Here is a 72,089-nt window from a genome sequence, read left to right as displayed (position 1 = left end):
AGGTCGAAGATTGAGTGGGGAAGAGGTTTAGAGTGAGAGGAGGGTGTTTGGGAAGGTGAGGAGTCAGAAAGAGTCGAGAGAGATCGAGAAGAATAAGTGAGAAATCGCGCTAAAGCTTTATATAGGAATCCACAATTCTCGATGGATTGAGAGGTATCGAGAGGTGTCGAGATTTAAAACTCGATGGATAGAGCTATCGAGGAGCTATCGAGAGGTGTCCACAGCAAAAGAACCTCAATGGATCGAGAAGCTATCGAGTATACAAAAACTTTCTTGATGGATCGAGAAGCTGTCGAGAAGCTATCGAGATAAATTCACAAACACTTCAATGGATTGAAATTGCGATAGCAACTATCGAGAAAGGAAGCTCAAGAGGCTCAATAGATAGACTAGCTGTCGAGAGGTGCCCAATAGCTATCGAGATTGCTCAAAAAAAGTTTTTCAGGAAGAGAAAAAAATATACATGAATGCAATCAAACATGCTACTCAACCAAGGATCCAAACAGCATTTTAAGCTTTCAAAAACATCTCTCAACAAGAAAAATGTCAAGCATATAAATCCAAAACACACGCACACACTAAACAAGTCTAACCAATTTTATATTTAAAAAACAAGTCAAGATAGTTTAGTGAGCATACATTAACACATGTATTCATTGTGATGGCCAAATCACATTGTACCTGCACATGTATCAAAAGTAGCAAAGAATATTGCGTGTTGTATGTGAAAAACATCGCAAGATTGCACAAGTTTCTACATGTTATGACAATTTGAGATATGAGAAAATCACTTTAACTCACACACAATCATAATTGTTTAATGGGGACTATCACCTTCGAGGTACATCCTATAACTCCCACATCTCTTAGAATACACGCTTGCAATCGTATATAAATCATTTTGATTATTTTTGCTTTCATTTTTCTTTGCATATTTTCTTTTGTTAAGCATATCATGCATGGGCATATAAGAGAGAGAAAAGAATTACCCAATGATGCTAAGCTTTTGACATTGCACTTTTGCTATGTTGAAGCATACAAATGTCATTTCATGATTGGCGGGCAATAGTGGTGAGATGGTTATTTATACCTTTCTCTTATGATTTTCTAGTCATACTCGTCAAAAAGAGTGATACGAGTGTTAAGTTCAAGAGATTACTTAATCTTACTCATCCCAAACATGAGCCACAAAACTCACTTGCTTAGTTGTGCATAGAGATGCTCATCTAAGCTACAAAATATACAAAGTTTAGAAAACTTTGTTTCAATGGCCATCCAAGGTACACAAGTACGAATGTATACAAACACACACTGTTTTTGTGTTTTTCTGATTTTTCAATTTTTTTTTAATTTTTTATGACAAATAAAATAAAGCAAAACTGAAAACAAAGCAAAGTATAAAATTATACTGACTCAAAACAAGAAAGCAAAACACACAACGCAAGTAATGCAATCAAAAAAATAGAGGGAGAGAGAGAAAAGTGACAAAAATTACTTCAAGCCTTTTTCCTTCCACACCTTGGAAGAACCTTTCTATTTGGCAAACCCTTGATCCGACGGTGAAGGGGAAGAATTGAAACCGTTTAAGTTTGAAAGGAACATGAGGGCTTTGAGTAGATCTCCAAGAGGAGCAAGAGAGGATGGATACTGATTCTGGTTTCCCGATGAGATCATATTGTTGCTCTGTTGAGTGGCTAACCACTTATAGCAATTAGGTCAAGTATGTTCGGTTGCTCCACAGTAATGACGGAGATGCTACTTCTTCTTTTTAGACTTTTGGGTATTGCCCTTCTTAACCCTAGGGTTTTTAGTCTCTTTCTTAACAAGCTTAGGGGGTGCTCCTAAGATAGATTTACCTTTGTCTATGTTCTCACTAGTTAAAACAGTTTTGACATCAGTGTTCTCAGATTCAACATTATTAGCAGGAGAAACAAAAATAGTAGTACTAGAGGAAGCAATATTAAGAGAAGAGAAATAATTCCCTAAACCAATTCGATCAAAAGTAGATTTCTGAAAGCTGAGCATCTCATCAAGCTTTGCACTTGAAGTCCTCTCCAGCTGAGTTCTGACTTGAAATAGCTCCGCTTCAAGCTTTTTGGTCTTCTTAGCCAAGAAATTATTCTTAAATCTCAGTGCTCCAATGGTCTGATTAGCTTCATCAAACTTTGTTGAGATTTCTTTTCGTTCAAGCTCCACATCCCTGAGCTTCTTGGTGACCGCACTGAATAGAGCATTCAATGCCCTGTTGTTAAAGTTAGCTGCCTTGATCTTAGCATCATCCCAATCGGCCAACGTTTCCTTTGGCTTGGTCAAGCCTATCTCCACAGCTTGCCACACTTTTTCATCTAATGACTGCAAGAAAACTCTCATACGTACTTTCTAGTATGTATAGTTAGTGCCATCAAATAAAGGAGGTATAATCAACGATTGTCCTCTATCCATGACAACAGGGGTCAATCGATCACACAACAAAGATTAACCTTAATCAGAGTGTGCCTACTCTGATACCACTTGATAGGCCATGAATGTATTGACCCCTTATGATGAATTAACCATTTAATTAGCCAAGTTAATTAATTAATCCAATTAACATGCAAAACGCGTGGTAGCACAAACAAATCACCAACTAAGTTAATATGCAACGAAAAATAAAGTTGACACGGTGATTTGTTTACAAATGGATAAAACCTCCAAGGCAAAAACCCTACTGGGTGATTTTAAGGTCTCCATTCTTGAGAATCCACTATTATCACAACAAGCAGTTACAAGTAAAGGAATCTCAGTACCTTATACCAACCTATAGTTGAACCCTTACCCTAATACACAATTGGACTTGTTCTATAGTGACACGGCTCCCAGTACATGACTAACTAATCGATGCGTGGATCCTAGTACACGACTTACTCACCAACTTGAGAAAGATGTTCACTGCAAAGTTCTTCAGCTCATCAACACGATGAAGATCACGAAGCTCCTTGGTCACAAAACCCAACGGCGTACAAACGCAGTAGCTTCTTCAAGAGAAAGATGAACTAGGGCAAATTCTGTCTCTGGTCACAATTTGCATGAACAACGCTTTGCCTCACACTTGCGCGACCTTTGACAGCCCTTAAAATAATTCTTATATATATTTAGGGTTGTGAGAAAAGAAAGCCTAAACATGTACACACAGATTAGAATGAAATTAGATTTGAAAAATTGATTTTCATAAATATCGATAGATAGTTTATCTATCAAGCAGCTGTTGAGCATCGGGCTAAACTGCCTTTTAAACCACGATAGATGTTATCTATTGAGCTAGCTGTCGAGCTTTAAAAACTAGCACTTCTTCACTTGTTTCTTAGACAGATTTACATAGCTTCAATACTTGGACTTGAACTCTTGTTCCTTGAAGTATTAAACGCATTTTAGATCTACCCAATTACAAGTAAAGTGCATTTTGTCAAAGGATTGACCAATTCTAAATGATATATGTTCCTAACATCATTCATATATGTCCTAGCATTTCTTTCCTTCCGAAATCAATTTGTATTTTATCTTGTATGCTCATCTTCCATATTTCGGCTTTTATGACAATATCTGTATGTTGCACTCTTAGGCTTCATCTACTGAAGATTCTAAAAAAGGAGAGAAAGAGGAAAATCCCTCTCCTAGCCATGCTAGTAGCTCTTCTAGTTCTTTCATGGAGACTTACCCCCATTTTCCTGCATGGCAATATGAAGTGATAAATCCTGATGGGTCATACAGCTCTCTAACTTTAGGCAGGCCAGAGCACACCCCAAATGTCCCTTGGCCTGACCTAGTGTGTTCCTAAATCTTTTAGTTTCTTGTCCTCATTTTTTTTTGAATTGTTCATGAACTGGTGAATTTGTGTTTCAGGCCGGGATTGATCTTGCAGAGGAAAGCATGCAGATGATTGGAGGTTTGCAACTGGTAGTGCACACTCAATCTTCTCAATATGTGCTAAATGAAGTGAACTGGGTATAAGTGATGCTTTCCGAGTTCTTTTTGCTTGAATTTCTATGGTGATGGGTCTAACACTTATCTTTGTTAATTTTTCAAAATACTTGAATGGCATTGGCTGATGCCAACTCAAGGTCCTTGGAGGAGAGGATCATAAATCTTGAACTTGAGAACTAGCAACAAGAATCTCGATTTTATGTAAGTCAGGAAGTAAACACTGAGGGTGGATCCTTTAGAGGTGGGTCTTAGAGATCTTTCCGCCAGCGGACCTAGAGTCCGAATGATGCTTGACTTGCATTTTAGTTTTCCTACAAAAACAAGAAAATACCCTTAGACAATTTGTATTAATTCAACTTCTAGCTCTTTTGCCTTTGAATTGCTTCTAATGTTGTTGGAACTTTAGATAAGAAAAGTTTAGAATTCAACTGATGAGGCCTTGTAGCAAAACAATTTGAACTTATTTGCCCACTTCTAATGGGATTTGCACTTACTTGAATGAGGCACGGCCGAATGCCCCTAGTTTGAAACTTTGTGCATGATAACCCTTCACTTTTGAAAAGAATTTTTCTCTTGCACTTTTTTTTTTTGAAATGGAATGAGTGATTTTTACTTGTTCTGAAAACAGGGGATAAGGCCTAGTCGAATGCCCCTAGTTTGAGAGATGAGTGTATGACTTGAAAAAAGTCTTGATTTAATTAATTTTCTCTTCTTCCCTTTTTTTTTTGAAAGTAGTGATGCAGATGATTTTTTTTTAAACCATTGGACATGGCATGTCTGAATGCCCTAGTTTGAAAATTTATGCAAATTCTTGAAGACTTTATTGCTTAATTAAATTTTTTTGAAAAATGGAGTCAAAAACAGACCCGAGGAGTGCCCAAAAATCACAAAACAAGATAGTTGTGCCTTGGTGGAGCTGGGTGCCAATCGGCACTCTTGGAGTGTCGATTTGCACTTGAAGAGTACCAATCAGCACTCTTAGAGTGCCAACTGGCACTTTAAGGTGCTGATTGGCACGCTCAATTGTGGGCTAACTCCTCATGCTTTTTCAATGCATTTTTTGCGTTTTCGAGCTTTTTGAAAAATATTTTCTCCGTTTGAGTCCATGAAACACTTTCCTAGTCAATTACAAACTCTTGAAACTTATTTAAACCTAGTTAAGGACTGAGGTAGCTTATTTTAGCATCTATCTTGCAAACACATCTTTGCATTAAGGTTAGCAAGACACAATAATCACAAGCAAGAGTTATCCATGGCTAACAAATAAAACTTTTCTCACTCAACAATTCATGATATCAATAGATGGGTTCGTAGCTTTGATTTTAGTACCAAGACCAATTTTTCAACCTACAAACTATAGGGAATCAAAGTTTTGAGGAATATCAAGATCAAGTGGGATGTCCTCCTTGCTGCTGTGAACTTTTGAGATATTGAAGATCATGTATTTCGGTTTCAAACTGCTGAACTTTGTCCCACAATTGAAGAATTTTAAGCTATTATGGTTATGATCCTAGCAAGAAATTCATAGCAGTTTCTTGTGATCCTAGACATAGGGAAATTTTGTTTGATGCTCTAAGACGTCCTACTTCAATTACCAGTAGTATGATTGAAGGGCACATGGTGAATCTTCGTGCAGTTCTTTTAAGACTAATTAATAAACGTACTCATGGAGTGACTGAAAACATGTAGAAGAATTTTGGCTTAGCTCTTTGCTTCATGGGAAAATTTTTTCTTTGCTCTAGAAGATCTGGTTTTGTGGATGCTCAAGCCATAGGTATTGTGAGTCAAATTGAAGATGGTGATAATCATGTTCCTCTCATCTTAGCAGAAACTCTTCTGGGATTGTACTCTGTATTTCATGGTGGAGAGTCACAAAACTTTCTTAGGAGTACCTTGATTTTGCATATATGGTTGATGGAAAGACCTTGTTATGGAGAACACCTTATTTTCTATTAAGTCTTGAATTGTACGACGAAGGCTAAAACACTTGTCAGTATCATGGCCAGGGCTTTGGTGGTAGGCATATCTCTTAGTTACATCAAACCTTGCAGGCATTGGGTTTGGAATTGGTCTTGGGTCTAAGGGTTTCCGTAACCCTTTTGCTTTTAGTTTTTCAAAAACTTGACTCACAGGCATATATAACTCATGAAATTTCCTTCTAGGCCTTGGATGCGGCCCTTGTGATATTTGCACGGGGGAAATAGGAGTAATAAGTTGGTAAGGATCATTTTTGTATATATTAGAAACTGCTGCAGCTTTAGATTAGATCCTAGATTCTTTTTAAACCTTGGTGGATCCTTATTCTTTATAGTGCTATTATTTATTACATCTTCAATTTGGGTTCCAACAGCAATCAAAGCTTTAAAATTAGGAAAATATTGAGCAAAAAAGTAGTTATGGTATACAGGTAATAAGTTCTTTACAACCATAGTTAATTGTTCTTCTTCACTTGGCCTATTCATCATCTATGCAGCTTTGGACCTCCACTTGGTAATGAAGGTAAAGAAGGATTCTTTTGGCTCTTGCTTCGTGATCTCGAGATACCTCATTGTTACATCCACCTCTATGTTGTACTTGTATTGATTGTGAAGCTCACGGCAGATTTCCTCCCAACTCCTTGCTCTAGCATCATCTAGGTTGAGGAACCACCTAAGAGCAGCTCTAATCAGAGTATCTTGGAACATTTGAGCAAGTAGTTCTTTACTTACTCCTAGGGGCTACATGACCCTCAAATACATCTTGAAATGGGACTTTGGGCAACCAATCCCTTCGAACTTGTCCAGGTTGGCATCTTGAACTTGAGAGGTAGTCTCACATCAAGGAAAAGTGAGAGTGATTGGTAGTCCATGAGGTCTTCCATCTTGCAAGCACTCCTGATAATCTCTTCCAGCTTGTTTATCCTCTCATTGATCTTCTTCTCACCCTCCATGGTTGGGGAATTATGGCCAGTCTTATTTTCCTTTTGGCCACACTTCAGGTTTTGAAATTGTTGTACCATAAGGTTCATGTGCTCCCTTAGCTGGATTTAATTAGCTACCATGGTGTTCAATAGCTTTTAAGTGTTCATGGGTTTGTTAGGACATATGTGACTCATGTTAGGAACATATGTCAACATTTTATGTAATTGGCTAGTTCTTTGACAAAACGCACTTTACATGTAATTGGGTAGATGTAAGATGTGTTTAATACTTTAAGAAACATGTTGTTTAAGCCAAGTATTAAAGCTATGAAGATTAGGCCAATAAAAAAGTTAAGAAGGGTTGTTCATTAAAGCTAGCCAGATTCCCGACAGCTCTCGACTGATAGCTATCTATTGAGGTTTAATGAGTCTCGACAACTTTCTACAGATTCTATCTATCGAGGTCTCGACAGCTGCTCAACAGATACTATCTATCGAGAATTACAAAAATAAGTTTTTCAAATCTAATTTTTGGCCCATGCTTATGTATTTGTGTAGGGTTTCTTTTCTCATAATCCTAGACATATATAAGGCTGTCACATAAGAGAATACAAGGAGAACACATGCAAAAGGTGACTGATGCCTTATTCTCTTTGAAAGAAGCTATTGTGTCTTTGCACCTTAAGGTTTTGTAACCAAGTGCTTCTTGATCTTCATTGTTGATGAAGTGAAGAATTTTGCAGCCAACATTCTTCTTCCTCAAGTTTGTGAGTAAGTCACGTACTGAGATCCGTGCATAAAAGGGTGGCGTTCGTATATTGAAGAGTTCAGAGGTTCTGAAGTGGTAGAAGATTTCTGCTGTAAGTTCATCTACGGGGATTGTAGAGTCTAGGGACAAAAGTTTTGTACTAGATTTGAAACTTCTCTTTACTATAGTGAATTTCTTTTCAAGAAGGTTTCCCCCAAGGTTTTTTACTGTGAAACTAGATTGTTTCATTGGTTTTTTTGGTCATCATATCTTATCTTATTTAATTTTCTGTTGTGCATGATTTTGATATAATATTGATGTTTTTTTATTTTAACAAGTTTTATTAATAATAAACTTATTTAACAACTTGGGTTTAAAATTTGTTAATTCTATCAACCGGGGTCTAAATTTTCCAACAAGTGGTATCAGAGCCAAGATCATGGGTTCGAGTCGTGAGAGTGTCATTATGAGGGAGGGATTGTTGGGAGGACCACAATTTGACTCCATACAATCACTCTAAAAACAGGCCCGTGTGGTGTGATGTCGAAAGTCATAAAAGATTTGAGTATGTCTTCCTCATCACCAATTTTTTTTGATATGGAATGACATAACTCATGGTTCGACAAATGGTATCAAAGCGGGTACACTCTGATTGGAATAATTTCTTGAGTGTGATCCTTGACCTCCGTTGTCATGGATCGTGAACAATCTCTTTTGATGGCATTAATTATGCATACTGAAAAGTTCGTATGAAAGTTTTTTTGCAGGCTCTGGGTGAACAGATATGGCAAGTTGTTAAAGTTGGCTGGATTAAGCCAAAAGAATCGCTAGTGGATTGGGATGATGCAACGATCATAGCAGCAAATTTCAACTGTAGGGCCTTGAATGCTTTGTTTTGTGGGGTAACCAATGAGGAATTCAAGAAAATATCATCCACTAAAGTTGCCAAGGAAGCCTGGACCATTCTGGAGACCATCTATGAAGGTACCAAGGCAATAAAGACTGTGAAGTTTCAAAGACTCACTAGTAGTTTTGAAGAAATAAGGATGAAGGAGGATAAGACCTGTGATGAGTTCTATGTTAAACTCAAGGATATTGTGAATTCTGCCTTCAACCTTGGAGAATCTATAGCAGAATCCAAAATTGTTAGAAAAATCCTTAGGTCCTTACCTAAAGATTCCATGCCAAGATCACTGCCATTGAAGAAGTGAAGGACATTGATCAACTTCCTTTGACTGAGGTTGTAGGGAACCTTCAAACCTATGAGAGGAGATTAGGCTCAATGGAAAAAGGTGGAAAGAGTAAAAACTTGACTCTTAAGGGTATAGAGGAAGAAAGTGATGACACTGGAGATGAAGATGAAGATGAAGATGAGGATGAGGACTTAACCTTCATAACTGATGAGTTTATGAAACTTCTTCAATTTAGGAAAAAGGATAAGGACAAACCTCCTAGAAAATCTAAATCCTCTAGGAAGGGTAAGAATGAGAAACCCCTTATCCAGTACCATGAGTGCAAAAGTTTTGGTCATATAAGAATAGAGTGCCTAAAATATCTTATGAAGGAAAAGACCAAGAATTCAATAGATAAAGGGTTGGTTGCTACTGGGAGTGATACTGAGGATGACTCTTCCGATGAGTATATGAATGAATGTGGTCACTTTATAGGTTTTGCTGCCACAACTGATAAGGTGATTGTGGAGAGTGCTAGTGACAGTGAGGATTCTTTTGATGATGAAGCATTCAAGAAGATGACCCTTCAAGAAGCCTATGATAAACTATGCACTGAATTTATAAAAACTGAAAAGACTTCTCATCATTGTAGAATAGAGCTTAATGAGGTAAAAAATGAAAAAAGCTGATTTGTTTGTCAAAGTAAATGAGACTACAAGGTTAATTGAGACACTTGTTGTGGAGAACACCTTATTAGCTATCTATCGAGGTTTAATGAGTCTTGACAGCTTTCAACAGATTCTATCTATCGAGAATTATGAAAATCAGTTTTTCAAATATGATTTTCGGCCCATGCGTATGTATTTGTGTAGGGTTTCTTTTCTCACAACTCTAGACATATATAAGGTTTATTTTAAAGGCCGTCACATAAGAGAATACAAGGAGAACACATGCAAAAGGTGACCGATGCCTTATTCTCTTTGAAAGAAGCTACTGCGTCTTTGCGCCTTAGGGTTTTGTAACCAAGTGCTTCTTGATCTTCATTGTTGATGAAGTGAAGAACTTTGCAGCCAACATTCTTCTTCCTCAAGTTGGTGAGTGAGTCACGTACTGGGATTCTCGCAAATGAGTTAGTCATGTACTGGGATCCGTGCATAAAAGGGTGGCGTTCATATATTGAAGAGTTCAGAGGTTCTAAAGCGGTAGAAGGTTTCTGCTGTAAGTTCATTTACGAGGATTGTAGAGTCTAGGGACAAAGTGTTGTGAAATTTTAAAATACTTGCAAGTGTACGAACCATACCAAAGTATAGTTTGACAAAAACGAGGTTGAACCCACAGGGACTTGTATGAATGTAAGAAAATTAATAAAATCTTAACCAAATTAATCCTAATCTAGTTTAATAAAAATTGGTTGTTTTGAAATTAAATAAACTAAGCAAATGATAAAATTGAGCAAATAGTTAAACTAAGCAAAAGATATAAAGCAATAAAAAGATGTAAACAATCAAGGGAAATGAGTTAAGGTCTTGGAATCCACCTTATTAATTCATATCAGCATATATTTATGATCATTGATTTTTCCCAACCATTGCATGATAATTTAGAAATTAATCTTTCTATCATGAAAAATATTCTCATTAAAATCCTTATTTTGAAAATCAAAAGCATGTTTTTCTTCACTTCTTAAGTATAAAATAAAATCATCAATTGTATCCGTAGCCAAACAAATCACAAGATATATCCAATTCTAAAAATCAAATCATAAATTGTATCCATTGACAGATAAATCACAATCGATATCTAATTTTATAATCAAGAATTAATAAACTAAGCATTCAACTAATTAAGATAAATCCTAAATTATGAGAAAAACATGATTGAACTCATATCTAGAATCTCATCTTAGTCAATTGATATGAAGTAAGAACAATTTAAATCATTAAAGAACAACTATTGTGATAAAAATCAAATCACATAAATACTACTGATAATCCTTAACAAAGTTTCATCCTCAACCTTAATTATAAATTTAGCTACTCATAGTAATTGAAAGAAAACACAAAACTAAAATACTAAACATTTAGCTAGACAAATAAAATAGAGAAAAAAATAGTCACAGTGCTAGAGAAGAGCCATAAAAGAAACCACGTGTTGCTGCCTGTGCTCCAGTCCTGTTTCAAGCAACGCACTAAGATTTCAAGTACATGTTTTGGTGAAGTAATATGGTGGCCCACAACAACAAGTCAATTAGTGATTGATTTCAAAAGCTCGCCACGTTGACTTGTTTTCCCTTGTGACACACCTGTGCTTGATTGTAGTTTCTTTCCTAGCAAACTTCATCCGTGTTGAATTGCATCTTGGGCTTCTTCTTGAATTCATGCCTGGGCTGGATGCTCTACTTCTTTGGGCTGAATCTTTACTTCATGGCAAGCTCTCTTCTCTTGAGTTGGCTTTATAATTGGCCTAACCCACCTAGCATTCAATTTGTGACTTGTTCAGCTTCTCAATTGTGAATAGCCTTTATTTTCCACAAAACAAATATAATATATAATTAGTCACAAAATAATATAAAAATAAGGCTAACTATGAAAATTTGATGGTACTTTATTGTATATATTTCATGCATATCACAAAGGTTTTGTACTAGATCTGAAATTTCTCTTTACTATAGTGAATTGCTTTTCGGGAAGGTTTCCCCCCAGGTTTTTCACTGTGAAACTAGTTTGTTTAATTGGTTTTCCTAGGTCATCATATCTTGTCTTATTTAGTTTTCCCTTGTGCATGATTTTGACATGATATTGATGTTTGTTTATTTTAAAAAGTTTTATTCATAATAAACCTAATTAGTAACTTGTCTTTAAAACTTGTTAATTCTATCAACCGGGGTCAAAATTTCCCAACAAGGTTCTTCAATGTTATGATGTTCTCCCTCTTCCGCCATGGTGATGGGATCTTCAGACTTCTTGTGGCTTGAACTGTCTTGTAGGTCGAATATGGGATTATGATGTCGCAATGATGGAGTGTCTTCTATGCTCACGAGCTTTAGTACCATGACGAGAGTGATGGGCTTGGAACTGGAACTCCTGGCTTGAGTGTCGGTATTGGGTTCTCTTTGAAGCCTTCCCTCTGATCTTGACGAAATTCTCCCGTAAGAAAAGGCTTGGTTGGGTCAATCACAGCTAGGCCCCCATCTATATCAATCAACCAACCAAACAAACACACGCAATATGCAATGCAATTTTAACATGGACCGGCCTAAGGGTAGGTTCTACTTCATTACATTATAAGGTGGGTTTGTTGTTTTATTGTTTCTTATAGCTAGGACGTTACACCTCCCAACTTGTAATGTAATGAACATTACATTGGTCCAAATGGCATGGTCTATCCATTATAGCCAACAAGAAATGATCCAGTGACCTTGGGCTATGAGTTGGTGAGTTTGCAACTGGGTACCTGAATCTAATGAAAACCGGTGATCCATGGTTACTACCACCATATTGTCGAGATGGGTGCATACATATTTGTTGTTTTGATGGCACAAACTATGACAGTTAGGGAAAGCTCTTATCAATCAATACAAACAACAAAATACCATACAAACATCTCAAAGCATAAATAAATAAACAAATAACAATATCATGCAAAATCATGCAAAAGATAGGGGTATATATTTGGTCACTTAAAGTCTAACATGAAGCTTAGCCCTCGACATCCCCAGTAGAGTCACCACTGTGAGAGCCATAAAACTTGGGTGCTCTTAAAAAAGAGATTTGGGTGCTTTGAAGGGCACCTCTCTTTTGGGTAAGTGGTGTGGAGTAGCCACTTATTTTTTATACAAAAAAAAAGAGAAAAAACTAAATACAAATTACATATTTAAAATACTTTGAATGTCATTGATTGAATAGAGAAAAGTACAATTTTGGTAAATTAAACCTTACAAGGTTTTGGGTCTTAGTTACAATCCATGCAAAAGAATACAAAGCTTTGGTCCTAGTTACAATCTACCAATATTTAAAAAAAAAAAAAAAAAAAAAAAACAAGACACTAATCTACTTATCCAAAAATCCTAAGCTTAGGGGCTAGGTTACGGAATAGGAAGATGTTAGGCACCCATTTCGCCCAGACAGAGTTTGGTCTTCTAGACTCTAATGACCAAGATACTCTTTTCTGCCTCATGAATATATCCCCTTTTAAAAGAAAATTCAGATCGGTTTTGAGGATAAAAAAATAAGACTTGGTTTGTTAAAAAAAATCAAATCTGTTTTTGTAAAGTAAAAAAAAAAAAGTTTGATTTGTAAAAGTTAGATCTGTTTTGAAAAAAAAAAGGATTTTGTTAAAAAAGTCAAATCTGTTTTGAAAAGTTAAACAAAATGATTTTTTGTTTGTATGAAGAAAAAGAGTCAGATCTGTTTTTTAGAAATAAATAAAAAAGGGGATTTTTTGAGAGAGGATCCACATTCATGAGGTAAATTTAATATGCATGCATCACATATTAAGAAAAAGAAAATACTTCAACCTAATTTTTAATCCCTTCTTTTAAATTTCAAAATCTACAATTGTGTAACAAAAATGAAATCTTTATTTAATGAAAGTACAGATCAATTTTGAGTCTTAAAAAAATTAGATCTGTATTTAATGAAAATACAGATTAGTTTTTGGAGTTCATAAAAAATCATATTTGTATTTAATGAAAATACAAATCAGTTTTATGAGTTTTAAAATATCAAATCTGTATTTAATGAAAAAACAGATCAGTTTTGTTAGTTTAAAAAATCAAATCTGAAAAATTCAGATCAGTTTTGTGAGTTAAGAAAATCATATTTATATTTAATGAAAATACAGATCAACTTTGTATTAAAAAAATCAGATCTGAAACATTCAAATCAGTTTTGTGAGTTAAAAAATTAGATCTGAAAAATTCAGATCAGTTTTGTTTTAAAAAATCAGATCTGAAAAAACTCAGATCAATTTTGTATTAAAAAAATTAGATCAGTTTTGTATTAAAAAAATTAGATCTGAAAAATTCAGATCAGTTTTGTATTAATAAAATCAGATCTGAAAAATTCAGACCAGTTTAAAAAAAAAAATCAGATAACCAGCCGCAAGTTTTGAAATTTAAGAAAGAGAATCACAATAAATAATCATCTAAGAACATTTTAAAGAAAAATTCAAGCGTAACATGGTAATTATATATCAAGAACAAAAAATAATAAAACATTCTATAGATATTCATGTATCAAACAATAACAAAAATCAATGAAAGAAAGGAAAGAAAAAATAGAATTCCTCTTGCATGAGTGTGCTCTTCTAATAAAAGAATATTTTAAAATTCAAAGAAGTTTGTTCACCTATTTGAAGCCTAAAATGCTTTACTTACAAAAAAGAAATTCTTAAAGCTAAAGCTTCCGGAATGTCTTTAACATAAAGGGAATTGAAAATTCAAAAGAAAAGAGCAAGAGGAGGGGGGGGGGGGTGGGGTCAGAAAGTGTCTTGAATTTTGAGAGGCATTCCCTATTTGTAGAGGTTGGAATGCTTCAAAAGATTAGTTGAATGATCAGATATGAATTGAGGCGTGTCCTTATCTCTAAAAGGTCGAAAAGGGTATGGTTTATCTTCATCCAAGAGTCCTCAGGCCGAGCCTCGAGTTTGTGCCAATCGGCACTTGGGGAGTGCCGAATGGTTCTCTTGGGTGCCAAACCCGCGTTTGAATTTTAGTCCAATTTGGACTCATTTTTTGAGTTTTTTTGAGTCGGGAATTGCACTTAGACTTATTTTTAATCCGTATTCTAAAAATTAATTCTCTTTTCTAGATATTCAAGTCTTTAAAGTGATAATTATCTAGTAGATAAATATTCCAAAAAGTCTTGATTATCCTCAACTTCTTTGTTATCTGATTATCCAATTTATTCTCATGCAAGCAAGTCTATATTTGACACTAACTAACTACCCAAACAAACTATGCAAACTTGATCATGTGATATCTTTCAATCCGACGGCCCGATTTGAAAATTGGACATACCGTCGCGACCATCAGAATCTCAAGATTATTTTTATAATATGCAGTGAATGAATTAATGCATGTAATGCAACTCTAGATTTTGGGTATATGAATGGTCACTCTAGTCATTTTCCAAGACTAAATTATGGGTACAAAATCGAGTGTCTGCAGTCTGTTTATTGCTTTTTTGTATATAATATATCAAATTTATCATTATATTACTTGTCATACATCATTTTCTTGAATGAAATTTATTTTATTTGTGTACTAGCCCGGAAGCCTAGTAGTATTAGCTGTGGATTGTGGTTTTCCTAAGACTCACATACCCAGCAATGAGCCTACCACCCACCACTACAAGGATCATTATGGTTATGCCATGGTGGTTCATAGAGACAAATTGTACCATTTAAACCAACACGGCCTCCTAGTGTTAGGAATATGAAATAATTGTTGTAATTCCTTTAGCTAGGCAATTAGCTAGTTGGTTCAAATTAGGATGAGTTTGTTAGGATTCGAGCACATGTAGCTCATTTAACACGTGGCTTAATTCATAAAGCACATGTTGCATTAACTAGCCAATTATCTTGAGCCATGTGGGCCAATGACATTAGAGCTAATCTCCTATAAATATATGATTGTAATTCAACATTAGATATCAATTGAAGAATAAACAAACTCACTGCTTAGTGCGTCTCTCTCTCTCTCTCTCCCTCTCAATATTTCTCTATGGATGGTGACTACCTCGAATTTAGTCATTCCCTTACAATTCCTATCCATCTCCATTAAGAGCCACCGGGTTCTTAACAAGTGATATCAAAGTCGTTCATCTTGAAGCCATGGTTGAAACTAAATCTACAATACTTTTAAATGAAGCTATTTCCAACTTTCAAGAAATTTTTTTAAAAAAAACTTAGTATCATTTTGCAAAAATTATCTGATGCAAAAACAAGAAGACAACAACCCCAAACACTTCGATTCAATGAGAATCATACATCTAGCAATGCTCTAGCCATAACTTTTCCAAAATCCATCAAGGTTGATTTTCCTAGGTTCAAGGGTGAAGACCTCAACTATTACAAGACCCCAAATCATGAAAAGCTTCCAATGGAGTGTGGTTCAAAGATGCTAAAGATACTAGGTTATCTGTTAGTTGAGATGCCTTTGTTCAAGCACTACTAGTCAGATTTGGATCTACTACCCATGACAATCCATTGAAGGCTACTATTCAAGAACCACCTGTTCTTGTGAGAAATCTAATGCTCATTGGCTTTAGCCAAACCCATGTTTCACCAAATGGGTCTATTCATGCAATCAAGAATGAAGATGTAGACTCACCACACACTCATGTTGGGGGCCAAATCTCGTTGCTTAATGGCTATCACAAAACTAAGGAATTAGACGCTTCTTTTCTTAGTGATAGCTGTAAGATAAATGATGGATTCCATATCCAAGATGATCACAATTTTTACAAGAAATTGAGTTCTATATTAATGAAGGTTAAGTTCAAGATGATTTCTTTGCATTATGCTCCTATGTCATGGGCTGTGATTAATTACTTTAGAGTTGTTCGTGTAATCAATGGTCAAGATGCATTGGCATATTGGGTTAGTGGCTGGTTTCCCTTAATGAAGGTGTCATTTCACAACAACACCTTGTAGGCAAGGTTTTTCAAGGGGGAGAGAAATGTTAGGAATATGAAATAATTATTGTAATTCCTCTAGTAAGCTAGTTAGCTAGTTGGTTGAGATTAGGATGAGTTAGTTAGGATTTGAGCACATGTAGCTCATTTAACACATGACTTAATTCATAGAGCACATGTTGAATTAACTAGCCAATTATCTTGAGCCATGTGGACCAATGACATTAGAGCTAGTATCATATAAATATATGATTGTAATTCAACATTAGATATCAATTAAAGAATAAACCAACTCATTACTTGATGCATCTCTCTCTTAATTCACCCTTGAAAATTTGCTTGTACAAAGAGAGTGCCCAAGAGCTTATAAACATGGTTAAGGTTATACTTAATCCATGTGGGACACTAGGCTTATAACAATTTCCTACCTCGAATTATTTCTCTATGGAGGGTGACTACCTCGAATTAAGTCAATTCCCTTACAATTCCTATCCATCCCCATTAGGAACCACGTCACAAGTTGGGAGGTACGATGTCCTAGCTTGTGGGGACCTTTAACCTACCTTCTACCCATGTTGTAATGACCTATATAACCTACCTTTAGGTCGGTCCATGTAAATTGCATGTGTTTGGCTGCTGTTTAAGCCCATCATGATTGTTTGAACCTTGTATATTGTGAATGAAATCAAGCCCAAAAGCCTATGATTGAACTCTACTCGCCATGGAGGCCCAATTTTTTTTTCTAGATAAAATATAACAAGTGTGCTTGTAGTTTTCCAAGTGCAAGCCCAATCAAGTGAGCTCGGGCCTTTAAAGTTCAAGCTCAAGTCAACCAAGCTTATCACCAAATTCATTTGTCAACCTAAACTCATTCCTTGTAGCCATGGTTGAAGAGAATACATTGAATGAGCCCATGACTAACTTCCATGAATTTTTCAATACTTTGGTGGCGAGCCAAGCCCAACTTCATGAAGAGTTCAACACTTTGAGTCAAAAGATCAAAGGAAAAGATATTGCCACTTTCCAAAATGATGAGAATGAAGTTCAAGACCCACAATTGACTAAAAGTGAGAAAAAGTTGAAGGAGCACTTAGAGCCGTTGGGTTAAAGTGAATTGACCTCTTGCAAATTAATTAATTACCCAAGTTAATTAATTAGATCAAGTTACATGCAATAGTATGGTAGCACAAACAAATCACCAATTATACTAAATGTAGTGGAAAATAAATATGACACGGGTGATTTGTTTACGAATGGGGAAAACCACCGAGGCAAAACTTTATCGGGTGATTTTAAGGTCACCACTCCTAAGTATCCACTATTATCAATCACAAGCGATTATAAGTATAAAGAATCTTACCAAACCCTTTTGCCTATCCCAAAATACCAACATACAGTTGAACCCTTACCCAATACCTAATTGGACTTGTATTGTAGCGGTAATCTTTCTATTTAATGCACGAATCTTAGTGCGTGACTAACCAATGATGCACGAATCCGAGTATGTGACCAACTCCTTTGCATGAATCCTAGTACGTGACTAACTCCACAGCAACCCTTTAATTGATGTAGTTGATTTGCAACAGCTTCACATAGAAACACCAATAAGATCTTCAATGATAGTGTAAGAGATATTGCTTGGTTACAGAACCCAAAGGCGTATAAGAAATGCAGCAAGAACTCTTTCTTCTGTAGGAGGAGGCTAGGGTTCCAAAACAAAACAAAAAAAAAAAACCTCATGAAGCTCTCTGTGGCTAGGTTTTTTCTTTTTTCACCTCATTGTTTGAATAGGAGCTCAATGGGCTCTCCTATGCCAAATAGGCATACAAAAACCTTGGGCTTTCCTAGTCCAATAAGGATTATACAAACCCATAAACAAATAGCCTTTTAGAATAAAAACGTTGCTGTCTATAGTTTGAATCATGTAAGCTCAATAGATCGAGACATGTGTCGAGCTTTAATGAATCTCGACAGATCGAACTTTTGTTAAGGAGGTATCGAGACCTACAGATTGCACTTTTCTTGAGCAATTCTTAAGTAATCTTCATGTCTTCAATGTAACCACTTGTAATGATTATCTTGAACCTACTTAGATTTACCCAAATACAAGTAAAGTGCATTTTGTCAAAGGATATGCCAATTACATAAAAATATGTCACTTACAATCTCCCCCTTTGGCATCCATGACAAATCCACAAGAGTACATTAAATGTCCTAGAATACATTCTACTCAAGATTACTAAATAAATAAGCCTATTCTAAAAGATCTGAACCTTGGAAGTTGCTGCAAGAAGAAGGTTCAGAATCTTGACTTAGCTTTAACTTATCTTTCTTGAAAGGCACTAAACAAAACACATCAAGTTACCATGTGGAAAATAATGACAAGTTAAATAAATAAGAAACATGTGTATAAAGAGAGAAAAGAAACAACACATGTGAGATAAAGAAAAGAAAAAAATGCATCATCATCATATATATGGAAAATAAAGTACAATGTGTGTAAATAAAATGGTCACAAGACTGGTGTATAAGAGGCTAATGTAAATAAAGAAGAAAAGAAAAAATACATGTAAACCTCACTATATCCCTCAATACTATATACACTCGCCCTATCAAAAATGTCCTATACTAATTCCCCCTAAGTACAAGACTACTCTTAAACCCAAAAATACTCCCCCTTTTAGTCACGAATGACAAAGGGCAAGTCACTAAAAGGTCTTCATCTCGTCATCACTTGAAGCATCAACATCATTCTCATCATCCTTAGAAGGAGAAACTATAGGATGCTCTAGAGAAGGAGAGGGAGAAGGTCCATAGCTGCCGATGTGAGCCTGTCAGCATGCAATGCATCTTATCCCAGTGTTCATCTGACATATCTCATTAGTGAAATAGTCAAGATGACCACCAAAATCAGCATGCATCCACTGTAGCTGCTCCATGATGGCATCAAGAGTGACACCAGCTACAGAGGAGAAAGGAGCGGAGGTAGAAGGAGCTGGGGAAAAGGGTGGAACAGTAGAAGTTGCAAGATCGGTCGTCTCCACTCATGGCCGCTTCGGTTGAAGTTGGACCTCGCTCTGCCGAATAGAACTAGCGCATATGGCACCCATGATGGTAAAGAGAGGAGAGAGAGGAATGGGAATGGAGAAGTGTGTGAGGATCCGTGTGATAGTCGAAGGAAAGGTGAGCTTATCACGGATAGCGGTATCCTGATAGATATCAATAATAGATGTGATGAAGTGAGAGGAAAAGTCAATGGTAAGATCCTTTATCAAAGAAAGAAGAAAATGAGCATGAGGCTCAGTGATGGATTTATAGTGAGACAATGGTGTGGAATGAAGGTCATCACCATGTTAAGGAATCTCGGGCCTTTTGCAAAACCCGAGCATAGAGTGTTTAGCTTACCACCCCATATGGAAGGAGTCTCACAAAAGTGAGAGATAAGCTCATCTCTAGACACAGTCCATAGACAATCACAACCAGGGTAGTCAGGATGCGCTACCCTAGGGACTTGTAGTACCTCGGCAACAAGATCTGGGATAATTACAATACATGTACCTCTGAATGTAGAAACAAACTAAGGCACAGAGATATCGATGACGTGTATGTTAGAGTAGAACTCCTGTATAAACACTACTACGGGAAAACGCACCAGTTTCTCACAAAGAGACTCCCATTCCCGAGTCTAAATGACAAAATGACCTGGCGTAGAGTTGGAGAAATCCGAAAAAATGACCTGGTGTTTTGGATAAATGCCACGGGCCTAGAAGTTCTCAAAGAAGTTTGTCTTGGCCTTCTCATCACGGAACCAAATATGAAAGGGTATGGGAGGAATAGAAGAAGAGGATGACCCAGAACCATGACAAGGGTTTTGAGCCAGAGTGGATTTATTCTATTTGGGTGCCATAAGGAGGTTCTATTCTAGAGAAAGGAGGAGAGAGAGAGAGAGAGAGAGAGAGAGAGAGAACACAACACAACACATGCTTAGAATAGAAAGAAGGAAAAGAACGTATGCATGAATATGTGACATGTAAATGTAAAGACATTATGGGTGACACCCAATCCAATCTTATCAGCACCCACATTAATAATCAAGCATACACTCCTAAAATGCATGAAACATAGTTATAATACAAGGAATATGCAATGCATGAGCATGTGATAGCAATTTCATAAACCCCAATCCAAAAATTTCACAAAAAACTCAAAAACCCCAAAAATTTCCCAAAAACTCAAAACCTAGGTCTAAAATGCATAAATGCATGTAGAAAGGAGGATTGAGAAGTCTTACTAAGTGATTTGAGCTTGGATTAGGCCGAGAAAGGAGTGGGTTGATGGATTTTGGTGAGAAAGAGAGTTTAAGTTGAGAGTTTTGGGAAATTTAGACCTTAGTTGATAGGTTTAACAAGTTTTAAACCCAAGTTATTAATTAGATTTATTATGCATAAAACTTGTTAAAACAAACAAACATCAATATCATGTCAAAACTAAGTGCAGTGGAAAAATAAATAAGACAAGATATGATGACCCAAGAAAACCAATGAAACCAACCAGTTTCACAGTAAAAAACCTAGGGGGAAACCTTCCCGAAAAGCAATCCACTATAGTAAAGAGAAGTTTCAGATCTAGTACAAAACCTTTGTCCCTAGACTCTACAATCCCCGTAGATAAACTCACAGCAGAAACCTTCTACCGTTTCAGAACCTCTGAACTCTTCAATATATGAACGCCACCCTTTAATGCACGAATCCCAGTACGTGACTACCCAATTGCATGGATCCCAGTACACGACTTCAATCACCAACTAGAGAAGAAGAATGTTGGCTGCAAAGTTCTTCACTTCATCAACAATAAAGATCAAGAAGCACTTGGTTACAAATCTCTAAGACGTAAAGACGCAGTAGCTTCTTTTTGAGAGAATAAGGCTTCGGTCACTTTTTGCATATGTTCTCCTTGTATTCTCTTATGTGATGACCTCTAAAATAAGCCTTATATATGTCTAGGGTTGTGAGAAAAGAAACCCTACACAAATACAAAAGTTTGGCCCAAAAATCAGATTTGAAAATTCTGATTTTCGTAACCTCAATAGATAGCATCTGTCAAGCCTCATTAAACCTCGATAGATAGCTATCTGTCGAGCAGCTGTCCACCAGGTGTCCAGCAGCTATCCACAGGTGTCCAGCAGGTGTCCAGCTTTAGTAAACACCTTTTCTTCACTTGTTTCTTGGTTCAATCTTCATGACTTTAATACTAGACTTAAACAACATGTTCTTTGAAGTATTAAACACATCCTAGATCAATCCAAATACAAGTAAAGTGCGTTTTGACAAAGGATTAGCCAATTACATAAATAATGAATGCCATATGTTCTAAACAAGTGAAACACATATGTCCTAACAGAGAGAGAAGAGAGATTTGCAAGAGAAAAGGAGAGAAGTGAAATCTGAAACGCGCCTCAGCTATATATAGAAAACGCAGCTTGATGGATCGAGATTTCTATCAAGAATCTGTCGAGCACTAAATCTATCGAGGATTCGTTGAGGATCTGTTGACGGCTAAAGGATGGTCTCAATGGATCAAGGATCTGTCGAGAATTTATCAAGTAGACAGAGAGCACAAAATTTTTTCTTGATGGATCGAGGAAACTGTTTAGAAGCTATCCAGAGATAACCCAAAAATCTCAATGGATCGAGAATCTATCGAGAATATGTCGAGATCACAAGATGAAGGCTCGATAGAAAAGAATCTATCGAGGATGTGTTAAGAAGCTGTCGAACTTGAAGAAAGAAGGTTTTTCAAGAAGGGAAAAACACATAGAGATGAATGCAACAAACAAGCTTCTCAAACAAACATCCAAGCCACATATTAAGCTTTCAAATCTCATCTCAAACAAGATGCAAGGCATATAGATCCAAAAAAAAAAAACACACACACACACACACACACTAAACAAGTCTAACCAATTTTATATTTCAAAAACAAGGTGATGATGCACAGAAAACCAGTAGGCTGAATACTCCAGGCTTCAATGAACTAGTGATGAAGGCTTGAAAGGAAAAAGACACAAGATCAAAGGAGACCAGGTTGAACTGGCTAAGATCCCTCCGATGCTTAAGTTAGTTTTCTATTGGGGACTCAAGAACCCCAAATTTTTAGGAATAGTAAAAAACTTACTTTCATTTGTTGAGGATGAGTGCTTATAGTGTGTTTGGAGCGGTTACTTGTCTCATAACTTCCCCAATATTTGTGGAAGTCCAAAAGTTTAGACTTAACTTCCATAACTGCTATAGAAGTTAGAATGTTCAAGCTTATCCTCTACAACTGTCATTGGGAGTTAAGTACTTAGTAGGAAGTTATAGCAATGAACCAGGATCTCGCTCATGTATCAAAATGGTTTCACGAGGTCCGATTCCAAGTGTAGATAAATCTTACACTTGGAATTTTTCCAAGTGTTGAGGGTCATCTAGGAGCTTTCCTCATGGACGACCTTTATGCTTATAGACAACCGTCCTACGAAGGACGACCTTCTTATGCTAGGATAGTCTTTCTAGTCTGGACGACTCTTATGGGCATATTGGAGTTGATCCAATTTTTAGTTCACCATCACAAGGTAAGACAGTTTAGTGAGTATATATTAACACATGTATCTCTTGTGATGGCCAAATCACATTATACTTGTACATTTACCAAAAGTAGCAAAGAGTTTGCGTGTTGTATGTGAAACATAGCAAGAGTGCATAACTGTCTCATATTATGAAGATTTGAGACTAGAGAAAAACAATTACACTCACACACAATCATAACTATTTGATGGAGACTATCATCTTCGAGGTACATCATATAACTCCCATATCTCCTAGAAACATGCTTGCAATCATATAAAAGCATTTTGATCTTTTTGCTTTTACTCTTTGCATATTTTTCTTTTTAAGCATAGCATGCATGGGCATATAAGAGAGAGAAAAGAAATACCCAAATATGTAAGCTTTAACATCGCAATTTTGCTATGCTAAAGCATACAGATGTTATACATGATTGGCGGACTTTAGTGGTGAGATGGTTATTTATACCTTTCTCTTAGGATTTTCTAGTCCTTTCCATCTGTTAGGACGTATATGATTCATGTTAGGAACATGTATTGGCTAATCTTTTGACAAAACGTACTTTATTTGTAATTGGGTAAATTTAGGATGTGTTTAATGCTTCAAGAGATAAGGTTTCAAGTTCAAGTGTTAAGGCCATGTAAATCTGTCTAAGAATCAAGTGAAAAAGTGATGTTCATTAAAACTCAACAGCTAGTATCTATCGAGATTTAAAAAGAGCTGTTTCAGCCTGAGGCTCGACAGCTAGGGTATCTATTGAGATTTATGAAATTCAATTTTTCAGAGCATCCAATTCATGAATGTATGTTTGGACTTTCTTTTCTCATAACCCTAAACATATATAAGGATTATTTTAAGGGCCGTCTAGGGTTGCGCGAGTATTGAGCAAAGTCTTGTTCATGCAAATTGTGACCAAAAACAAAATTTATCCTAGTTCATCTTGAAGAAGCTGTTGTGTTTGTACACCATAGGGTTTTGTAACCAAGCAACTTCGTGATCTTCATCTATGATGAACTGAAGAACTTTACAGCCAGCATCCTTCTCAATTTGGTGATCAAGTCGCGTATTGGGATCTACGCATCTATTGGTTAGTCACGTGCTGGGAGCCGTGCAATACAAGCAGAGATTGTCACTACAGAACAAGTCCAATTGGATATTGGGGTAAGGGTTCAACTGTAGGTTGGTATAAGGCACTGGGATTCCTTTACTTATAACCGCTTGTTTTGATAATAGTGGATTCTCAGGAGTGGTGACTTTAAAATCACCTAGTGGGGTTTTTGCCTCGGAGGTTTTTCCCATTCGTAAACAAATCATCGTGTTAATTTATTTTCCGCTGCATTTAGTTATTTGGTAATTTATTTGTGCCACCATGCGTATTTCATGTTAATTGAGTTAATTAATTAACTTTGCTAATTAATCAATTAATTCATTACAAGGGGTCAATACATTTTTGGTCTATTAAGTGGTATTAGAGCAGGCACAATCTGATTAAGGTTTAATATTTGTTGTGTGATCCATTGACCCTTGTTTTTCATGGATAGAGGACAGTCACTCATTGTACCTCCTTTATTTGAAGGTACTAACTATGCATACTGAAAAGTACGCATGAGAGCTTTCTTGTAGTCATTAGATGAGAAAGTGTGGCAAGCTGTGGAGATAGACTGGACTAAGCCGAAGGAAGCGCTGGCTGATTGGGGTGATAAAAAGATTAAGGCGGCAAACTTCAACAGTAGGGCATTAAATGCTTTATTTAGTGCGGTCACAAATGAGGAGTTTAAGAAGATATCCTCCACTGAAACTGCAAATGAGGCGTGGATAATTCTCCAGACAACCCATGAAGGAACCAAGGCTGTTAAGGACTCGAAGCTTCAGAGGCTCACTACTAGCTTCGAAGAAATCAAGATGGAGGAGGATGAGTCATTTGATAAGTTCTATGCCAGGCTCAAGGACATAGTGAACTCAGAATTTAATCTAGGGAAAATCATTACCGAACCCAAGATTGTGAGAAAAGTGCTCAGATCTCGACCCGAGAGATTCCATACCAAGATCATTGCTATAGAGGAATCAAAGGATATTGACAAAATTCTTTTGACAAAGCTGGTTGGTAATTTGCAGACCTATGAGTTAGGTTTTGACAAGGATTGGCAAGTCAGGTAAGGGCATGAGCATGGCATAGAAGGCCAAGAGCAGTGACACAGATGAGTCTTTAAACGACGAAGATTCTAAAATGAAGTCCTACATCACCAGACAATTCAAGAAGTTCATGAAGAATGCCAATGCAAAGGGCTTTGACAAGGACTGTAGGCAATCAAGTTCTTCTCAGTCTAAGAGCCAAGACAAAGGGAAGAAGGATGCTAAGGATGACGATTAGTACATTGGTCCCTCAAGATCCAAGTGTTTCGGGTGTCAAGGATTTGGTCACATGAAATAAGAGTGCCCTACCTATCTCAAGTCCATTGGGAAGAGCAAGGAACTTGCTACTACCTTGAGCGATATCGAACCTGAGGATGATTTCGATAATGAAGATGACGGAATCCTAAATTCCTTCACCGCCACTGTCAATCCTACTGAAGGGATTGTAAAAGATGTGGATGAAGAAGAAAACTTGGTGGAATCAAAATTTGAGACGATGGATGAACAAGATGACAACCAAACTGCCTATGCAAAGTTATATAAGGTCTCTGAAAAGTATGAGAAGTTGTATAGGTTGGCCACCAAGAAGCTTAGTGATGTGGAGCTTGAACGAGAACAACTCTCCACCAAGTTTGATAAAGCGAATCAGACCATTGGAGCACTGACTCTTGTTGACTCCTCACCTCCCAAAACTTCTTTCTCTCACTTCAAACTTCATTTCTAAAGGTTTTTCGACCTAGATTGATCTTTCTTCTTCTGGTGAGATCTCGTTTATCTCATTTATCATGCATTTCATGCTTTCTAACCTAACTTTTGGGATTCTTTTGAGAAATTTTGGGGTTTTCAAAATAAATGAAACTTTGTGAAACTTTTGGGATAGGTCATGCTTAAATTGTTTTAAATCATCATGCATTGCATCACATTTGCATTATAACAATCTTTCATGCATTTTAGATGTGTGTTTACCTTGTTGCAATGATTGTGTGCTGGTAGGTTTGGATTGGGCTGAGCTCGTAATGTATTTACTGTTGCATATCACATGCTCATGCATTTTCATGCATACATACCTTACATTCTCTATATTCTTATATATTGATTGTGATTGGTGCTTTTATGCGTCTCTCTCTCTCTCTCTCTCTCTCTCTCTCTCTCTCTCTCTCTCTCTCTCTCTCTCTCTCGGTTAGTTACTCTATGGCACCTAAATGAAAATCTACTCCGTCCCGGAACCCTCTTCATTTTGGGGCATTCTCTTCTTCTGATCCTACTCCCTCTCATATTCGGGTCCGTGATGATAAAGCCCGCAAGAACTTTTCTAGACGAGGCATTCATTCAGAATAATGAGAGACAAGGTATTGGGGTAAGGGTTCAACTGTAGGTTGGTATAAGGTATTGGGATTCCTTTACTTGTAACTGCTTGTTTTGATAATAGTGGATTCTCGGGAGTGGTGACCTTAAAATCACCCGGTGGAGTTTTCGCCTCAAAGGTTTTCCCCATTCGTAAACAAATCACCGTGTCAATTTATTTTCTGTTGCATTTAGTTATTTGGTGATTTATTTGTGCTACCACGCGTATTGCATGTTAATTGAATTAATTAATTAACTTGGCCAATTAATCAATTAATTCATCACTAAGGGTCAATACATTTTTGGCCTATCACCATAAAAAAAAGTGATATGAGTATGAGATATAAGAGACAATCTTAAACGTACTCATCACAAACACGAGCCACAAAGCTCACTTGCTTAATTGTGCATTGAGATGCTCATCTAAGCTACAAGAGATACAAAGTTTAGAAAACTTTGTTTCAATGGTCATCTAGGGTACACAAGTACCAATATACATAAACACACATTGTTTTTGTATTTTTCTCATTTTTCAATTTTTTTTTGAAAAACAAATAAAACAAAAACTGAAAACAAATAAACAAAAACAATCAAACAACTATAAAGCATAAAAACTAGATGCAAATGCATGATTCCAAAAACAAATAATAAATCAAGCAAGAAAGTCCAACTTTAGATAGAAAGAATTGAAGCAGAGGACAAACAATTAAGTCTTAGAATCCTTCATCACTCACACAGCATGAGTCTTTCGCCGTGAAGGTAAAATAGGCACGTGTCCTGGTATGACTACTAAAGGACATAGAGGAATTAGAATTCCCCTGAAATTGAGTTAAAAAGCTTAAAACTTTTAATAACTCACCAAGAATAGGTACAGAGCCTTTAGATAAAGGATGAGACCTATTGGACACTCGCTTATGAGGAAACAACTCGAAACAATTAGGGTGAGTGTGACCAACATCACCACAATGGTGACAAACATGAGTAGTTTTAGAGCTACTCGGCTTCCTAGAAAGAGGTCTAACCTTTGAGGTTGACAACTTAGGATAATTTGGCCTAATATGACCAACAGTATGACAATGATGACAAGTGGGGACAAATTCAAAATTTTTATTCAACCTAGGAGGAGTTTTAGACATAGGTTTAGAAACTTCAACGTTAACATTAGATTGTTTAACTTTGTCTATTTTAGCAATATTAGCATTTAACTCTTCATTATTCCTTTTAAAAGGAGGAATATAAAAATCTTTTTCTTTTGAGTTAGGCTCAATAACAAGTTTGACAATAGTTAATTTTTCAACTTCAGTTTTAAATTCAACTAGTTGCTCTTCCAAACTCTTAATTTTGTCCACCTTAGATGAAATGTGATTTTTAAATTTCTCATTCAAATTATTAGCTTCATCCAATTTTGCAATCAGTTCATTTTTTTCAAGTTTGACCTTTTTAAAATTAACTTTTAATTTTGTAGAACATTCAAGAGATTTCATATAAAAATTATACAGCTTGCAATAGGCATCTTGAATATCATTATCATCACTCAACACAAGATCATGCAAATCAAAATAAGCAAGAGTTTCCATGACAATGGGGGTCAATGAATCACACAACAGGGATTAAAACCTAATCAGAGTGTGCCCGCTCTGATACCACTTGTTGGGTTAAAATGAATTGACCCTTTGCAAATTAATTACATGCAATAGTGTGGTAACACAAACAAATCACCAATTATACTAAATGCAGCGAAAAATAAATATGACAAAGGTGATTTGTTTATAAATGGGAAAAACCACTAAGACAAAACCTCACCGGGTGATTTTAAGGTCATCGCTCCTAAGAATTCACTATTATCAATCACAAACAGTTACAAGTATAAGGAATCTTACCAAACCCTTCGGCCCATCCCGAAATACTAACCTACAGTTGTATCCTTACACTAATACCCAATTGGACTTGTATTGTAGCGGCAATCTTTCCATTCAATGCACGGATCCCATTACGTGACTAACTCTTTTTCTTGAATCCCAGTACGTGACTAACTCCATAGCATCCCTTTGATTGATGTAGTTTGTAAAGTTATGATTTACAACTGTTTTGTGTTGGCTTTAATTCCATGCCAAATTTGATTGTAATTTTGTTCAATTTTTATACCCTGTACTTTATGTGAGATTTTATTGTAAAGGTTGTGTGATAGATGAACCTGTAGTTGAATAACCAATGGATGAAACTAAAGATGATGTGGTTGTATTACACACACCACAAGAAACTACTCGTGAGATGTCTAGTACACAGGTGCCTCGTCGTAGTGGGAGAATTGTTCGGCCTCTTGTGAGATTTATAGGTTTGGAAGAAACTTATGAAACTATCTCAAAAGAGGTTGAATCAGATCCCTACACTTATGAGGAGGCAATGAATGATATAGATGCACATCATTGAGTCTAAGCTATGAAATCTGAATTAGATTTGATGTATTCCAATCAAGTTTGGGATCTTGTAGAGACGCCTAACGGCATTAAACCTGTTGGTTGCAAATGGGTTTACAAGAAGAAGAGAGGGATAGGTGGAAAGGTTGAAACCTTTAAAGTAAGACTAGTGGCAAAAGGGTATAAACAAAAAGAAGGCATTGACTATGATCAAACTTTTTCGCCAATAGCCATGCTTAAATCTATCAGAATTCTCTTATCCATTGCTGCTCATTACGATTATGGGATTTGACAAATGGATATCAAGACTGCATTTCTCAATGGCAATCTTGAAGAGCAAATCTATATGTTGCAACCGGAAGGTTTCATAGCAAAGAATCAAGAGCATATGGTATGCAAGTTGAAAATGTCCATTTATGGACTTAAGCAAGCATCTAGGTCATAGAACATTAGATTTGATCAGGCAATCAAATCATTTGGTTTTGAACAAAATCTTGATGAACCATGTGTGTACAAGAGACATCAAGACAAAGTAGTAATGTTCTTAGTACTTTATGTTGATGATATTCTACTCATTGGAAATGATGTAGGAATAATGTCATCAGTTAAAGTTTGGTTGTCAAACTAATTTGATATGAAGGATTTGGGCGAAGCTAACTATATTTTAGGGATCAAGCTTTGGCGAGATCGAAAGAATAGGATGTTGGGTTTATCACAAGCTGGATATATAGATAAAGTTCTAGAACAGTTTAGCATGCAAAACTCCAAGAAAGAATTACTTCCTTTTAGACATGGAGTTCCTCTGTCTAATGACCAAAGGCCTAAGACTCAAGAGGAAGAAAATATGATGGGACAAATTCTTTATGCTTCTGCGGTAGGAAGTCTCATGTATGCTATGCTTTGTACTAGGCCGAATATTTGTTATTCAGTTGGCATGGTCAGCTGATATCAATCAAATCCAGAACCTAAACATTGGCAAGTTGTAAAGCATATTCTCAAGTGTCTATGGAGAACGAGAAATTATATGCTTGTTTACCGATGTGAGGATTTGATTCTCATTGGCTATACAGATTCAGATTTTCAGTCGAGTCTAAACTTCAGAAAATCCACGTCGGGTTATGTTTTCACCTTAGGAGGTGGAGCCATAAGTTGGAGGAGTGTTAAGCAATCTTGCATTGCGGACTCCACCATGGAAGTCGAATATGTTGTGGCTTATGAAGCAGCAAAGGAGGCTGTTTAGCTCAAGAAATTCATTTCTGATATTGGTGTTTTGAGAATTGAGTAAGTTCCTATTACATTGTTCTGCAACAATAGTGGAGCGGTTGCACAATTCAAGGATCCAAGAAATCACAAGAAAGGAAAGCACATAGAAAGAAAGTACCACATCATTCGAGACATTGTTGCTCGAGGAGATGTGGTTGTAGCAAAGATTGATGGTGCAAAGAATCTAGCGGATCCATTTACCAAAGCCTTGCCCCAAAAAACTTTCGAGTCCCATTTGGAGGAGATGGGAGTTAGATTAATGCATAATAGTCTTTAGGGCAAGTGGGAGATTGTTAAGATATGTGCCCTTAAATCCTATTGTATGATACTATGTGTATGATATTATGTATGACTTAATGTTGTAATTAATAAAGTTATTTTATTATTATCTAAAAATAATGGTAACATGAATATTGGGACACTATCATATAGTACATGAAATGCATTGTATGTGATTTATGTGATTTAGTCACAGAAGATGTAAATCAATTCCTTGTAAACTCAAAATGTAATTTGTAGTCGGTGATGAAATTGAGCATTTCATCTACGAAGAATATAACATATCAACTAAGATAATTTGTCTTGATCATGTAAATGGAGATTTCTAGTTGGTATGTTGATATATTTTAAGAGTTAAAATATATTGAACTAGACCGCTGTGAGATTTATTATTCTCCTAACGACTGTCAAATGAATAATAAACTCACGACTTATATTTGCATGAACTCTTAATCCTGAGAGAATAATGAACTTGATCATGATGTGTAAGTTGCTTTGATATATCAGGAGTGAAATCTAAAGAAACAGTCAAAATCTCAGTATGTTAGGCAACCACATTTAGTATTGATAGAATATATATTCTCAAGATAGAATTCATAGTCTCTTAACGGAGATACAAAATATTCCCTTGAGATAAGTTTAATGGGTTTGTTATTCAGAGAATTAGGCCTAACTACTTTAGTAAGGAGTTACTAAAGTATATGTTTATGGAATTGGATTTCATAAATATATGATGAATAACTTAAAGGATTAAACCGGGTACTCAAGGATAAGATGTAGTAATTTACAAAGTGGCAGCCTACATTCATAATTTTGTGTTATTGCGAATATTTTATGAAGGGGTTGCATGTACAATAAAGTCTTGGGATATAATTTATAAATAAGACCTAGATTGCAACTATATTTATATAGTGGTATTTAATATAATTAATGGTAACTTTGTACTTATCAAGAGTTGACAGAAAAACCTAAGGCCTATTGGAGCTAGTGTTTTATTGGTCCCTTTTGGTCCCACTCCAAGCCACACACTTAAGCCCAATTGGAAAGGCCCAAAAGGTCAGCCTAATTAGATAACCAGTTAGATACAAAGGGAGAAACATACAGAATTTTCTGGAGAGTATTGTAAGAACACTATTGCGAAGTGGTGTAAGAAGTGTTAGACACTTTGACATTCTCCCTTTGGAACTGATTAAGAGACCACACATCTTGGGCGTTAGTGGAATTGGAGTGAAGATTGAAAGTGTTCCCAAGTGCTTCTGATCTTCGGTTTTGAAATGCATCGCTCCTAGGTACACTCTCTTGTTCTCAAATTATGAAACTTACATAGTGCATGTTAACATTTATGAATGAAGTAGATCCGTTATTTTTCCGCTACGTATGTTTAGTATGCAATACAAATATGTATATTTCCATCAGAAGCCTCTCAATCGCTCCAGGTTCCAAGATAGAGAAGTCTCTTGGTTACCTTCTATTCAGATCGAGGTAGAGAAACTCCTTGGTCACCCACAGATTCAGATTGAGATAGAGAAGCCTCTCAATCGCCCTAGGTTCCAAGATAGAGAAGCCTCTTGGAAACTTCCCATTCAGATCGAGGTAGAGAAGCCCCTTGGTCACCCTCACATGTGGATTGAGATAGAGAAGCCTCTTAATCCACCCCAGATTCAGACTAAGATAGAGAAGCCTCTCAGTCACCTCAGATTTCAAGATTCAATTCAAGGTTAGTAGTTGTCAAGTAGGTCAAGTATTCACAATTTTCATTTTCAAAACAGCAAAACACTAGTTCTATGTCCCAAAGTTTTAGGTTCTAGGGCTAAGTAATCTTTGAAAAGTCAATCTCAATTGACTCATAGCTACTAAAATTAGTGTCTTTGTTTTACATTGACATTCCCTTTACAAGCTCTATCAATGAGGGGCATTCTGTAGACACTCGATTTTGCACTTATAATTTAATACTAGAAGATGACTAGAGTGACCATTCATATACCCAAAATTTAGAGTTGCATTAAATGTATTAATTCATTCATTGCATATCATATAATGATCTTGAAATTCTAATGGTCGCGACGGTATGTTCGATTTCAAAATCGGACCATCGGATTGAAATATATCACAAGATCAAATTTATATGGTATGCTTGCTTGCATGAGATCAAATAATTTTGTGATTGGTTGTTACTTAGTGTCAAAAGTAAACTTGCTTGCTTGAGAATAAAGTGTATAATCAGATAATAAAGAAGTTATGGATAATCAAGTCTTTTTGGAATATTTATCTACAAGATAATTATCACATTAAAGACCTAAATATTAAAAAAAATGGATTAATTTTTAGAATACGGATTAAAAACGCGTCTAGGTACAATTCTCGGCTCAAAAATCCTCAAAAAATGAGTCATAATTGGACCAAAACTCAAACGCAAACCTGGCACCCAAGAGGGCCTTTTAGCACTCTTGGAGTGCCGATCCGTACACGGCAAGTGCCGATCGACACTTCCCAAGTGCCGATTGGCCCAAACACTTGGCCCGGCCTGGGGACCCTCTAATTGAGATAAAACCTATCTTTTTCAGATTTTTAGAGATAAGGATGCATTTCAATTCGTATCTAATCTCATTCAGCTTATTTTTTAAGCATCCCAACCTCTATAAATAGAGGGGAAAAAAATCAGAATTAGGGGCTCTTCTTTTCTGGCTCTTCTTTTCTGCTCCCCTTACGTTAAAGACGTTCTGGAAGCTTTTGCTTTAAGAACTTCTTTTTTGTAAGTAAAATATTTTAGACCTCAAAGAAGTGAATAATTCTTTGATTTATAAAATATTCTTTCATTAGAAGAGCACGCTCATGCAAGAGGTATTTAGTTATTTCTTAAGTTATTTCTTTTCTTTTTCCATTAATTAGTATGCTGTTGTTCGTCGCATGAATTTGATTAATATGTTTTATTGTGTCTTGTTCTTAACATATAATTGCCATGCTTAGATACTTTGTTGGAATTTTCATTGACATGTTCTTTAGATGGTTGTTTATTTTAATTCTTTTTCTTTGATTTCAAAATCTGCTAATGATTATCAAAACTCTTTTTTTTTTAATAAAAACTCAAAACTGATTTGTATTTTCATTAAATACAGATTTGATTTTTCTAAACTCAAAACTGATCTGTATTTTCATTAAGTACAGATTTGATTTTTCTCAAAACTCAAAACTGATCTATATTTTTATTAAATACAGATTTGATTTTTTTTTTCTGATCTCAAAACTGGTCTGTATTTTCATTAAATACAGATCTGATTTTTCTCAAACCTCAAAACTGATTTGTATTTTCATTAAATACAGATCTAATTTTTTTACTCAAAGGTTATCTGTATTTTCTTTAAATACAGATCTGAAAATTTTTCTAAAAAAGTTTTTATTTTTTATTTTATGAAATTGCAAAATTTGAAATTTCAAAGAAGAAATTAAGAGTTAGGTTAAAGTCTTTCTTTTTTAATATGTGATACATGCATAGTAAGTTTGTCTCATGCATATGAATCCTCTTTTAATTTTAATTTTTTTTAACTTTCAAAAAATAGATCTGATTTTTACAAATCAAATCTTTTTCTTTAACTTTTCAAAATACGTCTGATTTTTTCTTAACAAAATCTTTCTTTTTTCAACTTTTAAAAACAGATCTGATTTTTACAAGTCAAATCTCATTTCTTTTAACTTTACACACAAAAAAAAAAAAAAAAAAATCTGATTTTTCTTAATAAAATCTTTCATTTTTACCATTTTCAAAACAGATCTGATTTTTTTTACAAATCAAGGCTTATTTTTTTCTTTAAAAAAAATGACATATTCATAAGGCAGATTTATTTAAATTAATTTTTGTGAAGTGTTTGTCATGTGCATTATAGCATATCATTCAACATCATACAAAAATGTATATTGGTCATTAGAGTCTAGAAGATCAGACTCTGTTTAGGTAGAATGGGTGTTTAACACCTTCCCTTTCCGAAACCTAGCCATTGAGCTTATGATTTTTGGATAGATAGATTAGTGTTTTGTCTTTTAATTTTGGTAGATTGTAACTAGGACCATAGCTTTGAATTCTTTTGCATAGATTGTAACTAAGACCAAAGCCTTGTAAGGTTAATTTACCAAAATTGTACTTTCCTTTATTCAATCAATGACATTTGAAGTATTTTGAACATGTAATTATATTTATTTTTTCTTATTTTTTTGTATAAAAAAAATAAGTGGCAACTCCACACCACTACCCAAGAGAGAGGTGCCCTTAAAAGCACCTAAATCTCTTTTTGAGAGCACCCCCTTCCCTTCCAAACGAAGCGCGATCTCTCACAGCTGCATGATTATGTATTTATTTGTTGCAGAAGTTGCAATTTTTTATATAAACATTTTGTGGGCACTGGGTAGGTAATAACAAAGATCCCTTTCTTGCACATAAACAGCTAGGCTAACTAATAGAAGTGGATTCCATAATCTCAACTGCCACAAAAAATTCGAGAAGGGTTAGAATATTTTAAATGGATCTCAGACATTGTATGAATGGATTGCTTCTGAAGCTAAAAAAGTTACTTTGAACTCAAAGACAATGCAATTTTTAAGTGTAAGCCGTAGGCATCAAAATCAAAATAGATGTGTAATAGTATAATTTGTATAGCACGCCCGAAAACTTTTCTATTTTCATGATATAAAAAATTTTATATTCTTTACCATTTGTGGTTTATGTTTGCTAGTGACATTTATTTGTTTGCCAATCATGAGTGTGATGAAATCTAGCAGACTAGAACTAAAAAGTGAAAACACCCACACACAAAAAATGACTTCATTGCCAGTTTGTGTTAATTTTTGGTGTAAGATCCCATTACACTCATTTTTGTTTTAGTGATTGGCAAACACATAAAAGTTGAAAATCCACAAAGCATGCTGCCATGCTCAAAGAGCATGTACGTGATCTATAAATTTTGGACAAGTGACATTTTTTGAGAAATGGTACATATTATTATTTGTCTAAAATGCATCAACGTAATCACATATTCTTTATTATTGGATAAACTAGCCTTTTCACACGCGCATTGCATGTGCTTAGAGGCTCTTCTATTTTTTTTTTTCTTAAGTACAAAACTTTCCAATCATCATAAATTGAGGTTGATGCATTTTTCAATCACAGATTTACCCAAGGGTGTGATGAGATTTGTGTATTTTTTTGGATGTATTATATTTTGTGTTGCATCTCATCACACTCCTGAGAATTTTGGTGATTGAAAAATGCATCAACCCTGAATTATGATGATTAGAAAGTTTAGTACTTTAGAACAAAAAAAGTAAAATAACCTCTAAGCACACGCAAGACATCAATGCTTGAATTTAGAAGGAGTTGCTAAGAGGAATTTGTGCTAAGAGGCCTTTCTTTTCTTTACTTTTTTTCTTTTTTTCCAAGACAATACTTTTCATTCTGTGCCGGAATTCACAATGAAAAGTATTGTCAATCCTCTTAGCATAAATTTATGCTACTAGCCTCCTACTATGCGCGTTGTGCGTACTTAGAGGCTCTTCTATTTTTTTGAGTAAATGTTAATAATTTGAATCTATTATAATTTGGGACATTTTCCAATCACAAAAACATAAGAGTTTGATGAAAAAAAATTTCACTCACAAACGCATAATACTCATCACATTCCTAATTTTTTTTTATTGGAAAATGTAATAATACCAAATTATAATAGATGCAAATTATTAACTTTTTTCTCAAAAAAAAAAAAAAACATAGAATAGTCTTTGAGGGTATTTTTCAATGGACTATTTTAGGATAGTTTCAATCCTACTTTCATGAAAAATGTAAAAAGTTGTTAAAAAAAAAAAATTAGATACATTTTTGGGCAAATTACAATTTTCCCACCTGTAGTTAGGCTGAAATTTAAGTTGCATACCCGTGATTTAAAATTTGACATTTTACCTGTCTAAGGTTAGCTCAGTTAGAGTTTTGTAACCCACATTTATTAAAAACATAGCTAAATATGTAATTTTGCTCCACTTTTATGATTTGCTTCTCTAAAAACACAAAAAACATAAAAATACAAGATCAAAAAAAAAAAATCCAGCGGAATACTTTCATTATAAGATTTTAAACCACAAATAGGCAACTTAAATTTTGATCAAATCTCAGGTAGGTAAAGTGTCAAATTTTAAATCACAAGTAAGCAACTTAAATTTCGGTTAAACCAATACCTTTATAAATTTCAATAAAAAATTATAAAAATAGTTTATAAACCAATACCCTTAAGGTATTTTTAAAATTTTTCCAATGAAAAAAGGTTACAAAAATTAATGGGAAAAGTTAACAACCTAAGGACATTAATTTAGAAAATACCTTTATAAACTTTTTTATAGAAAACTAGCCTCTGGGCACGCACTCACATGCATGCTCAGAAACTCTTCTATTTTTTTTTGTAAAGGTTAATAATTTGAATCTATTATAATTTGGGATCACTACATTTTCCAATCACAAAATACTTAGGGGTGTGATGAGTGTTTTGCGTTTGTGGATGAAATATTTTTTTCATCACACCCCTAGGTATTTTATGATTGGAAAATATAATAATCCCAAATTATAATGGATTTAAATTATTAACCTTTACCAAAAAAAAATAGAAGAGCCTCTGAGCACGAATGTAAGTATGCGCTTAGAGGCTAGTTTATCTAATTTATGTTCTTTCTTAAAGGTACGTTTGGTTGGAGGAGTAGAGAAGTAGAATGATAGAAAATGGTGAGAGAATGAAAAAGTAAGAAGATAAAAAAAATTTTATTTTCCTTCATTTTTGTTTGGTTGAGAGTGTAAAAAGTTGAGAGATAGAAAAAAATGAATTTGTATAAATTTACACATATATCCTTGTTAAAAAGTGAGTTTTATAAATTTATTTATAGGTACTTTCGTCCATTAAGCAACCTCATTTTCTCATTTAAGTTTTATCCCCATTTTAGAGAGAAATTTTTTTGGTAGGCCAGGGGAGAAAATACTTGAGCCCACCATTTATTTTTTTTCCACCCACTCAACTAAACATACTTGTTTCTCTAAAAAAAAAAAAAAAAAAAAACCACACTCCAAAAAATATTTTCTTTTTCATTTTCTCTTCAGAGTTTTTCATCCATCATATTTTACCTTAAAAAAAAAAAAAAAAAAACCTAAATGCCTTCTTAAATATGAACTTGATTACACCGATGGACCCTTCCCATGAACCAATAACGGAAAGCCACGCAGTCTTTCCACCATGAACCTCCACGCATCTAATCCCCACCCCTCATTCCTCTCCTTTCTTTCTCTCTGAGTGCACTTTCATTTCTCAAAGATCTGCAAAAACCAATCGCTCTCTCTCTCTCTCTCTCTCTCTCTCTCTCTAAAACAGAGCCATGAGCGACCCCATTGAACCCACAACATCGTCTTCATCCTCAACAAGAGACCCAAACCCGAACCCGAATCCGAATCCGAATCCAGTCTCTCTTATCCACCCGAGACGAGAACCATTCGAGCATGGCCTCCTCCCAATCTCCAAGCTCATTTTCACCGACCCGACCCAAACCCTAATCCCACTCAAACAAACCCTCCTCTCTAACTCACCGAATCTCCGAGTCAACTCGGCCGCCCTATCCGAGTCGCTCCAGATCTCCCACGACCACGCCCGACTCGTCCTCGACACACTCGCTTCCGTCCTCCACTCCGACTCCGACCCGCTCGTCCGCTCCAAACTCGCCGAGATTGACTCCACCGGCGCCGATATACACGATCTGGTTCTGTTCCTCTACATCCAGTCCTACAAGAAGCTTCTCCCGAGGACGCACAAGGACTCCGCTTCCGTCGCCGATGTTTGGCCCTCCACCTCCGCCTTCGATGGCTACTTGTCCGCCCTCTCTCCTCTCCAGGTCTGAAAACTCTCTATCCTCTCTTTACAAAAAAATGTCGGTGCCTATGTTAATTTCAATTTCAATTTTTTTTTACGAATTAGTGAAGCATGAAATGGAGTTGCTTGCGATTTCGAATCGGTTTGCTTTAATTTGAGTTTGTTTTCTGCATTCGAAAATGTTGTGAAGCGTGAAATGGCGTGGCTTGCAATTTCATATTGGTTTGGTTTAAGTTGAGTTCCTTTTGAATTGTCTATTTCTGTTGCTTTTTTCTCAAATGTGGTATGAATTTTTGAAATAATTTTGTATATCTGATTCAAAATGAATTCGCATCAATTTTTACAAAAATGTCGGTTCCTATTTCTGTTTAAATTTTATTACAAGTTGTGCATTCGAATGTTGCCAAGTGTGAAACGGCTTGGCTTGCAATTTCAAACCACTTTGCTTTAATTTGAGTTTGTTTTGAATTACTTATGTGCATTTGATTCGAAATTGTTACACTTTGACATTGGTCTGTCTATTTATTTCAGTAATTTGCTTAAAATATTATCAAGTTTTGAAATTTAATTTTACAAAATTTTCTGTGTATGAATTCTGTAGTATGTGCATTACAATTTGTTGTTTTTATACCTTTTATGTCCTTCACCACGGTTAAATCTTATTCTATGATGAGTTTTCATTGTGTTTTTGTGCTTTGTGATGGTTCTGATTTCGTACTTATTTTCCGGAATCTTTGTAGTGATTTTGCTAAGTTTAGCAAAAGATATTAAGCTTGGTACTGTGTTCAATCATGTGGCAGCTTGTACGTAGCAACAGTCGTCGGTTTATGCCATCGCAGACTGATGAAGAGGCTCATCAATTGTCATATCTACAAAAGCACTTGGTTAACATTCTCTCTCTCTTAGCGGAGCCTGTGGAAGGGGAAGGGGAAGGCGAAGAATCTTTGGTTTGTCAAACTGCTGCTTCTTTCCATACATAGTTCGATGGAGCTTTTATTTCTTTCCCTTATCTATATAGTACAGGCCAAGTTATATGTTGTAAAAGTAGATTTTAGTGATAGCATCCTTCATTTTTACTTTGGTGATTGTTTTTTTTCCTTCCAATTTGAGACAAAATTTTGACATGTCCCCAAGATCTTAATGCCATCGTTCAATCTGACTACTGGTTGGTGCCACCTCAATCAATATCAATGATGCACAAGGTTTCAGTGAAACGGGAGTTTAAATCCCTGACTTTCCACACTATCACACTAATGGCCTGTTTGGATGGAGGAGGAGTGGAGGAGAATAGAGTAGAGTTGGCTGAAAATAGGCTAATTTTGGGCCGATTTAACTCTATACTACTTCCCCTCCATCTCCCTCAATCCAAACAGACCATAACGGTTCAAAATAGGATACTAGCATTTCAAATTGGTTCATACCATGTATGGGGTTTGTGTACAGCCATTATCATGTTTGGAACTAAACAATGTATCTTGGTCATTATTTCTCTACAAATAATTATGTATTTACTTTAAATATTTAAAATGCAGGGGAATAATTAGCATTTGTTTAGAACATAATCCCATTATGCTTATTCTGGACTTTGTGGGGGGGAGAGGAATCAATGCACACGCGAGGGTGTGGAATTTGCTGTCATTTGGCTGAAATATACTTTTTTGAGATCATTGTTTGAATGTTTTTATTTGGGCCCTAGTGTGCATTTTATTGTAGATTTTGTTAATCGTCTTGCTTTTAGATTCTAAATTTCATTCTTTGTAATTTTTTAGGAGTATGTGTACATGAGGTAGCTCTTCTTTAGTAAAATTTTATTTCAATAACAATAACAACAACAACAAAGCCTTAGTCCTAAAACTTTGGGATCAGTTGTGGATCTTTAACAAACTAGTCGGGCTCATTCATATGCATTAGTTTCCACCATTCTATCCTATGAAAAACCATACCTTTTGTTACTTCCTTAATTAACATGTCAATTTTACTAGTGCTACTAGTGCTATCTTAGGTCGTCTTAATAACTTAAATAAAGAGAAGAGAGTCGGTCTTCTTGATGTAAGCCTCTTGAACTCCTGAAGAAAATTGCAAGGCTGCCGTTAATGGGGATTGAAAATTTGACTGAAGAAATACACATATTGATCCAATTCCCCTATTTCAGAAAAACCCATATCGCTCCTGAAATAAAGGAGACTACCCCAATTGACATATCATAAGCCTTCTCTATATTCAACTTGCAAATGACCCTTGAGATCTTGCTATGAACTCTGATATCCCAGACTTATATGGAGGGCTTGACCATCCATCTTATGGATGGGACCGTTACTTTTCCTGTTAGTGAAAAACTGCACTCATGGAGTTATCATTTGTTTTTGACTCCCATATATTTTACATTATCCAATTTTGCATTAACTTAATATTTTTACTAGTTGTCTTTTTGCATTTATAGCTTGTCTATTTTTTTTGGTACTTCTCCGGCCACCTTGTTATTTGCTAATTTAACGCTATTGTTTTAGGTTTTGACCATGGAAAGATTTGAGCACCTTGGATTTTTGATTCAATTTGGTGACAAGGGATCTGAAGGAATTCCATTGAGCCAGTATGCTCCATTTTTTGCAAATTCAGATCCAGACATGCCTGCTGTACCTGTTCCCGCAACACAAGTTCATGATTGGCTTCTGCAGAATATAGCTTCTGCTTTGGAACATATTTCTGAAAGAGCTGCTCCGAAAGAAAATGGCCCACCAAGTGCCTCTGATCAGGATGTAGCTATGGCTGATGCCTGTCCAACTTCAGTCAAGGCCTTGCCAAGTGCTAGAGGTCCTAGTTTTATTGAAGGGATTTCTAAATCATCACTTGTAAAGCAAGCATCCGATCTTAAAGGTCCTTCTGTAAAGGTTTGTATATGACACTTATATATCTTTCCATGGTTAATTTAGGCATCAAATGTTAAATATCAATGCCCATTTACATATCTTGAACTTGAATTAAATTCTGAGATCAGATTGTTAATGACTACACTTGCATTGAGGTATTTTCAATCTGATTAGTTTCTTGATTATTTATGCGCTGGTAATTAGTAGGATATAATGATACTTATAAAAAAAAAGGATATAATGATAACATGTAATTTGAAATTTATTATATCATAAAATATTACATGTGAATAATTAAATTAGAAAACATGTATTCTTGAGTCTTGCTTTGGGATTTTGATTGCATCCGTAATTCAAATCTGAAAGTTAATTTGGATGCTGGGTTGTATCTAAAGTCTCTTGAATTTACATATAGACTCATTGGGGTATCATGTCTTACCATTCATGGATTTTGCAGTGGGGATTTTAGTATCCCCACTGAATTTCAACTACTGGCTGACCTGCCATTAATTTCTTTTAGTTACTCCATCCATGTAAATTGTTTACTTGTTTACTTTTATTTTTCTGTTTGATGCGTTTTTGTCATTCTCTTTTATGCAGTAGGTTCAACTGGCCTTCTCTTTCTATCTTTATTCACTTTGTGAAGCAACTTTTCCCTCCAAAAAAAAAAAAAAACTGTAGTCTTCTTTAGATACTAGGGATTTTAATTATACACATAATTGTAATGGCGAGGGATAGATTGAAGTATTAATCTCTACAAATAAAAAATGTATCTTTATCAAATATGGGGTTAAAATGTTGTGTTTCAAACCTTTTAATTAAATAAACACTCACTTGATGTGATTTGGATGTTTATATATCTTGTTGGGTTAAGAAAATTCAAAATTTAGGTTTTGGAATGTTGAAGGTTTATGATCTTCAATTGATTAGGGCCAATGAAGGTTCAGATTTTCTAGATAAAAGAAAAATATAAAATCAGATACTGTGGCTCAATGAACTACCATTGACACTTTTTCTTGGACCAAAGGTCTTTTTTTTTTTTGATAGGTAAAAATATGTGCATTAAAAAAACACTACCTTATGCAAAAGACATAAGGCAGAGAGATAAGTACACAAGGAAGAGAAAGAGAAAAAAGAAAAAAGAGGAGAATAAACTAAGAACACAGAAGAGAACTAAGAAACATAGGGAGAGAATCACTAGAGGTGAGTCCCCAAGCCCTAGACCAATCAAGCCCCTCGAACTCCCAAAAAAATCAGCCGGGGTCCCATTAAACAACACCGAGAATTGGGCTGTAGATATGCAAGTGCGGATCCACCTACACCACCTCACCCCAAATCCCATTCTCCTCAACAAATCAAGAAGAGTCTCCCAATTCACATGGTCATACGCCTTCTCAATATCTAATTTGCAGATAACCCCCGGAATCTTACTTTTCACCCTACTATCTACACACTCATTAGCAATGAGAACTGAATCAAGAATCTGTCTACCACCCACAAAACTATTCTGAGACTCAGATATCAACTGATCCAAAACCTCTTTCATGCGATTTGCCAGCACCTTGGCCAAAATCTTGTAGACACTCCCCACCAAACTAATAGGTCTAAAATCTCGAATATTGGAAGCACCATTCTTCTTAGGGATTAAGGCTAGGAACGTTGCATTTAGAGATTTTTCAAACTTACTGTGTTGATAAAACTCTTCAAACACAGCTAGGACATCTCTTTCCACAGTTCCCCAACACTGGTGATAAAAAGCCAGAGAGAAACCATCAGGACCTGGAGCTTTATCTCCTTCCATCTCTTTGACAACTCGAAGGACCTCCTCCTTTTCAAACCTCTATTCAAGCCAGTCCCTCTCCAACCCCTCTATCTGAACAAACTCCAATCCTTCCACAAAAGGCCTCCACTCCTCTGTCTCCTTGTACAAATTTTTATAAAACTGTACAGCTTGGTCGGCCATCTCGGATTCGTCTTCATAGGTAACCCCATTCACTTCCAACATACTAATATGGTTATACCTTCTCCGAGAATTGGCCATCTTGTGGAAAAATTTGGTATTGTTATCTCCTTCTTTAATACAAAGCATCCTCGATTTCTGTCTCCACGAAATCTCTTCCAAAGAGAGAAGATTCTGAATTTGGGATCTCAACCCAGCCCTCTCACCTAACTCCACTTCAGAAAGACCATGCTCCCCTTCCCTAACGTCCAATAATCTCAAAGCCTCCAACAATTCTTTTTTCCGACGCTCTACATTTCCAAACTCACTCCGGTTCCACTGAATAATATCTGCCTTCAATGCCTTCAGCTTCTTGGCAAGAACAAAGCTGGGGGTACCTGAGACGGAGTATCGATTCCACCAAGAATGAACCCTCTCTTTGAACCCATCCGACTTTAGCCACATGTTTTCAAACCTAAAGGGACTTTTCCCCCTTACAATCCGTCCTGCCTCCACTAAAATGGGGAAGTGATCTGAAATAGGACGAGATAAAATCCGTTGGGTCACATCCGGGTAGTGATCCTCCCAATCGAGGGAAACCAGAGCCCTATCTAACCTAGACATCGAGGGCTGATCCGAACCACTCGACCAAGTAAAACTCCCTCCTTCCAAAGGCAAATCTATCAAGCTAAGCTCCTCAATGAACTCAGAAAAGTTCTCCATTGCCGGGGTGAGACGAGAACCCCCCAACCGTTCACTTGGGAACCTAACAATGTTGAAATCCCCTATGTAACACCATGGGACCTCCCAAAGTTGCTAAATACCAATCAGTTCATCCCACATATGCCCCCTCAAGTTATTATCATTCGGACCATAAACCCTAGAACAAGCCCAAATAAAACCGTCCCCCAAGCCCTGCCACCGGATTGAAACGGAAAATTGACCCACTAGAACCTCCAACTTTTCTAAAACCCTCCTATCCCACATCATCAAAATCCCACCAGCTGACTGATCCGCATCCAAAGCCACCCAATCTACATAGGGGCAGCTCCACAAACTGCAGATCAACTGACAATCCATGCCTGCGAGTTTAGTCTCTTGAAGGCAAACAACATCACAATTCCAATCTCGTAATAAATTTCTAACTACCAAACGCTTCCGCAAGTCATTCAAACCTGGCACATTCCATGACACCATTCTTAGCTTCATTAAAACTAAAAAACTCCCTACTGCAGCCTCAGACAAGCAAACAAGGAAAATAAAACTATCGTCCATCATAATTAACCAAGGAAATCAAATTCCTCAACTCCCTCTTCCCTTTATTCTTGGAGGCAACTTTACGGTGAGCTACATCTTTCCTGTGCACCAGCTTGGTTGCCTCAATCTCCGTCTCAAGTCTTTGTAGGAGCATAATGCACCTCTTCTCATGTCGACCCAAAGGAAGCCCCATCAACTTACTGAAACTGGGGAGTCTCTGTTTCACCCAATTAGACACCGCCAAAGTGTTATCCAACCTCCTCACCTCAGTATTTTTATTCAATTCAGCAGTCACAACCACCCCCAGGGGATTAATAGACATCAAGGGGGAAGAGCTCTCCGCTTCACCCAGGGCCTCAACTGCATAGGCTGTTTCGACCTCAGACAAAGCCAATACCGATTGATTAGCCTCAATCCCAACTCTCGGTGGACTTAGGACAGAGGTAGATAGCTCGAGACCTTTAACAGACCTTTCACCCTCTGTTTCAGCATTACCCAAAGTGAGCAGAGACTCAACGGCACTAGGCCCACCAGAAAAGAGACTCATAGCCACTGCCATAGTCTCCGCAGGACAACCCAAATGCTCCGAAGAAGAAACAGACACCAAATCAGGCCTCATGGTGTGAAGAAGGCCAATATTGGCCCTATCCAGTTCCGCCGGTGAAGCCCCGGCGAGAGACCCATCGGAAAAAGAGCCACCGTCCACCACCGAGACGGTCGCCGGCCCACAACTGGTCTCGGTTTGGGTCGCCGCGCTCGTCGCCGTCGTCGGAGCAGGTTGTCGCACTGAGGCGACCTTCTCCGATAGCTCCGGTGACTCCTCGGCAGGGGCGAAGTCAACCCCGATGGCAACCTGAGCCTTCGAAGCTTCGTATGTTGCTTTGGACTTAGCCAAAACTTGATCTTTCAGACTTAAGAGACTCAGGTTTCTCCTTGGTGGGCTAACACTCACTTCCAGCCTACTTGGGCCATTGGGCTCAGAAAGAAGGCCCACTTGGAACCCATCTTTGTCTAAGTCCACCACAGAACATATATTAGCCCGTGAACCACAAGGCTCCCTCTGATCTCTTGATACACATAAGGAACTCCTCAGACCAACTTTATGCCACGCCACCCTCCTTTTTCCTTCTGCAATCACTTCTATGGTCAAGCTGTTACCTGCCCACACAGGCTTTCCCAGTTCACGATTTTTTCCAAAAGCATGTTCAGACCCCTTTGATTTGAAATACAGCTGGGATTTCCTTTGAATTCCTTCCGGTTTTGTTATACCCACATTAAATGCCTCTGTACTGCTCCGAGAACCTGCGACTCTACCTTCTAGAGTCATCGGACCAGCCAAGCTCACCGGGTTCAGTTTCACAACTGGGTTTTGCTTCTCAAAATGATTTTTTCTTCTAACCTGCACCTCATGCCCACGCACCACATCGGCAAAGGATGTAGAAGATTTAATCCCTGAGTTATTCTTAAGGTGCTGAGCCACAAATTTGTACTGCCCAATCCCACTATTCGCATAGTTATCGGGTTCCAACATCTTCCTTAACTCTAACCCAAACACCCTCCATCCATTCTTAGCTCTGCCTACTGGAATAATAATGGACCTCCTAGACCCGCCAACTTTAAGTTCCGTCAATCGTAGGAACACGCCAAAAGAATTGGAGCTCCGTTGAAGGGTATAAGCAAAATCACCTTCCCTGAACGAAAAAAAGTACTTCGAATTGGACCCAACGACTAACTGTTCTAAGCTCTTCATCAGCCATTGTGCCACTGTCCATGAAGACCGACTTCATGAAGTACCTACACTGCTCAAAAATCCTTAAAGAAAAATACCGTCCCCCTTCCTCTACAACCAGTTGAAAAAGTTTGGATTCAATAAAAAAACTACGAACGCCACCCATGATCAAGGCAACTACAAACTCTAAGATCACAATAAGACTGAAAACAGGATTTCTGGCTAATTCGAGGTAGCCGGGCCTCCTAGTGAACCAGGAATTTCAGAGTCAGGGGCTAAAGTACCTTGAGTTACCATTGAGTTACAATTTAGAACAGGTTTCAAAAGCAACAAATTGGACCAAAGGTCTTGCTTCAAACTTACTAGATTTTATTGATCATTTTAATTTTAGAGCTCAGTTGTGATGTACATATAGATATAGTACATGCCATGTGTACTTGGTTCATTCTGATGTTTCTTAATAGAAGTATAAAAACTTATTATTTATTAAAAAAAAAAATCTTTCTTGATTTTTTAGAACCTATAGCAATTCTTAAAAACTTACTCTCTAGTTTTGTGCCTTTCATTGGCCTAGGACTGCCAGCAATTGAGAATCTTTGAGATGGTTGGTTTATGAAGGGGCCAAATCTCATTTATTTATCTATTTTCAAAACTTAGACCATGATACGTATTTATGTTTCCTAGATTATAATATGTGATGTGGTTTCCCCTGAACATAGACTAGTATGTATGCGTAAACATGATATATGAGTAAAAGTATTATAATTATTTGAAAATAAATCAAATCTGGAATGGGGTGAATGTAAGGAGAGGACCAATGTGTCTATTTGGGTCTTCCTTTGGGTGTTAAACCTAAGGAGAGGACTATTTGAAATCTGATTCTGGAGAAGATGGAGCGGAGACTAGCAGGTTGGAAGAGACTGTATTTATCAAGAGGGTAAGCTAACTCTTATTAAAAGTAGTCTTTCCAGCCTGCCTACTTATTTTATTTCTCTTCTTGAAATTCCGGTGAAGGTGGCAAACCGTATTTAGAAGCTACAGAGAGATTTTCTATGGAGTGATAGATAACGAACCTAAAGTCCACATAGTGAAGTGGTCTCAGATTTGTGAACCAGTGCAGAGTGGAGGATTAGGTATCAGATGTATATGAAGATTCAACCAAGCCTTTTTAGGCGAATGTTTGTGGAGAGATGACACTGAAGGAGATGCTTTCTGGAGGAGGGTCATAGAGAAGAAGTATGGGAGTGATTGTGGGGGGGGGGTGGGTGGATGGTGTACAAAAGCTGTCTCTGGTCCATATGGCGTTAGCCTTTGGAAATCCATCAGGTGACAATGGCCGACTTTCTCTAAGCTTCTTTGGTTTGATGTGGGTGATTGTACTAGAGAGAAGTTTTGGCATGATGTGTGGTGTGGAGATTATCCTCTTTAAGAGGTTTTACTGGAAAGTTACTGTATTATTCGATCTTTAAGAGGTTTTACTGGAAAGTTACTGTATTATTCGATCTAGGGAGGCTTCTGTGGCGGAGGTTATATGTTTAGCAAATGGGAGGCTTCACTGGGATATACAGTTCTCTCGTTCAGTGCTTGATTGGGAATTAGAATCTTTGGCCTTGTTTGTGGAAATGATCTATACTAAGTCTGTGAGGGGTGATGGTTGTGATAAAGTCTGTTGGAAGCCAGCTGTGAGTAGAGATTTTGAGGTTTGTATCACACTCTATCCCCATTGAGTGTCATGTCGTTCCCTTGGAAAATGGTGTAGCAAGCCACGTTCCCTCCTAGCGTGGCATTCTTTTCTTGGTCTGCTGCGTTGGGTAAGATATTATTAATTGATAATCTTCGGAAGAGGAGAATAATGGTTATAGACTACTGTTGTATGTGCAAACGGTGTGGGGAATCAGTGGATCGTCTTCTTCTTCATTGCCCTATAGCGTATGAGTTGTGGTCTTTGGTGTTTAGCTTGTTTGGAATCCGTTGGGTTATGCTGCAAAGGGTCATTGAGGTGTTATCTTCTTGGCAGGGCAGTTTCAGCTGACACCAAATATAGCTTTGTGGAGGTTTGCATGACATTGCATAATATGGTGCATTTGGAGGGAATGGAATGCTAGGAGTTTTGAGGGTTGTGATTGTTCTATTCTTGAGATTAAGTCTTTCTTCTCTCATACTTTACTCGAGTGGAGCTCAGCTCTATTTTCATGTTTTTCTTTTTCTGATTTGTTGGATCATTGTAATCTGGGTTCTTGGTTGTTCTCTTCCTATAGTACATTTTCAGTGTGCTTAGGCCAGCTTTGTTTTCAATAAAATTTTCGTTACCTATCAAAAAAAGAGATTTATAGGGGATCATGCGAAGTGGTACTAATAATAAGGTTATTACAACATATCTCATTTTAAAAGAATACCTTAATCATTCCTGTTATGGTTACAGCCAACATTTTGTCTTGCATGCCTTGTACATACAAGTGTGATAATTCAAGTGTCCTCGTTCCAGGATTGCCTGTTTTGAATACCTTCTCTCATACTTTACTCGAGTGGAGCTCAGCTCTATTTTCATGTTTTTCTTTTTCTGATTTGTTGGATCATTGTAATCTGGGTTCTTGGTTGTTCTCTTCCTATAGTACATTTTCAGTGTGCTTAGGCCAGCTTTGTTTTCAATAAAATTTTCGTTACTTATCAAAAAAAGAGATTTATAGGGGATCATGCAAAGTGGTACTAATAATAAGGTTATTACAACATATCTCATTTTAAAAGAATACCTTAATCATTCCTGTTATGGTTACAGCCAACATTTTGTCTTGCATGCCTTGTACATACAAGTGTGATAAATTCAATTGTGTCCTCGTTCCAGGATTGCCTGTTTTGAATATTGGTCTGCTTCTAATTTAGTTTTCTACAATTGCAGGTCCTAAATTGTCATGATTCTGTAATTTACCTTTTAGCACCTCTGAGATATGCCACTATTTATGGATGCTCTGATACTACTATAGTTGTTGGAGCAGTTGGCAAGGTGAGAACCAAGATTTGTGTACTTCAGTGTTTTAATTACTGTATGTTTATGGATACTCTGATGTTTAATTTTCTAATTTACTTATCAAAAAAAAAAAACTTAAACTTAAACTTTGAAATAGAAAGGCTTAAGTTCAGAGATAGTCGTCTCGCACTCTCAAAGCTTCGAGCATTCCGTTCCTGCCAATGCACCACATCACACAATGAGGAACTGCTTTCCAAATAGCTATATTTCAATGTTACCCAAACCGACCTTGCTAAGTAGCTAATAACTCCACTACACTCTTCGTCACACACAATAGACCACAACTCATATGCTATTGGACAGTGAAGAACCAAATGGTCAACTGTCTCCCCGTATACATACAACACCAAATGGTCTACTGGCAGATGTCACTTAAGCAAATTGTCTTATGTTAAAAGTTCTCTCCAAAGCTGCAGTCCAAGAAATGAAAGCAACTCTAGATGTTACCTTTGACTTCCAAATGCTTTTACGAGGAAAAGACAACCTATGAGTAGTAATCAACTCACCAGAGTACCCTCCAACCTCAAAACCTCGTCACTTAACTGGTTTCCAACAAAGCTGGTCCGCCCCACTCCTTCTCATTGGAACACAGTAAATTAACTCCATAAAAATCCACAAAGACTCCAACTCCCAATCATGCATAGATCTTAAAAAATTTCAAGTCTCACTGAATGACTCCATTACAAAACTTCATCAAATTCACCACAGAAGCATCTCTATCTTGACTAATCCATACAATTCTTAAAAAGCCTCATTTAAGGATCTATCCACACACCACATGTCACACCAAAACTCCTCTCTAGTCCCATCACCCAATTCATATTGGATATACATTGCATGAATGAGGCCCACTCGCATCTTATAGATTCCAAAGGCTCACCCCATTAGGACCCTAAGGCAATAGGCCAATGTAAAAGCGAAAACCTAACTTCAATGATTCTTTAATGATTTCTACGTATTGTAATCATTTCATTGAATTATCAAAAGCCTTGTATCTCATTGGTGTTGGTGTAACAATTGCGTTATCACTTATCCAAAAAAAAAATATATATATATATATATATATATATATATAATCATTTCATTGACTCCTATAACCATGAACTTGTAAGATGTTATCAATTATCACTTCCCACTCTTTAACAAGAACCTTTTATAGCTCAATTAATACCTCCTAGTATTTCTAACGAAGACGTCTAGGGTTCAAATCCGTCCTTCCTATTATTGTAACTATTGAATTGTCAAAAAAATTACCACTTCCACTTTTGACGTTAAAAAATATGAATTTTATTTGAAAAGGAGAACGGTAAAGCCTAAGAACGTGAAAGATGTGAACAGAAAATCTTGAAAGAGAACTAGTTCTTGAAATTTGAAGCATCTGCCACATTCAAGAAGCAAGAAAAAGAGAACCAAAATCAGGTATCCTAATGCAAAGGATGCACACAGAGTGACAGCTCTTTGATGGCAAATAAGTAAAGGATTTGTTAGATATTACATGGCATTGCTTAGATGTGTCACTTTAAAGCTAAGCATCCATTGGTAACTGCTAAGTTGGTTCCTAAGAAGGTTTTCTCACCAAAATGTGACCATACTTGAATGACAATTCTAAAGAAGACCTTATTCTAACATATTTCCATAGCTAGAAATTCATATTTTTCCTTGTGCTCTCTTTTAGATATGCTTGATCTTTGCACTTTGAGATGATGTTATTGGTCCTGTGTACATGCCCTGTGTACTTGTGATATTTTTTTTCATCAATAAAGTTGTTATTTATAAAAAAATGATTATCACTAGTAAAAGGGTCAGTCAAGGTCATTGTAATTCTTGGATGTGATTGATTATTCTGTATTCACTAGTGATTGTGGGAACATCTCATAAAGTGGTCTCACAAGTTTAGACAGTTTGCTTTGGTTAATCTTCATTTATACTTAGTTCTTTGAGACTAAAAGGCTTTGTTCGCAAAAGTGTTTATTTATTATTTAATCATTGTTTTATAATGTTCCAAACAAAGTGAAATTTTCTTTTCCCTGCAATAAGTAGATTTGGTTGATGTACAACATTGCTTCTGATTACTGAATTGGGTGCATAAACGATTTCACCTTTCCAGGCTATAAGAGTTGAACACTGTGAACGAGTTCATGTGATTACTGCAGCGAAGCGAATCTGCATTGCAAACTGCCGTGAATGCGCTTTCTTTCTGGGGGTAAACCAGCGACCACTTATTGTTGGTGATAACCATAAGCTTCAGGTTGGTGTGTCACTATTTACTTCTATTGTCCCGTGAAGTTGCCAGCTAGCACTGGTTGCTATATTGTTGTATTTACATGGTAATTTGCAATTGCTAAAGGTTCCTCGAGTGTTGTTTTGGTTATGCACCAAGTCTTACCATTCTCAAATGTGAATATATATAGTTTATAATTAAGACACTGCTTAATTTTCTGCTTTTGATGATATACAATCTTGGCTTTGTTCTCTGCTCTCAAAGGATTGTGCTTATGCTGATTTCTGAGGTTTAGTTGATTGGATTCACCATTTGAAGTTGCTGTATGACCTGGATTTATATTTGCTTAAAAAGGGCACTTAAGGTTCTCATTGGATAATCATTACTTCATAATCTGGTTATACTTATGTACTGTGCATATTGGACAACTGGTTTCTCTGTAATGTGAGGTAAAATTTTCAATTATCATGGCATTTGAAGTCTGTTGATTTCTTTTGTTGGTGTTTAATTGTATTCTAATTGTGATGGTGAAAAAGATAAAGCTTTAGGAACAACTGCTGGCCAGTTGGCGGTGCATGCCTCAATCTTGAACTCTAAAGAGTAGGTCTGCCTGCATAGTGCTGTCAATGTCAATTTGATTTTGGATGAAATACAGTCCCTGTCAAAAATGAATAAGACCTGACACAAATTCCCTTCATCTTATGGAGCCCTTTGTTAAGCACAATCATTTAATTCCATGTTTAATGTTAACGTTTTAAGAAATACTTCTCTTTCACTAATTTTTCAGGTGGCTCCATACAATACATTTTACTCTCAGCTGGAAGAGCACATGAATGAAGTTGGTGTTGAGGCTACAATCAATAGATGGGATGAGCCTCTTGCACTAGGAGTGGTTGATCCACATGATTCATTATCTCATCCTGCAGGTGTGTCTGATGTGCAAGCTGAGACTGCTACACGCCTGGAACCTGACCAGTTGACTAATTTTTTGGTATGTTTATATCTCATACTGAAGTCTTTTAATTATTTTTTTCAGTGCTACTTGTGTTGGTGGGTTGTCTGTCATTGAATAGTGAATCTTCTGTATGTGTATGAGTTGGTCATTTATTTTTTCTTTTGGGGGGAGGGGGTGTGGGAGATAAGTTGGGTTTTTTTTTTTCTTATTCAATTATGTTATATTTTATCATATGCCTCTTATTTTCCTTGATGCACAGATTCCTGACTGGTTTGGAGGTGAATCATCTGGTTCCACAAAAGATAACCCATTTCCATTACCAGATATTTATTTGGCATCTCAGCAGAGAAATGTATGTTTTCTGAACCATGTTGACTAAATGAGTTTCTTGGATTTTTTTGTTGTATTAGAGTTTGTTATGTATGGAAGTGTTACTATAAAATTTTCTTGTATACTTGTAATTGATTCTCCTGATGTTGGATTGAACCAAATAATTGTTTTTCCAGCAAAAGAATTTAGGGGAGGTAAAACAACTATTGAGGGAAGCACCCCTTGAAGAAAATCGAAAACGAGAGTTATCGTCCGCTCTCCATGTATATTTCAAAGACTGGTTATATGGTAATGATTTCCTCTTTTTATCAGCATCTATTTTATTGATACACAAGGTCTATTGTCTGCTGGAATATTCTATGCATTTGGACCACCATGTGCATCTGTATTAATACACAAAATTCTATTAGCCATCTTAAAACTTGGACCTACCTTTGAACTAGGCCAATTTTTTCCAAACTGAATGCTAATTACCTGTATTCTTTTTTTGTTTTCACTCATTTCATTTGTGATGTAACTATGTTTTAGATATATTATAGTTCTATTCAGTAGACTTTTTAGTTGAGGTAGCTTTCAAGTTATTGAGTTGTTTGTCCTGATGTTAAAATTTAATTAATGTTTTTGTTCTTTTTTATTATCCACATCAGTCATTGTCTGCTGTCCAAATTTTACCCACATACAAGTTATGATGTTGCATTTTTTATTAAAAACACCATAAAAAGAGTTTGTATGGTTGCCTTATCCAAAGAAGAATGTGTTCTTTATTCATGAGTCCTCTGGCATGATATATGAATACTCTCTCTCTCTCTCTCTCTCTCCCTCTTCATTTTTCCTGGGGCTTGATTTTCTTTAATCAATGTAAGAATATATGTTGCATGCTAGAATCTTCATGTTGTGCAATTTGTGGGGTTGTCAAGAGTTTATTTCTGCCTTGTTTTGGGCTAGTGAATTCTACTGTTTGTTGGAAACAGAGTAAGGCAAAGTGGGTCATTCACACCGGGCTTGCTTGTTGATTTGTGGGTGGCCTATGGCTTTTGGTGGGAGTCAATTCTCTGGTTTTACAGATTTATCATTCCTTCCTCAGGAGTCCACATTTTTTATCATCTGAAGATTTCTAAAATAAAATTTGTTTGAAGCAATCCTTATATTTTTGTGATTTTTTTTTTTCTTTCTGTTATGTTATATGTTTCTGCAGGTTGATAGTTGGGATGGGTCTAAAGGTTCACAACTTCACATCTTTCTGCTAATAATTATATATATACTTGAGGTTCAATTTACACATGGTTCAACTCTTGTTAAAGTTAAAACCACTTGATAACTTTGTATTAGTTGAGTTCTTTGACAAATCCACTATCGGAATATGTTTTGATACTTTTGACGTTTGTAAAAGTATCACAATTATCATAGATTAATGTCTCTCATCTCTCTCACTACCTCTGTATATGTTTGTTTTAATTTGAAGAGTCATGTATGATTAGGAAGCATGGACACTTCATTTGGGGCTCCGAACCCGTGTCGTACCCTGTATCTTACTGGTGTCGTACCCACTGTGTTATAGTATAACTTTTTAGAAATTGCTCGTGTTGTACCCATACTTGTATCCATATCCATGCTTCCTAGGTTGTATAATTTAAATGAGATTTTAACCATTTTGTTTTATTATTATTGCAGCATCTGGAAACATTCGTCAGCTTTACTGTCTACAGGGTGACTGATATAGTATGACGATGCTGTGGCACAGTTAAGGATGGTACAGAAGTTCGTTCTCTAGTTTTCATTTCAACCCTCACCAAGTTCCTCTTGCATTTCTGGTGGTACCACTGGCAGCTGAGAATCAACCCTATGTACTCCAGAATGGTACAGCTACATATGCGTTGACACTGGTGCACAGAATGGAATTCAAGATACATTTTCTAATCTCATTGTAATATTTATTTTTGAAAAAAGAAAATCTTACTGTAATATTTTGTTAACTTAGGTTCACAGCTTTGCATTCTTTTTTGTTCCCCTTGTTTAGCATGCTGAGTTTCTCTAGGGGTATTATAAAGCTTTGCCTATTTGTTACGAGTTATGAGTATTACTTTTCGGAGTGAGTTTGCAACAAATTTGAAATGCCGAACGCAGCGGGGTGTCAAATATATTTTTAACTGATCTTAATTAGATATTTGAATTGGGCGGAGTAGGATTGGAGATGGCAGATTATCAAGATACAGTTGGTTGAATAATTCAGGGGAAAGATGCCCCCTTGAGAACTAATGGAAGTCTACCATCAAATTGGCGCACACTTCAGTTCCTAAGATCTATCTTAAAGCATGACTGCCTGAAAGTGTCGGTTTGAAATAAGCTATCTTTAAGCATGACTTCCTAAGAGCATTCACGGTAAAGAACTTAAAATTTTTAGCATTGAACAACTCAAAAACTTATTTTTATCTATTTTAACAACTTTCTTTATAGTACACCTAACATCAAAACATCTATTTTTCACTTTAGCTAAGAACTTTTCATTTTTTTTATTTGTTTTTCTCTGTCTCCCTTTTGTCACGGTGTCCCTCAGCACATACACAAACCCTCAACCGGATGCTCACTGCCTCCACAAACCCATAACCAACCACCACATGCCTGCATAAATCCCAAACAACCACCACAAACACTCACAACCCACTGCCATCAGATCCTCAATCTCACCAAAAATGTCTTTCTATCCCTTGGATTGGAACTCTCTTCAAACACTCTCTGATAGTCCAAGAGCCCCATCGTTACCCATGACACAACCAACCATTGAACCCACCATCGTTACCTAGCAACCCAAGCAAAAAAAAACCCACCATCATTAACTACTTTGCCCAGCAGCCCAAGCAAGAAATCAAGTAAAATAGCAAAAAAGAAAAACAAAACCCCAACATTGTGCACGTTTTGCCTATCTTTCTCTCTACTACAACCGGCAACGCCCACCTCCGAGCCCGAACTCAAACCAAACCCACCCCAATCCAGCCATACTGCCATCGCCAAGGCACCTCCGATACAAACAACCAAGGCTCGCTAGCACCGACCCACATCACCACCGTGCCTCTTGACCACAATCGCCAAACCATAATCGCCGATCCACCAAGCACAAACAAAGGCACAGGAGTGACTAGTGAGCAAAGAGAGGAGAGAAATGAGACAGGAAAGAGAAGAGAGAAGAGACTCACCATAGCATGAAGGCAAAATATAGCAAAAATTTTACCTATAGCAACTTTATTGTAGGACTTGTTTTTAGTGTTTGGGTTGCTAAAATGACTATGTAGTCATTTTAGCAACCTCACTGTGAGTGCTCTAAAAGTGTGGGTTTTCATTATTGAATGTTGATGAAACTACTTTCATCTTGACACTTTTCGCTTGAACGTAAAAATTAAAAAGGTTGATTATGTTTTATATGGCATTGTTGTTTGATGAACTTCAAATGATTATACTTTTTAGGTTAACATATCACAATTTCCTCAGTAGAAACCACGCATGGGGTTTGCCAATTCGATACAAATATCGTGCAATAGCAGCATACAATTATCACTTTGCAATAGCAGCATACAATTACCACTTTTATGTGAAACAAAAAAGTTAATAGGGTATAAAAAGTAAAAAGATTTTTTTTTTTTACCCAATTAACTTTTACATCTCACTAAAGTGGTAATTGCATGGTGCATTTGGGTAATGACTATGATCCTCATTGACTTCACTTAGCAACAAGGACAAAGGATTTTTTTTTTTTTTTAAATTAAATGGAAAGAAAGAAGTAAAAGAATATGTTAAAACTCGTGACAGAGGATGAAGTTGACATAAGATATAGAGAAAGAAAGAGGTGGATGAAAACCTGGTGACATTCATGCCTAGAAGAATCATGTCTGGTAGGCAGTTTGCTCACAGCTAAATGTTTCAATGCAGAGGCATGGAAAGCTACCCTATATAACATGTGGAAATTGGAAAGCAGTAAAAGGAGTAAGGACATGAGAGCTGGGAACGATGAGCTTATTCTTGTTCATATTCAATGATTAGACGGAAAATTAGAGGGTCAAACAGGGAGGACCTTCGTCCTTCGGCAAGAATCTAGTGCTCTTGCTTGATTTGATATCCATGCACAATCAAGACAGATGACTGAGGCTTCATTCTGGGTGCAGATTTATAATCTTCCCCCCAAAGAGTGTGGTGAAGCAGCATTCAACAAACCTATATATATATATATATATAAAGCAAAGTCCTCTCACATGAGTATAAAGTTCTGCCAAGTGGCACATTGTATGAAATTCTTTTGATTTAGACTTATACCTCATCCAATTTAGAATTTATGTCAAATTATTAAGTAACTAGATGGTATCTCGCGCGATACGCGAACTACTTTACAATTTCATTTGAAATCATTTTTATGTATATTAAAATCTACATATAAAACTTAATATTTATTTTGTTGTATAATATTTATGTTTGCCCACAATATTGTTAAATACTTTGAAACTTGATTATTTTTTTTAATTCATAATTTATTTTAAAAAATTGTATAACATTGTAAGATTATAATATATTATAATATTTACCATTAAAGGTAGATTTTATTTTTTAAACTGATTAAATGATTTTGAAATCTATAAATAAGAATTCAAAATATAAAATATATTATAAAATTACATAAATTTAAGCTACCTACCAAACACTTTCTTAATCACTCTATTCTCACAACCAAATATGAAGACCTTGATCATAAACACCCAATTATTTATCTCAATGGAATTAAGGAAATCATCTGTAACCAAATATGGAGACCTTGATCATAAACACCCAATTAATAATCTCAATGGAATTAAAGAAATCATCTGTAAGTATCATCATAAAGAGAACATGATTAAACAAAGAGAAATTTGCAAAAGACACATTCATTTATCAAAATTCAATTGACTTTAGTTGGACTTCTGTATTCTTTTAAAAAAAAAGCAAAAAATACTTTTAAGTCACCATCGATTTTTGTTTTTACCACTATGGCTATATACAAAGAAACCTACAAATTATGAATTCTAACACAAAATTAAAATAAATAAGTAAATAAATAAATAAAAACTAACTTCATAAATAATCAATTAGAATGTTTCTTTTTATTTTTCTTTAGTTCTAAAATAAAATACATTTATAACTTTCCCAAACCAAAATCTCAAACACCCAAAGACTCCAAGCGAATCATAACCTTCACAAAATCTACAATATCTGACTTCAACATCAAAACCGTAAGCTATCGTCATTGAATAAAAAACGCAAGTCCCCTTCCTTGGTCATAGCCTACTTATACGGGTTATAATCAAATAATTATGCAACGTTGGAGTTATGTAGGTGTCATTGAAAGATTAAAGCTAAATGACATCATTTTTTGCTAAGTGTATTTGAGATAGGATGATATGCAAGGCTATGAACATGTGTATATGAGTAAAAGTGAAAATGATGAATGGAAATGCAAAGAGTTTTTTGTGTATGTGAGAGAAATGTCTTGAAACATTGAACCAAATTAAATAAATAATAGTCTTAAAACATTGAATACAAAATGTAACAAAAATTAGTCTTGAAACATTGAATCAAAGAAAATAAAGAGTCTCCACTTTTAAATTTGTTTTTATCTTTAATATGGCTTAAGGGTTTCTCAATTCTATTCATAGAGTGCTCCACATGGCAGAATCTCATGCTCTCTCGCATGAGGTCTTTGCTTTTATATATATATTGATTGAGTGTAGATACATTTATTTAAATGTATTAACAAGATTCAAAAAATTTATATATATTTATAACTTTAAATGCTTTGGCTTGATGTGGATGGATCTAAAAAGTAAATGTAGGAACTAAGAGAACTTTTCAATTTCCAACATAAGACTAACTTCAATGCAAAATTGCAAGAGTGAGATTCAATAAATTAGATATCATAACATGATATGATTATTTTTCTCCATATTTGTCCAATATAAATCCTCATTTGTCCACATTTGTCCAATATAATTTCTCTCATAATATATTTGGTTCCCCTTTTGAGAGATATGTTAATTTCCAAACTATTATGTTCATCTTAAATATTTTGTTTAAATTTTACGTATACGTTTTTACTAATGTAGCATTGTAATGTGTTTAGATTGGTTTTTTCTTATTGTTTGTCAATTTAGATTTTTGATTTTTCATATGATGCATATATATATAGTTGGTAAGGATTTGTAGTATTTTTGGTGTTTTGGCTGCTTTTAGAGAGGTTAAAGCATGATATTATTATGTCCCTATGACATTATTATTTGTGTTGTCGTATCATGAAATTATAGCAGTTTTTATAGTTAATTAATTAGTGGTGTATAAAGACCGATAGAATAGAGGCTTTGGGTTGTTATTCTTTTTGATAAAACACAATTAAAAGAGGATCCTCATACCTATCAGGTAGACTAAACAAATATCTTTGAAAGTAATTAGAAACATTCTATGTTAATGGGTAAAGTTAATATTTAAAATTTAGGGATAACAAATCTATTGTCACAAATTCTTTCAATTTTCATCTTATTATAATTACGGTCTTAAAAATCAAACTTTTCTTCAATTAAAATGTTAATGTGCCTTAATTTTATCTATAGTGTCAATTCTGAAACTGAAGAAAAGCTATTTTGAATGACATAAAAATTATAGGTGTTGAAATAGTGGAGACAGAAACTTTAGTGGCATAAGAAATGTAAAAATTAACACCATAGAATCTATATATAAAGCATAAATCATACAAGAAAAACACCTAGGAACCAACAAGTTTGTAGGTGACATTGTTAACTGTGAGTCTGTGACTAACCATAATAGTATTCATGAAATCAATAGGTCATAAATATTTTTTAATAAAATTTATCAAAATGCGTGTGGGATATTGGCTAGTATATGATAAATATAATAGCATTACCTTATGGCGGGTCAGCATTCAGCAAATATATTTAGACGAAATCATCCAAGCCATGAGTCTCAATGTTAAACTTGGAATTTTATTTTATTTATTTTGGTTTTTTGAGAAGGATGTTAAACTTGGATTCGATCTACCTTTTAGATGAATATAACATTCATGCAGCTGGCAGACACCTTGGATTTTTAGTTGCCTATGTTCATGCGATTCCATTTCCCATTTGATTAAACATTTTGGCCATATTATGTAAAACAAAAAGGACTACCCTCTTAAAAAAAAAAATTCAAACATCTTGGGCAAACATTGAAAATGGATTTCTACTATTAAATTATGTGACTGTTACAGACATTAACAAACTTTCCACCCAAAATTGAAAATCTCATTCATTAAAATATATATATATGAGAGAAACTGCAAAATTTTAGGCTCTTATATATGAGCCTAGCTTGTTGGTGCAAATTGGAGCAGCTTCTCTGCTTGCTCTGGGAAGAAGGTAATGAATAGGTATGCACCTGCACAATTCATTAAGGAAAGAAGAAAATATTTAAGAGACCAAGAACACAAGCATTGTAGCTTCAAGAGGTTTATGAAGAACTTACAGACAAGTACTGTTCCAAGTACAGCTGAGATCTTTCCTTGAACTGTGACCAGCCCAGCTTTGCCTGCATCCTGCAACTCAGTGGTTCCAACAGAATCAAATGTTCCTGCAGACCGAAATTTTTTCCTCTCTTTATATACACATACAATATAAGCTGGAATCACTAAAAGTATGTCTGCATCAGGAGGGAGAGGTGGTGGAGAGGAGGAAAATGAAAGGAGAATCCTTAAGAATATATTGAAATTTCAATAATGCCTAATCAAACACTTATATCACTTGGTTCACTCTATTGTTAATTTATACAATATCTTATCTTTTTCACTCTTTTCTACCCTACAATCAAATTAGGGAAGTAATACTTACCCCTCTCTCCTCCCTTTTATTTTTTAAAACACCCACAAAAGGAAATGGATTACCATTTACTTCCCCTTGTATTATCTATTTTTCTCTCTCCAAACTTGCAAAAATAGTGTAAAGGTATTAAAATGAAACTTTAACCTGGTTTTACTTTTTGAAGGCCCGATGTTATGCATGCTATGCTTTGGAAACCAGCTTGATCTAACTGATTAGCTGCAGCAGAAGACCTTGACATTGAAAAGGAAACAGAACCCTGTCAAACGGCTTCTAGATTAGGGAAAAATAACTTAATGTGAAGTAATAATGAACCAAAAGGATGGAGACTCAATTTGGTTTCTCTTTCGATTCAAAAAATTGAACAATAGTGTCTGGCAGTCATATGAGCAGCACATCTATTCTAGAATAACATTAGAAAAAAAAAAATACAGGACTGAAAATGCAGAAAAAAGTAAAAAAATAATTGATAACTCATATGCTACGGTAATCTCTCCTGAAGATGTTGAAAACTAATTCAAGTTTCTTTGTTTTTGTTTCCTTCTTATAGGTTATTCTTTAGAGGCAATTAATTTCGGCCGTAAAACATGGATTATGACAGAGAAAATTCAAAAAGAAGGGAAAAAAATAAATGAAAACCACATATCTTTTATGATAATTAATTAGCTCCTAGAAGAAGAGAAGGGGTGGGGGATACCATGGAACTAGAAACTATAACTTATTTTGCAATTGTGTTAAGCTGTTACAGTTAAACATTATTAGTTAAGTGGAACAAAAGTGCATGATGAGTCAAAACATTAAAGTTTGAAACAAAGGTAATGATCATAACTTGGGGAAATTCATTTTAAAAAACGACTGGTATATCATGTTTAAGAAGATAGATAACTAAAATTTAAATTTTTTACCAAAAGAAGATAGGCCATTCTCCAGTCAAATTTGACCATTGAAGAATAAACTCTATGCATACTTTTGAGTTGCCAATGATCTTTTGGATAACTTGCACTTCTTGGTGTTTTCAATAGAGACATCTGGGGTTTGAATTCCCTCGTGATGAACATCATTATTGATACCCTTTTTTCCACTTCTTCTTCTTCTCTTTTTATTTACAGTTTCCAACTCATGATGAACAGTTTTTGCTCTCCTGACATGTCAAATGTAAGAAAATATCCCTCATTATTTCTTAGCACTGCCAGGTCCCCTCTATTTTATTAGAGAGCAACCCCTCACCCTTGAGTAACCAGAAGCTCCCGCCTGAAGTTTGATACTTGCCTGGGCCATGTCAAAATTATTTCGACTAATTTTAAAAGAATCCTTCATGAAATCAAGCCTATTAAAGCCATCTTATCTATCAAAGTATGAGAAATTAAGTATCATGTCAATACTTTGTTCCATATTCCCTTCAGCTTCCATCTATCCTTCATCAAGATCATTGAATAATTGAGGTTGCTCTTAGGGGTGGATGTGGTCTTGTATTGTCAGATGAACTAACCTGGTATCAATCCCAGTTTCTAAAAACCAGTGATGGAAACAAAAAATTAAAATCATTTTGATTTGTAGTACCCTCTTTGTTATCATCTCTTCTTCCATTACCTATTTGATTCTGCATAACTGGCAGTCAGCGTTAAGTCATCAGTCATAAGTCATCGTCTCTCCTGCTTGGCACCTTCAATTAACATCTTCACTAGTCTACTCAATGACCTCGCCTGTTTACTAAATTCTAATCTTATCTTCTTAGTCTCTCTGGGTTATTAATTTTACACTATTATATACAATATATTCATAGTATCATTACAATCTCTAAATTTAGAACCAACACGTCATTCAATGTGGACCATTCTTCTCTTCACTTATACAGCAATAGTAGCTAGATGGTTTTGGATAAAGAATCCAAAAAAATTGTTCATTTGCATAAATCACAAGAAGGCTGAATTCACTAAGAAAGAATAAAAGCCAAAAGAAGTTATTAATAGTTCAATCTAACCTAAGAAGAAAAACAAAGAAGAACAACTTCAATCAGAGCCTCAAAATTCGTGGTGGGCCTCTCCAAAGGTTGTCTCAATCATGCAACTAATAACTAAATTAGGAGCGTTTTACTATCAATTGATTAGGAATTTCAGATGTTAATGGCAAACTCCTACATAGAGTGGTATGTGATCAATGGAAGCCATATGTTTTAAGAGTATACTGTTAAACATGAATCAACAAATTATAAACCAACCTCAATCCCTCCTGGCATACAAGCAAGAGTTTACTTTCTGGTGAAAATTGGCTCTTAACAGATTGCACGAAATCAGGATTTAGTTTAGTGAATGGCAGCCCAAAGAACAAACCCGAAAAATTGTTGTGCACAGTCCTCTTTATGATTGTACCTGCACGATAAATTACTAGCTAAAGAAAAACCATAGATGTTACGGAACCCTGAATACTGCATGTAATTTTAAGGAGGCATATATAGAACATAATAATTGATAAATGATGTAATAACACCACACGCTAATACGAAGAAAGCCTTACCAAAATCATTGTCCTGGTTTTCAACAAAAAGAGGCACATGATAACAGGATTTTATATGAGCTCGGTTATATTGAGAACTGTCCCGCACATCCAGAATTGTGTATCCCTCCACTGCTATAAGTTTCTTTGCTTCATCAGCATTCACATAAGTCACTTCTGCTTTAATGTTCACATTTCTCCGACGAAGTGGTTTCCCTGGTATGGTCCTTCTGCTGTGAGTTTCTACCAACCGAGATGTCCAAAAATTGCTGAAAAGTGAAAACACAACCTTGACCCTTTACTCCCATGCTCATTGATCATTGTCTATGGTAAGTGAATGCTTAGGTTCATTATATACATTACCTTATATCGAGATTGCCTTTATGATAATTAAACTCGAAAGAGAAAAATAAAAATAAAGCAAAGGAGGAAATTAGAAATTTAAATCCTTAAACTTTCCATGTGAACCGAGGAAGAATAAAACCACATTTACTTGAGACTAGCAAAAAATTAGCTTAGTTTAGTCAAACTTGTTACTCCTTGAAAGCAAAACAGTCAAGATCACAAGACAATTTCCTATCCCCCCCCCCCCCCCCACCCCTAATATCAGCAACTAAGTGGTGGATCACTGCCAACTCCATGGAAAAACAATGTAAATTCATTGAAAATTCCATCAAAAGAAGAAAAAAAAGAAGTTATTTTGCATTCTTATACAATTTCACAAGGCTTCACTACTGATCCATTTATTTTGACCAACTTTGAGCAATTTTTGGCCTGAAACCATTTGTGTCATTGCGAATTCAAATAACATAAACTAATTTCCTTGAAAGGAGAGATCTCAATATATATATATATATATATATGTGTGTGTGTGTGTGTGTATTTGAAGCCGATCTCAATATATATATTTAGAGCTGAATTAAACTCCGGAATCAGACCACCGGAAGGAGTTGGATTGCCACTTGGCCTAAAGACCATTGGCAACTAGAAATGCTACGTATAAATCGATTTATTCCGCTCAAAGTTCTAGCTAGATGATTAATATAATTGATTAAAAATCACATTAACATGAACTTCTACATTGTTACACTTGAGCTTCTAGGAATATAAACTGAAGCTAAATATGATATCTATAGTGAAAAAAAAAAAAAAAAAAGAGGAAGAAAAAACTCATGAAATGCATAGTCATAAATTTGTTTTAGTTATGGGCTTAAGAAAATGAAAATTACCTTACAGAAGAGAGAGTGGAAGAAGAGCAAATGCCTGCCATTGCTACTAGGATTATCCACTCCCACTTTCTCTCTCTCTCTCTCTCTGTGTCTCTGTTACTTTAACGGACAATAGACGAAGAGTGGCCCAAGAAATTTAGTACGGTCAATGGGTTACTGCCATCTGGCAGACAAAACTATCATTGGATATGTTTCTTCAATCTTAGAAATATACTAGGCTGCACTTGCGCGGCTTACCCAGTAGTGGGAAAATTAATACAGATTTTGTGTATGAAACTGTGAATTTTAACTCATTTAATTTAACTATATTAGAAAAGAAGTCTAAGAATACAACAAAATATCACAATATTTTTATAATATCTTTATTTTTAGGATTAGAATATTTATATTTTTTTTTATTTGAAAAAAATACTACATTCATAACATTTTTAGAACAAATTCTAAATGACAAGTTATTATTAGTTTTAAACTGATAATATTGTTATTGTTATTCTCAAAACATTTATTTTTAGTTATGGTTGGTCACAGTCTCATATTTTATTATTTTATTTCGACTTGTAAGAAATTGATACTTTAATATTTGTAAAAATATTGTGAAATTTGTTGTGTTGGTATAACAATATATATGCCACCTTACATAAATATTTAAAAGGAAAAAAAAAAACACAAACCGATTACTGGGAAAAAAAAACTTTAGGCACGGTAGAAATTAATGTTAAAATGTTGTGGACTTAACATTTTTTTTATTTGATCTATAAGAAACTGAGATCTCAACAATTGTGAAAATATTGTGATAATAATAAGTGTTGTAAAATTTTCTCAAAACATTTATTTTCAGTTGTGGTTAGTCACAATCTCATATTTTATTATTTTATTTTGACTTGTAAGAAATTGACACTGTCAATAATTATGAAAATATTGTGAAATTTGTTATGTCAGTATAACAATATAAATGTCAGCTTACATAAATATTTCAAAGAAAAAAAAAACACAAGTCGATTATTGGGGGAAAAAAAAACTTTAGGCACTGTAGCTACAGTGCCAGTTGAATAAACCAAAAGCACTGTAGTTCCAGTGCTATCCATCAATAATAGCTTACCTATGATTTGTTGTGAAATTAATGTTACAATGTTGTGGACTTAGCATTTTTTTTATTTGATCTATAAGAAACTGAGATCTCAACAATTGTGAAAATATTGTGATAACAATAAGTGTTGTAACATTTTTTTTTAACATTTGTTTTCAGTTTTAGTTGGCTACAGTCTCATATTTTATTATTTTATTTCGACTTATAAGAAATTGACACGTCAATAATTGTGAAATTTGTTGTGTCAGTATAACAATATAAATGTTAGCTTACATCAATATTTAAAAGAAAAAAAAAACACAAACCGATTACTGAAAAAAAAAATGACTAACTAAACCAAAGCACTATTGTAGCTATAGTGCTACAGTGTATTGTGATAACAATAAGAGTTGTAACATTTTTTTTAAACATTTATTTTCAGTTTTGGTTGGTGTAGATGCTCATTTTTTTAGAAGCCTAGCAGGAGGAGGAAGCCCAACAACGTGAGCAGAAGAAAGTGGGATGGAAACACCATTAAGCCCAAGTGGCAGGAATAATGGCTCATGGGTCCATAAAGCAAACAAATGGACCCTGAAGAAGTAAATGGGCCTAAGAATGCCCGAAAAGAAAGAAATAGCAAACCCATGGGCAGTATGGATATAGAAAAGTGAGAAGGAGCCACAGCTATTACAGCAGGCCCAAAGCAATGTAAGTAAAGAGAGTAAGGGGCAATGGAGAATCCATAAGTCTCAAGGATAAAGTATAAAGTACTTGGGCCAAGGAAGCTCAAGGAGTTAGTAAAAGCTCATGGGAAGCACACAACTGGAAAGGGCCAAGGATGCCCCAAGAAAGTAAACAGGTCAAGGATGCCCAAAAGGAAGTAAGCGGGACACGGGAGCCCGCAAGTAATAAAAGGCCCAATGAGTTTATTGGGCCATTAGAAAAGGGATGAACAGCAAGCCCAAAGAAGCCCAGTAGCCCTAGGTCAAGTAAACATCACGGCAGGCATGACAGAATAACACGACAGGAAGTAATAGCAAGGCTAGCAATAGAACACGGAGGAGGGTGCGAAGGAAAGGAAGTCCACAATCAGGCAAAGCCCAGCAAGCCATAAAGAATCAGAGATTAATAAAGCAACCCACATCGTAAGAATTTAAAAACAAACGGAAGTACGGGTAGATCTTCAGACCATGGCAAGCAGCAGACAGATTTTGGACGAGCATGGAAGTAAGGCACGCACAAGACCCAGACACCACCAACCTATACCCAGCCAATACAGGAAGTGGTGGGTCATGGGTCAGAGGTAAGAGGGCATGGTCTGGCGGTGGGGAGGGAGAAAACCTATTTTCATGTTTCCTGCTCAAGCTCTTTTGGAGGCAGTGTCTTGCTAGGATGACATACTACCCAAAAGAGGTAAAGCTGAGTTAGAACTACTACGTGCATGCCATGAGAGACAGAGAGTAAGAGAGTACTTACACCGTGGCGGGTAAAAATGTCACGGCAAGCAAACAAACAAAAGAGTCTTCTTTGTCTGGTGAGGTGGAGTGGTGCGGCCAGCACAGGTAAGTGGTGCTGGTTGGGCGACTGACCAATCAGTAATGGTCGGTAAGGAAACCCACACCAGACAAAAACGGTTAAGGGCTAAATTGGTAAAAGTCAGTCACAACTAGCATTATATAAAAAGCCCTTGCTGTGCACGACCAGGGCAATGCAACCTCGGGGGAGAGAATCACTATAACTAAGAAAAACATTGAAAGATAAAATTAAAAATTAAAAATAAAAAAAACAAAGAAAAATGAAGGAAAGAATTAGAGAGAGAATAGAAAGAAAAGCAAAAAATGGAGAGAATAGAGTGGCAGGCATGCACCAAATAGGTTGATCCTCCTCTCTCTCTCCGACCCATGTTCTCTAATAGCGGCAAAGAATCTCTCTAAGTAAAGTTATTCAGGCCCGCCCCTTCAAAGCAGTTAATTTCTCCCTCAAAGAGATTAGTCGCGTTGAAGAGATGGTTCCCCTTCTTGACTTAGACCCATCAATGTAACTTGATACAGCAAACTGACATTTTTCTTTTAATAAGCTTATTGCCATTTGTTTAATACTTATCCTTTGTTGTTATTTCATAAAATGAGTATTCATTATCAAAGCCCATTATTTACCTTTGTCTGAATAGTAAAAGAACTTTTATTATTGTCTTTATTATATCTGCCTGCTGTAGCTATTATAACAGCTCTGCCTGCCATGAGCAAGTGATAAAAATCTTAGTAAAACGGGGGCGTTGTTTTTGCACAAGCTGGACCAAGAAGGGTTGCTATTAGATCGGTCCCAACTCCCTAATCCAAAAAAATTTGGGGCCTAGTCCAGCAAAAGGCAGCCCAGCCCAACATTTGCAAAAAGGCCCCCACATTTAAATTGGTGACTCCACTGAGGAGTTAGGAAGCAGACAGGGATAGAGATCCTAGCAAACAAATGCTGCCAAAATCCAAGATGACGCGAAACATGAGCGTTGTCCCGTTGTAGGCCGAGTTGAGGCCAACAACGCCTCATCAGCCCAACCAGGCAGAAAACATCAACGAATTGGGGGCTGGACCCCAACCGTGGGCAAGGAATCCCGCTGACAATACCAATGCTTTTGTTGAGGTGCTGCAAGCACTGCAACACTCACAACAGCAGATGATAAAGGAAATCCGTCAGCTAAAGACAGAAAAGATTAAGGAAAAAGGAAGCCAGCATGTCCCAGAGCATGCGAGACAAAGAGGAGACGTCAGTCGAAGGCACCTCGCAGAATGAAGGACAACACTACATCACCATGGCCGAGGTAGTAGCTCTCTTAGAGCAGGAGAGGGCCAGAGCACCCAAGGAGAGATTCTACGCACGGAAACCTCCTTATTCGTTAAGAGTGCTTAGCAAGCCATATCCTGAAAGGTATGAACCACGTGCTTTCGCACAATATGATGGCAGGAAGGGTAGTGCTGTTGAGCACGTGAGCAAGTTCATCGATACTCTTGGCCCTTATGCGGCAGACGAGGACTTATGTCTGCGGGAATTTTCTAAATCATTATATGACTGTGCCTACACTTGGTACATTGGTCTAAAACCAGGATCAATCCCAACTTGGGATGACATGGTGGATGTATTTTTCACTAAGTACTTCCATGGAGAAGAAACATTGATGCTTGCTACTTTGCAAGCTACCAAGCAAAGAAACGGAGAAGATTTAATGGAGTACATCAAGCGATTCAGAGACATAGCGCTTTATTGCTATGACCATTGTGAGGAAAAGACATTGGTGGAGATGTGTATGGCGAATATGATCAGGGAATACAGAGTTGTTCTGGAAAACTTGGAGATCTCCCAGTTTGCACAGTTGTTATAGAAGGCTAGAAAGACCGCTTAATCGGTGAGGCCAAGTTCTAACAAAAGGAACGCCCCGCAAGCCATCGCGGCATCCACCGGCGAAAGGAAGAGGAAAACTGATGGGAGGGAGTACGATACCCCTCCACCAATACCATGCACCCCAAAGGAGCTAGATGTGCTCTTGGACAGGTGGATAGTAGACGAAGTTTTTAAGCCCAATCAAGTTTCTAGGGAGCCCATAAAAGAAGAGCCGAGGGACCCACTCTTCTGCCGCTTGCACAATTATGTGCAACATCCTACCGCAGAATGTTAGGCGCTCCGCAAACTGGTGCACTGCAGGATCAAAGAAGGGACCCTGGAGCTGTCACAGCAAGAAGTTCAAAGGAATCCACTCCCAAACCACAAAGGGAAGGGTGTGGCAGTGGTAGTAATCTATGCAGATCTAGGGGAATACGAGGAGGATAATCCAGCCCTAACTGCCATAGCAATCACCACCCTACAGAAGAGCTCCAAGTTCAAAAATCTGTTTGACCAATTAGGCCTTACAGCGAAAGAGCAGAAGGTAGTTACAGAGGCCCTGGTAAGCATTGCTTCAGGGGCAAGAGTAGAATGTTTGTCAACAGAAGTTGCAGATGATAAAGCTCTCTTACAAGAATAAACTAAAATCACTTTCAGTAATGAGGATATGGAAGTGGGATGCCCTGACCACAAGAGGCCCCTCTACTTAGCCGCATCCATAAATCAGATCCCCATCAAGAGAGCCTTGGTGGATACGGGTGCCTCGGTAAACCTTATTCCATTAAGCACCTTACAGGCGGCAAGAATTTCAGAAAGAAAGATCCAAAGGTGCCCAATGGAAGTAATTGGGTTCGGAGGAGGTAGTGAATATACTGCAGGTCACATTCAACTATGGTTAAAAGTGGGCCCTATAGCCTCTTTAGCTCGATTTCATGTGGTAAAGACGGAAGTTTCATACCATGTGTTCTTAGGGTGACCGTGGCTGCATAAACACCGACTTGTGCTGTCTACCTACCACCAGTGCGTGAAAGGGAGGTTGAATGGCAGGATGATACATATAGCAGCAAACCCATCACCATTTGAGCAAGCGGAGGCTCATTTAGTAAAAACTATGTTTTATAACCAATGGGCACCATCCGGGGAAAGCTCAGTATCAAAACCAAGAGGCACCTTTGTCCCTAGGTGGGAAGACATTTGAAGTGACCCACAGCCTGATCTAAGAGAATTACTCTCTCAAAAGAAGAAGAGAAAAGAAGCACATGTTGCAGAACCAGATGACACGCCATAATGTGTCAAGGTTCGAGGACCTGACGGCAGAATTGTGTATAAACTATGAAGGTGTGTGGGGCCCATGAGTGAAACACAAGCGGGCCCCAGACAAGAGTGGCAACACAAAAGCCTGGTGTGTTGCATAGCTCAAGAAGACTCAGAAGAAGAAAGTCATGGAGAAAAAGATGAGGAGGTTACGGCAGATAAGGATGTACAGGTTATGGCAGAAGAGAAGTTAGAGGAAGTCAACTTGGGATCCGACGCACAAGAACCAAGGACCATCTCAATTAGTTCAAAGTTGTTAAAAATGGAAAAGTTAGAATTAATACAACTATTGAAGGAATATATAGATGTCTTTGTATGGGATTATAGCGAAGTGCCAGGATTGGATCCTGGGCTAGTAATGCATACGCTGAATGTGGATCCAAAGGCCAAGCCAATTGTCCAGCCTGCCAGAATATTCCACACCGAAATAAAAGGGCAGATAGTCAAGGAGGTATAGAAGCTGTTGGCCGCAGGATTCATCAAACCCATTCAACATCCACAATGATTATCCAACATAGTGCCGGTGAAGAAGAAGAACGGGCAGATAAGGTGCCACGTAGATTTTAGAAATCTCAACAGGGTCTGCCCGAAAGACGAATTCCCACTGCTGAACATGGACTAACTAAAAGATTCTACGGCAGGAAGCGCCATGTTTTCCTTCATGGACGGGTTCAGCGGGTACAATCAGATCAGAATGGCGCCGAAGGACACAGAAAAGACTGCTTTCAGATCACCTATAGGAAACTTTTACTATACAGTAATGCCATTTAGGTTAGAGAATGCAAGTGCAACTTATCAACGGAAAATGACGGCTATATTCCATGACATGATGCATCAAGAATTAGAAGACTAGGTGGATGACATAGTGGTAAAGTCAAAGAAGTGGGAAGAACATGTCCATGTGTTAAAGAGGGTATTTGAAAGGTGTAGAACTTTCAATCTAAGAATGAACCCCCTCAAATGCGCATTCAGAGTGTCTTCAGGAAAATTCTTGGGTTTTTCTGGTCCACAGTAGAGGAATAGACGTAGACCCGGCCAAAGCTACTGCCATAGCAACTATGAAGCCTCCAGCCACAGTAAAGGAGTTGAAAAGTTTTTTAGGGAAGGTCTTATATATTCGAAGATTCATCCCCGAACTAGCATCCATCACCTCTACTTTCGAGAAATTGCTAAAACAATGGGCAAAACTTTGAATGGAGGGAGGCACAGCAAGTGGCCTTTAAAAGGCTATAGCAGATTATGATGAATCTCCCTACTGTGCAAGCTTCAATCCGTAGGAAGCCACTGTTGTTATACTTAGCCACCAACTAGCATGCCGTGGGCGCGTTGATCACCCAGGAGGATGGAGATGGTATGGACCAACTAGTTTATTACATCAGCCAAGCTCTAAAAAATGTAGAAACTCGTTACCTAATGGCAAAGAGGGCATGCTTGGCTATCGTGTATGCCTCGCAAAGGTTACGTCATTATATCCTGGCCTATAAGGTATGGCTGATGACTAAGTCCCACGCCATCAAAGCCTTATTACAACAACTAATTCTCTCAGGTAGAATATCTCAGTGGTTGCTGCAATTGTCGCAATATGATCTGAAGGTAGGAACGCCCAAGGCAATAAAGAGCCAGGCTATAGCGGATCTGTTGGCCCAGTTCCCAAGAAAAGAAGAATTTTCGCTGGATGATGAAGTCCTAGGAGAAGTAGCCATGGAGGAAGAAGTTGGAGAACGGGGTGATGAAATTTGATGGGTCTTCTACTACCCAATCGGGGGGAATAGGAGTAGTTCTGTAACATGAAGAAAATGAGGCTGTAGCACTATCATTCAAATTGGAATTCCCATGTTCAAACAACACGGCAGAATATGAAGCCTATCTAACCGGGTTAGCCACGACCCTTGAAATGGGGGTCAAGCACTTGAGAGTAATAGGGGACTCAAACCTAGGGGTCTGCCAGACCAAAGGAAGCTTCTCTTTAAAGGAACCTAGCCTAGCCCCGTACAAGACAATGGCCCAGAAGATGGATGAAAGGTTTTCGACCTTTGAAATAGAGCACACTCCGAGAAGCGAAAATCGGTTCTTAGATG

At 36.4% G+C, this 72,089-nt stretch overlaps 2 protein-coding genes and 1 long non-coding RNA gene across 3 annotated transcripts; 2 read left to right on the top strand and 1 right to left on the bottom strand.

Moving 5' to 3' along the window:
• Nucleotides 1–37,683: 37,683 nt before the first annotated feature.
• LOC142610362 (uncharacterized) lies at nucleotides 37,684–54,724 on the top strand. The gene is made up of 9 exons (XM_075782165.1): nucleotides 37,684–38,359; nucleotides 39,138–39,284; nucleotides 40,845–41,225; nucleotides 49,026–49,130; nucleotides 51,262–51,402; nucleotides 52,163–52,366; nucleotides 52,590–52,682; nucleotides 52,837–52,948; nucleotides 54,332–54,724. Exons 1-9 carry the CDS (start codon nucleotides 37,850–37,852, stop codon nucleotides 54,373–54,375), a joined length of 1,737 nt encoding a protein of 578 aa, XP_075638280.1. The 5' UTR covers nucleotides 37,684–37,849; the 3' UTR covers nucleotides 54,376–54,724.
• LOC142610363 (uncharacterized) lies at nucleotides 41,221–46,934 on the top strand. The gene is made up of 2 exons (XR_012839817.1): nucleotides 41,221–42,231; nucleotides 46,475–46,934. It is a non-coding gene; the product is annotated as an uncharacterized LOC142610363 (long non-coding RNA).
• Nucleotides 54,725–59,880: 5,156 nt separating the features above from the next.
• Nucleotides 59,881–64,415, bottom strand: LOC142609329 (rhodanese-like domain-containing protein 9, chloroplastic). The gene is made up of 6 exons (XM_075780899.1): nucleotides 64,260–64,415; nucleotides 63,052–63,299; nucleotides 62,756–62,906; nucleotides 60,685–60,770; nucleotides 60,188–60,292; nucleotides 59,881–60,100 (listed from the first exon to the last, which is right to left on the bottom strand). Exons 1-6 carry the CDS (start codon nucleotides 64,298–64,300, stop codon nucleotides 60,030–60,032), a joined length of 702 nt encoding a protein of 233 aa, XP_075637014.1. The 5' UTR covers nucleotides 64,301–64,415; the 3' UTR covers nucleotides 59,881–60,029.
• Nucleotides 64,416–72,089: the final 7,674 nt, after the last annotated feature.

The sequence above is a fragment of the Castanea sativa genome, chromosome 9, assembly GCF_040712315.1.
Source record: "Castanea sativa cultivar Marrone di Chiusa Pesio chromosome 9, ASM4071231v1".
Lineage (NCBI taxonomy): Eukaryota > Viridiplantae > Streptophyta > Magnoliopsida > Fagales > Fagaceae > Castanea > Castanea sativa.
This window is presented reverse-complemented; position numbering and strand designations above follow the sequence as displayed.

Excerpts from the sequence above, each read along its gene's own strand:
- LOC142610362 (XM_075782165.1), top strand. The coding sequence starts at position 37,850 with ATGAGCGACCCCATTGAACCCACAACATCGTCTTCATCCTCAACAAGA. Across the intron at positions 49,131-51,261 it reads TTGTTGGAGCAGTTGGCAAG|GCTATAAGAGTTGAACACTG; the intron begins GTGAGAACCAAG and ends TCACCTTTCCAG. Across the intron at positions 52,949-54,331 it reads TTTCAAAGACTGGTTATATG|CATCTGGAAACATTCGTCAG; the intron begins GTAATGATTTCC and ends TTATTATTGCAG.
- LOC142609329 (XM_075780899.1), bottom strand. The coding sequence starts at position 64,300 with ATGGCAGGCATTTGCTCTTCTTCCACTCTCTCTTCTGTAAG. Across the intron at positions 62,907-63,051 it reads AAACCAGGACAATGATTTTG|GTACAATCATAAAGAGGACT; the intron begins GTAAGGCTTTCT and ends TTTATCGTGCAG. Across the intron at positions 60,293-60,684 it reads CCTTCAAAAAGTAAAACCAG|GAACATTTGATTCTGTTGGA; the intron begins GTTAAAGTTTCA and ends TTCGGTCTGCAG.